The 63,104-nt window shown below is 39.1% G+C and overlaps 1 protein-coding gene across 1 annotated transcript; it reads right to left on the bottom strand.

The window, feature by feature from the left end:
- Positions 1-17,976: 17,976 nt before the first annotated feature.
- On the bottom strand, positions 17,977-50,492 carry ACTR2 (actin related protein 2). Its single transcript, XM_081940242.1, has 9 exons — positions 50,272-50,492; positions 42,625-42,735; positions 35,898-36,113; positions 29,606-29,678; positions 27,992-28,128; positions 26,948-27,097; positions 21,767-21,912; positions 20,764-20,896; positions 17,977-19,133 (listed from the first exon to the last, which is right to left on the bottom strand). The coding sequence occupies exons 1-9, from the start codon at positions 50,317-50,319 to the stop codon at positions 18,963-18,965; spliced, it is 1,185 nt and encodes a 394-aa protein (XP_081796368.1). The 5' UTR covers positions 50,320-50,492; the 3' UTR covers positions 17,977-18,962.
- Between the last annotated feature and the right edge of the window lie 12,612 nt (positions 50,493-63,104).

The following is a 63,104-nucleotide window of genomic DNA, read 5'->3' as shown; positions in this document are numbered from 1 at the left end:
TTTATATTCCTTGTAGACAGCAGGTCATTTGCATTCTTTTTAGAGAATCGTTGAGGCCACTTGGAGGTTTATCTGTGACCTCAGGGTCACCTGAGTGGTGCAAATGTGTGTGGAGTCTTGGCTGCAGGATGTTTTCTGCCCTGTGTCCCTTCACTGTCTAAGTTATGCAATTTGGGATGAGCACCCTTTGAATGGTGCGGAAGTATGAATGGATTTCCAGAAAAATTAAGAGTACAGGAACTCTTTGCACTTCAGTTTGAGATGCAGACACTATTCAGGTAACCCTCAGAACACAAATAAACCTCCAAGTGGCCTCTCTAAAAGAATGCAAATGACCAGCTGTCTGCAAGGAATATAAATCCTTCCATTCCCCACCATCCAGTCAGAGCTGAAGAAGCTTTTTGAGTGAAAAGAGAAACGTCTTCAAAGAAAAACAAGAAAGTCCAATTGCCTCCTGAAAAGGCACCTTTGGAACAGTCTCTTATTTATTTTTATTTGTTTATCAAATTTTAAAATCCATCCATGAGGCAGCAGCTCTTATTTACACGGTTTATAATCCAATAAATGTAAGACTAAATAGAAGAATTCTGGAGTGAATGGGTGAAAACTTAATGAACTACTACTGTTATAAGAAAATATAAAATTAAAGTGTTACTAGGATCTAAAGAACTTCCAAACTAATTAAACTTCTGATGATTCCTTGTTTATTTATTTAAAGTATTTATATAGCTACCCCTCTTTCAGGGGACTTTGGGCTGCTCCCAATCTATTCTTATCTGCAATATGAAAAATTTGTTTATTTCACTGGCATCATTATTTAGTCCCGTTAGTAAGGAATCCGACATATTGTTAAACAAAACCAATGTAATTTGTAAATTACTATTCTAGCTTGTATAGTAAATATATAACTGATCCAGAAAGATCAAAAATGTTTCAACAATACATTATTTACGAAGTGTATAGAGAAGTGACACTAAAGCATCTGGGGAAAGAGAATCAGCAAAACTTTCTCTGTTCTCTACTTCTTCTAGTCAAGTGAGAGTGTGGAAGCCTTCAAGTCTTGGGACTCTCATCGCTGGGTTTCACACACATTAATCCATCAGGCGGGTTGTTTGATTCCGACTTAACATAATGTGTGGACCCAGGAACTGTCCTTTGTAATTCATAATTTATGACCTTATGTAATGTGTAACGTTGCAATTTAAGCATTTTTAATGAGTCTGTGATTGGTAGATCTCTGGTTGGTGGATCCCATGAACCTGAAGTCTACCCAACTTTTCCACAAAGAAAGAGGGAAGACTTTCTGAATGCTCCTATTTCTGATTAAAAATGGTTGCAGAAACAAGCAAAAACAGGTCTTTCAGCCTGCTATCTTTGGAATTCATCTTTAAGATGTAGAGGCCAGCCATGTGTTCAAGGAAAGAGCCAGTTTGGTCTGGTGCTTAAGGCAGCAGGCTAGAAACTGCAAGACCATGACTTCACATCCTGACTTAGCCATGAAAGCCACTAAGTAAAATAGGAGGAGCATTAGAGACTGTATGTTCATCATCTTGAGTTATAGAAAGAAAAAGAAAGAGAGAAAGAAAGAAAGAAAGAAAGAAAGAAAGAAAGAAAGAAAGAAAAAAAAAAGAAAGAAAAAGGAGATAAGAAGGAAGGAAGAAGGGAAAGAAAAAAGAAAAATGAGATAGGAAGGAAGGAAAGAGAAAAGGAAGGAAGGAAGGAGAGAGAAAGAAGAAAGAAAGGAAAGCAAAAAAGAATGAGAAAGAAAGAAAAGAAAACTACAAAAAATTCCTTCTTAGGTCCCCTTGCACTCCACTCCAATTGCAGGGGGAAAATTATCCAGTTCCCTTCCTATTAACCTCATATAGGAAACTGTAAACACTTTAGCCACCCACAGTAAAATGCATTCAATGCAAATGGCAAAATATAATTTGAATGGCTCTTCAATGTGCTGTGACTCATACCCACAATAGCCTTTTACCATAAAGATTAATAGATTGCTGGAGCTTGCCCGCCCTTTCTTCTTGATTTTATTAAGTGCAAACTTGAGAGGAAAGAATAGCAAGACTGCCTTGAAAGACTGCCTTATTGTATGCCTTCCTTCCTTACTCTGCCTCTTCCATACTAATGCCAAATCAGAAACCACCAAATATATCTCTGAAGAATTAGGACTTTGAAAGAGCCCCATGGTCTTGTTTTCCTTTCATCCAGTGTTGCAATGTGCATCCTGCCTTGGGTGTCTGTGGTTGCATCTTCTGCCTACAAAATAGCCACTTGTCAAAACAAGTCAAAACTGTTCTGTCTTCTGCCCTTTGCAGCACGTAGTTCACCTTGGAGCAGAGCTCTTCTGCAGACATAGCCTCATCCTTTTTCTCCTTCCAATAGGGTAGAATTCATTTGGCTTGGCTACATTCAGAGTAACCTATTTTTATTGACAATTTTGAAGAAGGAAAAAGCTTGCAGGTGAATGTCTTTTATTTAGTTACTTATCATGGAATTCTGTCTATAGATCAGAGTATTCTAAAAAGGACGTTGGTAATTACCTGATACGCCTCTTCTCATAGTAGGGAAGGAGTATCCAGGATGGGGTTGACCTTGTCCTCTTGATTGGACTGAGTCAAATAAGCTCTTTTAGCCACGCCGTGGTCACCTGGCTCCACCCAGTTATCGGTGAAGAACTCTATCCAACTCGCTGTGTCATCCACTCTAAACTTTATTTTCGTTTCAAACCTTTATTTATTACTTCAACAGAACAGTTCAACAAACAACATAACAATTTTGCAACATACCCATATCAGGGAGGGGCTGGATACTCCTCTCCCACTATGAGAAGAGGCGTATCAGGTAAGTATCAACGCCCTTTCTCCATAGTGAGGGGAGGAGTATCCAGGATGGGACGTACCAAAGCCTACACGTCCCTAGGGAGGGTTACACATTTGAGTATATGCCCAAACTTATGCCTGGTGTGGCATGTCCCCCGCCCTGTGAACAGCTTGCAACACCCTACATCCGAATGAGGCTTCCGCAGAAGCAAAGGAGTCCAACTTGTAATTCCTCACGAATGGTGAGGGGGGAGACCCCGTAGCTGCCCTACAGATCTCAGATAGTGAGCCTGCATGGCCCAGGCCACCGAAGTGGACGCACTTCGTGTAGAATGCGCTATGATAGAGCTCGGTGTTTGCAGACCCCCGTGCCTGATAGGCAGAAGCAATACAGGTTCTTAACCACCTGCCTATCATGGTGGAAGTCACCTTGTTCCCCCAGGGACCCTGGCTGGAAGGAAACAAATAGGGCTTCCGACTTCCTGTTCAGCCTAGTTCTTCTGAGGTAAATCCTCAGAGCCCTCCTCACGTCCAAGGTGTGCCACTTCCTCTCTAATGGGTGAGAAGGGTCCAGGCAGAAATTGGGCAATATCAGCTCCTGCAAGCAATGGAAGCAAGAACACACCTTGGGTATGAAGGAAGGGTCCAACCTTAGCACTACCCTGTCCTGGTGGAACACGCAGAGATCTTCCCTGGTAGACAGAGCCTGTAGTTCAGATATCCTTCTGGTGGAGGTAATGGCCACCAAAAGGGCCACCTTAAGTGTCAAGAACTTCAGAGAGACAGTACGTAATGGTCCAAACGGAGGGCCTGTCAGAGCGTCCAACACCTTGTGTAAGTCCCAGGAAGGGTACCTGTGCACCATGGGCGGTTTAAGATTGGAGGTCCCCTTGAGGAACCGCCTGACCATCGGATGGTGAGTCAGTGTCTGAGATCTACTGCACAGGAGTACCGATGAAATGGCTGAGACCTGTCTCCTGATCGTGTTGGGAGCCAACCCTCTGTCCAGCCCCACCTGAAGGAAGTCCAGAACTTGTGCAACAGTGGCCCGGACTGGATTGTGGCCCTTAGAGATGCACCATGTTGAAAAATCCCCGCCCTGTAGCGCCGTAAATGCGCTCTGTGGAGGGCTGTGAGCTGTTTGGATAATCTGTATAACCCTAGGGGAGAAGTGATCTTCCCTCAGAATGCTCCACTCAAGCGCCAAGTGGTCAACTGCAGCCACTGAGGGTCCGGGTGTTCCAGCAACCCTTGACTGAGGGATATCCTCTCCTGGGGGATCCTCCAGGGCCTGTCCACCAAGATGGATTGGAGATTGGCAAACCAAGGCCTTTGGGCCCAGTGTGGGGCAATCAGTACCACCTCTGCTCCCTCCCGCAAGATTTTTTGTATGACCCTGAGGATCAAGGGTAAGGGTGGGTAGGCATAAAGGAGCCCCCGGGGCCAATGGAGAGTGTCTACCCCCTCCGCCCCCCCCCCCCCCGTGTCCGGTACCTGGAGTAAAACTTCGGGAGCTGGGCATTGAGAGGGGTGGTGAATAGGTCGACCTCTGGATGTCTGAAGCGCTCTGCCAGCTCCTTGAAGATTGCTGGCTGCAGCATCCACTCTGAATTGTCCACCTTGGTTCGGCTGAGCCAGTCGGCTCTGATGTTGTCCACCCCTGCTATATGTTCTGCCCTCAGCGAATGCTGTCTAGGGTCCTAAGCTATCTGAGGTGCTTCTGCGTTTTCTCATAGTGGGACATCCAATTCTGAGTTTGTGGTGGGTTCAGGCATAGGGACCGGCATGTCTGATCCTTTTGCCACGGCTAGAAGGGTGCTATAATTATATGACTAGGATTAGCTCAGAAAATTTGTTGAATGTATTATGAATTCTTTGAGTTCAATTCACTTGTCAGCCACTAGGGTGCGTTGCAAGACTTTGTAGATGCAGGCACAGTTCACGTGTCAACCACTAGAGTGCATTGCAAAACTTGTAGACGCAGACGCAATTCACTGCTCAGCCACTACAGTGCGTTGCAGGGCTTTGGAGATGCAGGCGCAGTTCACGTGTCAGCCGCTAGAGTGTGTTACCAGACTTTGTAAATGCAGGCACAGTTCACTGGTCAGCCACTAGAGTGCGTTGCAAAACTCAGTAGACGCAGACGCAGTTCACTGGTCAGCCACTAGAGTGCATTGCAGGGCTTTGGAAATGCAGGCGCAGTTCACGAGTTGGCCACTAGGGTACGATGCAATGCTTTGTAGATGCAGGCGCACATCACTTGTAGGCCACTAGGCATTGCAAGTGTTGGCCTGAAATACTGGATTGCAGTTTGTAGAGGAGCCACTAGTGGGGGCTGCTTGTGCCTACTGTTTGGAGTGATTGGTAACGGCTCTCACCTTGTTCTCTGGCAATCGCTGTCAGTGCTGGCGCTCCGGGGCATTTTAAAATGCCGCGGTTCGTCGCTCAACCCCTGAGGGGAGCGGTGGAGCGCTCCGGTGCCCTTAGAGCCTCCTTGGGCATCTCCCTTGCTGCAGAGGCCTCTGCGGAGCTCACTTGCCTGTCTATAGTGAGAATCCTCACTTAGTGCCCTGGGTCTCGCTCTGTGACCTGGGCTGCGCGCTGCCTTAGCAGTTGCTGCGTGGGCGCTCTACCCCCGTTGGGGGGTTTCCTCAGCCTCTAGTGATTGATCAGGCAGCGTGGAGGCAATTTTGATCGCTTTTGCAGCAATTTAAAATTTTTCCTTTAAGTTTGTTCAGGATCTCAGGGTGAACACAGCCGTCCGTTGATGGACTGAGTCGATAACTGGGTGGAGCCTGGTGACCAAGGCGGAGCTAAAAGAGCTTATCTGATTCAGTCCAATCAAGAGAGGACAAGGTCAACCCCATCCTGGATACTCCTCCCCTCACTATGGAGAAGCCATCTAAGCTTTTATCAGCTGCTTCCAACTGAGCAAAAGTTATATTCTAAGCTACTACTTAGATTCCAAGTATAAGTAGTCCTCAATTTACAACCATTGGTTTAGTAAACGTTCAAAATTACAATGGCACTGAAAAAAGTGACCTGACCATTTTTCACACTTATGACCATTGCAGCATCCCCCTCCTCCCCCGGTTACATGATCAAAATTTGGGCACTTGGCAACTGGCATGTATTTATAACAGTAGCATTGTCTCAGGGTCATCTGATCACAATTTGTATCCTTCCCAGCCAGCTTCTAACAAGCAAAGTATGACTCACTTAACAATTGCAGTGATTCACTTAACAATGGTGGCAAGAAAAAGTTGTAAAATGGAGTAAAACTCACTTAACAACTGCCTTGCATAGCAACAGAAATTTTGGGCCCAGTTGTGGTCATAAGTCCAGAACTATCTGTAATTCGGGATATCATATTTGGGATTTTTCCGGTTTATCTTTCTGAGAATACTACCAGGCTATAGTAAACAAAATTATTATATTCCTGTGAACGGTGAACTGAATACCAGTCTATCTAAGTTAATACCTTTCACTGGTGAAATAATGTTATGTTGAATCAAAGATTATCCTAACTGCAGGCTGAGAAACAGAGACCTTGTTTAAAGATCAAAAGAAAGGAAGGATGGAAATACAGTAGGTTTTAAGGAAATGATTGTGGACGCTGATGTTAGGTTTGTAATCCTATGAACAATAAAAGTAAAACTGCAATAGCACTTAGATGTATATACCGCTTCATAGTGCTTTACAGCCCTCTCTAAGCGGTTTAAAATGCCAGCATATTACCCCAACAAAATGGGTCCTCATTTTACCAACTTTGGAAGGATGGAAGGCTGAGTCAAGCTTAAGGTGGGGAGAGTTGAACTCCTGGAGTGAGCAGTGAGTTAGCCTGCAATACTGCATTTTAACCATTGTGGCTCCTATGTGTTTAAAATACTCCTGCTTCCAGTTTCTTGTGTGTTATGCTAACCTCTGAAAAAGTAGTTTGGAGTTCCTTTCACTGTCTGCCAGACCTCTCTTGTTTATATGTACAATGGGGGGTATCAAATTTGGATGCAATGCCCATCTCCTGTCCTCTATGACTCACATAATACAGTGAGGAATGACAACTTAAAACCACACTGTGCCATTTTCCTTATTGGTGCTTGGCTGCTTCTTTCGATACATTGGGAAATGGACCAATAATTCTGTCAATGCCTGATTTTTTAAAAAAAGAGAGAGAGAGAGACAGCCTACCAAACCGAATATTGCAACTCTATCAATTATGCACAATCCATCTATTTAAATATAGTCAGAATATTGCACTGCATTGGCTCCCAAGGCTTTATGTTTCAAGTTTGAACATTGGGTGGGGTGGGGGAAGGGCAGGAAGAGAGAATGTTTTCTGGATTGTAACTCCTAATAAACTTAGACCCATATTTTGAAAATGTTCTATTTATACTAATGAATACATAACCAAAGGAATAAAGCGGATTAGAAGAGTCTCTGCATATATAGAAGTATGCTGCTGATATTTTTAGATTCAACCTTGCCCGCTTGTATTTTTTTTTATGATGATGATGATGGTGGTGATTCATTTCTAAAACTGGATGAACCCATAAAAGCTGCTAGGATTTAAATGGATCCACAGCAGATAGCCCATTTTCGCTGATACGATGTCCTGCCTTGAGGCTCTCTTCTACTTATCCTGCACAATTTCCTTTCCCGCCTGCTTTCCTTCGACCTCCCTCCCTCCCTCTCTGGAGTCCCCCTGGAGATGGCTGTGAAGGACGTAGCCAGGAATCCCCCACTTCTGCCCCAAAAGCAGAAAGAAATCTTCCTCCCTCGGCCCCCAGGCAAGGGAGGAGGTCAGCCCCTAATTGTAATCTTGAACAATATGGCTATTCATTGTTTTGCAGTTCTGGGAAATATGTTTAAGTTCAGCTTGCTCAATGAGCTCGCGCTTGAGGAAGCCACAGCTGCCGCATAGCTGTCCCATTTCCACTGCCCCCAAATGCCGCAGTTCTCATTATAGGCAATTCATCTTTTGACATATGGTTCTTCCATTACACTTGTGGCCCTGTTGCTAGGCAAGGCTGTATATATGGGGTCTTCCTCCCTCCTTCAGCCGACCATCCCTCTCAAAAGGAAGTTAAAGGCAGAGATTACGCTGCCCCACAGGGAAAAGCACAGCAAGGCACAGAGCTGGGGAAACTCTTTTAAACAGCATCCCTTGTTTTAATAGTGCTAAACATTTGCACTTGCTCTGCTCAGACTTCCTGTGTGCATCTACAGGAAGAGCCTTCCCTCAGACCACCATCATCGGCTGGATTGGCCTCAAAACCATACACATTCTTCTGTTTCATGGTGGGCTAAAACACAGGATCTCAACAATTCCCCCCCCCCTCAAATGATACTGATCGTATGGAGGGCGTTCAGGGCAGTTTTCTCCATCCCAGAGTTCTTTAGGTGCATTGGGACTAAAACTACAAAACTTCCCTGCATATCCAGAGGCAAGGTTGGTACTGATTTTCCAGAAATGACTTATTCAGTGGAAGAACATGAGTCCTTCCAAAGCTTTCCTGAGATTAATATCTTTTCATCTAAAAAATTCAGATTTTTGGTGGATGGCAAGATAGGGAGTCGGGAAGGGCTCAAGTAAATAGGAGACAGAATCCAGGTAATTCTTGACTTGCAAGCAGTCATTTAGCAGCCATTCAAAGTTACAGTGGCACTGGGAAAAAAGTGACTTCTGGTTCTCACACTTATAATCATTACAGCATCCCCACAGTCACATGATCAGGCACTTAGCAACCAGCGTGTGTTTATGATGTTTGCAGAATCCCAGGGCCACATGATCACCATTTGCAAACTCCTCAGCTTCTGACAAGCCAAAGACAATGGGGGAAGCTGGGATTCACTTAACAGCTGCAGTGATTCACTGAACAACCTTGATCAAAGGTGGTAAAATTGAGGACAACTCATTTAATAACCACCTTGCTTAGCAATAGAAATTCTGATCCTAGTTGTGGTCATAAGTCAAGGGCTACCTGTAGGCCAATTTATACTTTGCCTACCCAACTATATTGTCCTCCAAAGCAATCTGTGAATCAGCTCTAAATGTTGCAAGTCAGCTTCAGTGTTGCAAGGAATTTGTATTTTCATTGTTGTTTTTCCCTGAAAGAATACTGTAGGTAGAACATGCGTGGAGAGTAGTTTCAATAATTTCAATATTGAAACAAGTGTTTAAATATTATTTGGATAATGCTTTATATTAAACATTTCATAAGAATGGTATTATTTGATAGGGAACATTAATGTTTGTTTATTTTTATTATTTATTTATTTATTTATTTATTTATTTATTTATTTATTTATTTCTTAGATTTTTAGACCGCCCCTCTCCCAGAAAGGGACTCGGGGCGGTGTACAGTCAATACAAATAAAATCGGTCATAATAATAAAATACATTTAAGATACATTTGGAGGGGGAGATAGGCTGTACTAAGAAATAAATATATTCTAATCCTAAAAACATCACAATTAAAACCCCAAACCCAATTAAAATAAAATAAATCCCCGGGAGGTAAAACTAAGAAAGTGCCAGGCCAGCTGATTGAAATAGGTGAGTCTTTAACTTTTGCCGGAAGGAACGGAGGTCGGTGGTAGTTCGAATGTCTGGGGGGAGGTCATTCCAGAGGGTTGTGTTCCTGGTCTCATCTGGAACTCTTAAGAACATAAAATAGGTGTCCTCAGAAAATGGCTGAGATAATGCAAATGCCCAGTAACAGAATGCCTACATTTTGGAAAGCAAACCGGGGGATTGTCCAATCTCAGGATTAATTGTGGGTTCTTTTCTAAGTAGGTGGGTCCATTGTCAAACACAGGTTCTTGACCAGCCACCATTTTCCTTTTCTGAGAATTATGTTAAGATGTATAGTCTCAGCAACAGCAATGTTGACAAAAGCACACCATGCCGTCTTTCTGTAAGTCTTGGTGAGAGGGGATGGGGTGCTGGCTTTGTTTCAGTAAGTGGAATGATTGGTTGTGTGGTTGTATCATGATTGGTAGATCGGTGCTGATTGGTGCAGGCTGTGTGTGCATTGTTGTTTTGTATTTTAACGGCTTGGGTGGTGGGTGGTGTTCGTTTGTTGGCTAGGGCTGGTTTCCAGATGTTTGGTAGGCGGGAGGTATCATCACGTGTATCATCACTTAAAATAAAATTTTAAGCCCACAGCTTGAAGATGGCAGGTGTGATCCTGCCGAAACGTTGCAAAGACAATCTCAACCTTACACGGGAAAAGACCCGAATACAACAAAACCAGCATATATATATATATATATATATATATATATATATATATATATATATATATATATATATATATATATATATATATATATATATATATATATATATATATATATATATATATATATATATATATATATATATATATATATATATATATATATATATATATATATATATATATATATATATATATATATATATATATATATATATATATATATATATATATATATATATATATATATATATATATATATATATATATATATATATATATATATATATATATATCTGTGTGTGTGTGTGTGTGTGTATTTGTGTTACAATTACAATTATTTGTGTTACAAGTACAATTACAACACACACACACACACACACACACACACACATATATATATATATATATATATATATATATATATATATTAAATGTAATGGTGAAGAAGAGACCCTGGTTGGTATTAAGGGGTGTGTATGTATGTGTGCGCGCACGCATCAATGAACATACTTTCTACTGCTGCTCCTAACCATATGGTAGGAGAAATTTGGAGTTGTATTAGATCTTTAGGTATGCAAGAAAAGACAGTATACTGTGCTCAGTACATTATGTACTGGGAAATGTTTGGTGCATTTGGGGACTGCTGTTTAAGTCCATCGAGAGCCATTAAAAAGACCCAACAGCCATCCCAGTAAATCCAATTTTTAATGACCCCATAATCCCTTAATTCAGGGAGAGTTGGGGCAACTGACTGGAGTTGAGAGTTTACATCCCAGTAAATACAAATGCTATATTTAAATGGTCACACACAATGAACAGAATACAGGAAGGCTTCCACGAGGGCAAATTTTAAACATTGCTGCTTTTATTCATTTCACAGGATTCATTTCCTCCATTCCCCCCTCTGACAGACACATCCTTGCCTCCTGCTGCTTGTTTTCAGCCAATAGCATTGGTGGCAGGTTCAGGGTTTTAATTTTATCTTTGCTTATCTTACTTTACTCTTATGCATTCAAATCTGGGTTGCAAACATCTTAATTTCCACTTGAAGGCAGCATGCACAACCCCTAACAGAGAATGGAAGAGATGACTTAAACCTTTTATACCTGTGGACGTCCTTAGAAGTTGAAGCTGAGTAACAAACATTTTAAATGGAAAGTTATTTTGACTCTTGTGCCAGAATTCATTTGAAAGTATTATTTCAGTTTTAAATCTCATCATTATCGTAAGTCATAAAGTCCCTGTATTGGCATGGAACTGCATCTGAAGAATGGGGTGAAACCTAAGAAGCATATATATTTGGATAAGAACGTGAGAAAAAGTGGCAAAGCAATGTTGCAAACAGAATTTAATTATTACACTTCATGATTAATAAGTGCTATAATATTCATTGGTTTTGTTTTTTAGGAAAAGCACACCAAGAACACACCATCAGAGGAGGAGATTTCTTTTAAAATGTGGGATGAATAAAACCAGTTCAATAAGGACTAAAGAGCAGGAAAGGAAGTCACAGAGGAGTGTATAGCACCTTCTGCTGTCATGAGATGCCATTTCCAGCAATCCTTGCCTTGGGCCAGGCTGCCTGCAGGTTGTGGTTTAGCAACATCTGGAAGGATGTGTGCTATGCAGCCACACTTGAGTGAATGAAGAGCCTCCGGACTGCAATGCTGTAATGTTTAATTGCTGGCCATGCTAGTTGCGTCTAATAGGAGTTGAAAAACACACACCCCAACTCCTACTTTCAATAAAAAGGGCGTGCTGCTTTGCTTCATTAAATTGATTAGATTTGATACTTTGAGTACTAAAAGAAGCTAAAGCTTTTTTAAAACAACAACAACAACACCAAAAACTAATAATCACTGTAATATTAAAAATAAACCAGAATCTTGAATGGGTAAACAGACTTTAGATTCATGAAATAAATATTTATTTTAAAATCCACCAACTAGCAAAGGCTACCAGGCAGTGGTGGGATTCAGCCAGTTCGCACCACTTCGGAAGAACCGGTTGTTAACTTTCTGAGCAGTTTGGTGAACTGGTTGTTGAAAGAAATCATTGGAGCAGAGAACCAGTTGTTAAATTATTTGAAACCCACCATTGCTACCAGGTTACATAGTATTAAACTGGATGCATTTAGAATTAAAGAATTTTGAATTAAAGAATCTGAGCGCCAGAATTCAGCTGAATTCAGTGTTTTCATCCCAGGCCACATAAAATTCCTCTTACATTTCTATAATTTTATTGATGTGGGAGAATATTTAGTGCTTCCATCATTAAAGATAAAGAAATTCTTGCAAATCCTAGAGAGAGCTACCTATAAATCTCAGCCTTCCTCCTGTCTACCTTTCCATGTAAGTGCCATTTATTATTTTCTTATTGTTTGTTTTGGGAATTAAGAGTGAGAACTTGTTCAAGATGAAGGATATTATTTATCCATGTTCTGTTTATAAACTACAGCAAATTCTTTTGTTAAAAGAAACAAGATTTATTAGTTCTGCTTTTTCAGAGGAAACTTAAGGTTCTCCAGATGTAGCTGGACTGCAACTCCCAGCATCCTTATAGTTGTCTATTGATTATACACAGCTGAGAATTGTAATTTGAGGATTTTAAGCCTTCTATTTCTGATTTATATTCCCTGTTTCTGAGGAAACCATATAAGAAGGGGGGGGTGAATGTTGAAAATTGGTTTGGAATCTATATCCTCCTCCTCCTCCCCCCCTCCTTCCCCAAACAATTAGAGGTGAAATTGTTTCCTCAGCTTTTCTTCCTAAATCAGTTTGACTGTTCTTGGCAACCTCTGTCCTGCACAGCTAGTGGGGATTCCCTCTTCAATTCCTCCTCTGGGCTTTTCCAGCCATCCTGCTTTGTGCAGATGTGATGATGCCTTCCTCTGCATCTGTCTGTTAATTATTTTACCAGACAAGTCTACAGCCTGAAGAAATAGGCTGTCCATATTCTTTAACCCAATAGCACCTTAAAGTCATTTCCTTCAGTTCTTCTCTTTTTCCAGCAACAAAAGAGCTTGGACAGATAACAGACAACTGCTCAATTTCCGCACCCCTTTTTTTGGCATGCATTTTACTCATTTTCAGAGAGCAAAACATCAGCTTCTGAACATATTCTTCTCTTTTCCCTGGACATGCAGAAATTCAATATCCAGGATGTTGAATTTCCCAAATGTCTCCAAATGGGGGAGGAAAGCATGCAGATAAAGTGATTACCATATGCAAATGACAGGTAACAAACACATCAACCATGAGAAATCTGCTGACTCTACAAAGAACTGCTTTCTGGATAATTACATATGGAAGAAGGAAACAGTATAAGGAGTTCAACCAGAAGCAATGCCAAGAGGATATAGCACAATTATATGAGTAAAGCAGAACTGAAATACTTTATTGCCTAAAGTTTGATGTTATTGTCTTTAGGACAAAGGATGCAGTACTGTACATATCAATCATTCAATCAGAAGAACTGGTTGATGTCGTGTGCTTACTCATCCTGATATTTCCTAACCTGAAGCTAAGCCCAGAATTTTTGTTAACAAGCACATTGCAAAATCCCTACACCTATTTTAACTAGAGCATGAATTCTCCATAATTTCAAACACACTCTTCTGGAGCTGAGTTCCACTGAAGTCAAGGGAAGTTATTTCTGAGCAGGTTTGACTTATGGATACTACATAAATAGCAAGTATTATTTGCCATTTTCTTCTTCCAGGATCCCGCCCCCCCAACTTTCTGACTAGCCTGTTGTTCTCTGATTGCTGGTGGATTCCCATCCAAGTGCAAATTGTGAAGATCTCAACTCAATTAAATTAAAGCAAATAGGTAATATAGGCTCCAGAGGCTCCCTTCTCTTGTTCCCTAATGCCATCTTTCTGAATTGTAGTTTGCAGCTGGTTTTGTTTGCTTAAATTCAAGAAAACAGCTCCACACATATGGCCATGGAGGCTGAGGTCTGGGAAGGAGAGGAAGCCAGCATACCAGACCCTGTCTTTGATCCAATTAATGTCTGAAGAGGGGGTGAGATGTTGATCTCCCAAAACATTTAGTTTCTAAAACATTCTATATTTATCTTTTATACCAGTCAGGAGACAAAGGCGGCTGCAGTAGCTAGACATGATGCAGAATGGATGAGGTTGTCATGTCTGGATTTGGCTGGAATTGTTCATGTTTGTATTGGGACGCAGAGAGATGTTTCAAGGCTAATACTTGCCTATATCACTTTTCAACTGGTGCAGGCACATGCATAAGCACTTACAGGCATACACATTTTTGTATGGATTCTTCCCCTCCAGTTTTCTGAGCAGTTTCTGAAGTAGTTCCACATTGTAATTTGTTGTTTGAGTTTTTGTGCATTGCAAGTTAGGTGCCATGAGCTTTATTTATTTAAAAAGAACACTTCTTGGATCTTCTTCAACTCCTATTTCTATCTTGTTGCTTATCAGAACTTATAAAAATAGTTACATCCTGAGCAAGTTGGATGCAAAAACATTTTACACTACCTGACAAGGTACAGGTATTCCTCAAATTATGACAGTTGAGCCCAAAACGTCTGTTGTGAAGTGAGACATTTCTTATGTGGGTTTTGCACCATTTTACAACTTTTTGGCCATAATTGTTAAGTGAACCACTGTAGCTAATAGGTTAGTAACCTGGTTGTTAAATGAACCTGGCTTCCCCATTGACTTTGCTTTTTTGGGGCTCAAAAGGTGATCACATGACCTTGGGATACAGCAATCATCATAAATATGGACCAGTTGCCAAGCATTTGAATTTCAATTGTATGATCCTGGGGATGCTGCAAAGGTTGTTAACTCTGAAAAATGGTCATAAATCACATTTTTCAGTGCCATTGTAACTTTGATCACTAAACTGTTGTAAGTCAAGGACCACCTACAGTTCTGACCCAAAATTTGCCCCCATTCTTTTTAATCCCATGTCTATAATTGAGAACCATTATGGAATCTTAGATGCTAATGAGACTTAACCCTGATCGTGGTGATAATACATGTACACAAGTATGTTCTGTAGTCAGCCTTTTTCTTTAAGATCAATCGGTGCCAGACATGCCCAAATACAAGGAAACATCAGTGGAGGGAAAAGCCCCAGGTGCTGCTGCAAAACACCATTAACCATTCTGAGTGTAGAATTAATTCACTGTGTATCCTGGATAGTGTGGAGAGTGTCAACCAAATGGACTAGTAATCTTAGGCAGCCAAATTACTCTCTACTAGCATTGTAATCTCCCGGCTAATGTACCATCGCCATATGCTAAATAAATATATACCACTAAAACTCTTGTCATGACTTTTAACTGGGTGAAATAGGGCCTCATAGGGCAAAACATTTGAACCAAGGTACTTCAAATCAGCTAATTTACTGAATATGTCTAAAATCTGAGACCCAAGAGTTCCAAGGGGATGAAATTTGGGGAAATTATGGCTGTTTCAGTGGCTTCTGCTCGGTTGCTCTTGCAGTCACATATCTAAATTTTCAATGTTCTGTGAGAGTTTCCCAGCCAGTCTCACAATGCCTTGCTTTCTCCCCCACCCAGCAGCCACTTACCTGTCTGCTGGGAAGAAAATGGGAAATTTCCAATACTCCTTGTCACAAGGAAACTCAATGGGGAAGCCAGCAGGAAGTCAGAAGTCACTCCTGCTCCCACTGCTTTTTTGCCCACTCTTAAGTCATTTTGTTTCTTTGTTTAGGAAAGGAAATATCTCTGAAATGATGGCTCAACAGGGTACAGGTTGTTTAGTCATGATATATAAATAAAATTCTTGATTCTATGTAGGAAGGGTCTAACTCTATATTTGAGGATGCAAATTTTGAAAGTATAACACACAATAAAATAAAGCTGTAATAAATTCTATGTAGGATGTTCTTGAAGATAATTTGAGAACTTCAATTGATTCAGGATGATGGGCATCTCCCAAAGCATCTAGGCAAAAATACATATATTCCTCCTGGATAGCGAAAGCTTAGAAATATGACCATTTTCATTATGGTGACAAGCCCTGAACTCTCCTTTCCGAAAACATTAATTTATTATATACTCTACAATTTTTATTTCTTTCTTTTACATTAATGATTTGTTTAATCTTTTTTGTAAGAGATTTGCATCTTTAACTGTACAGGTAACTTGTTTGTTGCATATTATTATTTTTCATCACCAAAAGGCATTCTTCCCTATTAAAAATGCTATTGACTGGAAAGTAACTTTTTTTTTACTTTACTTTTTCAGTTTTCTCCACTTAAAGGCAAAAAAGGCAAAGGTTTGGCCATATATTTTATAATGAAGTCTAGGCTCCAATTTTTGCCCTACGTTATTCAAAACTGTTTATCTTGGCAAGAATAGAAATCAGTGGCTGAATGTCTCAGACTGGAGGTGGAGGGGTGAGGGAGAGATACATGTTAATTTGCATGCAATTAGTTTCATTCATCTTTAACAGATCCTGGGAAAATCAAAGTAAGTTCTTACCCCCTTAGCCCTTGTTGGGACTCCTTATTTTTAGAATTCTAATGTGCTTTATTGTCTGTGGCCACAATTCAGTATAACAGGTCATTGAATTTTGAAGCCTTGAATAACACACAAAAATGACAGCATCATTTTTTACAGCATTCTGATTTTTTTAGAAATTAATAATTGCCAATTTTTAAAAAATTAAATATATTTTTGAAAGCTTTGAATGCAAGCTTTGATTTAAATCTAAAGGTCTTTTTCCCATTTTAGATTGAAAGCTTTATCCACAAAGTGTTTCTATTGCACATGCAAATTTTGGGAAAGTGCCTTCTGAATTGTCATGGTAGGAGGATTACTGTGTTAGTCTATGGTATAGTCTTTTACTTTGCTCGTTAGCATGCAATTAATATATTTTGAAGTTGGGTTTTTTTACACATATACTTTTCTGCTCATGCTTTTTAATGTGTGTGTTTTGTTTTAAAAATGACTTATTGTCTAATTTCAGTAGCATGCTCTATTATCAGGAAGCTCCCTCTACATTCTTTAAATATATTTATTTAAACATGCATATTTCATGCAAAGTACTTAAAATCTCCTTTATCCATTTCACTGGACATCTTCAGTGCTACATTATTAGAAATTACCCCGTCCAGTTAACAAAAACATCTATCTTTGGATTGCCAGCAAAATAGATACAAGGAGGAGTAAAAGCTTGTAAGCAAAAATGAAAACCAGACAAGTGGAACCATTATAAAACACTACTCTGCTGTGGCCTGAATCCTAATCCACTAGGGAGCAGATTTATGCTTGTTTGTAACAAGTATCTTTACAGTGCTATGTTAAGCTTACGGATATAAACATACCACAGGAAAACTATAGTGATTGTTACCACCAAGTGATATGAGATATATCACCCTACCTACCTACCTACCTACCTACCTACCTACCTACATACATACATACATACATACATACATACATACATATTCATATTTCAAATGACAGTTTCCTTCAATGGTCTATCTGAAGTTACTCCAGCCAAATGTTTAGAGCCTTGCATTTTATAGGCATATATGGTTGAAAGGATCATATATTGACCAGAAAAGGCTTTGTGACAAATAGCTTGGTTTCTTGTTGACTGATAGATCTTATACCACTGGGTGATAATTCACCATAGTTTTCCTGTGGTATGTTTGCCTGAAATGACACAGTATTTCAAATACTTGGTTTATTTCTCTTTTCCCCAGTCAGGATTGAACTGAATATTTACCAGACAAACAAAAAACCTATACTGAGATTCCCTGCCCCCCAACAAATTGCCACAAATTCAAGATTCTTTTTTTTAATAACCTACGGACATTTCCATGTATAAATATGTGGATGATTTTAAGTAACATTTAATAGTCATATAACTTTTTTTTTGCAAGAATTACTTGGCATCGTTTTTTTTTACTGTGTTCAAAATTTAATACAATTCCATTTTTTTGTAATGTACCAATAATTCAAGTTTACAGACTTTTTTTTAAAACATATTACTTATAATAGATAATATCCAGGAAATCCAGTCCCAGATGACATTCTAATTTTGCCCATTAAAAAAAAACCAGTAACCCTTTATGCCCAATAGCAAAGAAAGAAGAAATGGTATCAAAACAACAAGGAGGTTGCGGAGGAGAACCTATTGTATGTATTCACGAACACAAAAAGATTTCCTACTGCTCAGGATAGGAAAATACACTTCCAAGAGAAAAATGCAAGAAGTTTGGATAACTAATTTGTAGCAACAGCCAATCAAATTAGTGGCTTTTAAAAGAAGGTATAATTGAGTTTTTTCCTTGACTTTTATTGCCTGATTCATCTGTTCATAGCCACTTATCATGCTACTTAAGTTTAAAAATGTTCTGGGATAATTGTTTTTAAAAAAAGGATGCTGGTAATTTGACTTAATTTCAGAATTTCTATGTAAGAAATAATGTCACCAAACAGCAAATAAGGATGAAGGCAGAATCAAAAGAATCAAAAATAAATCACTACAATCACATGATAGTCGAGAACTACTGTTTTTTGAGTCCTTATACTAATAAAAAGTATTTGATCCATGATCAGCTTATGGACAAAAGCTGACAGCATTACAGCAATAAAGCAAAGGGGGGAAAAGTTTATTGGAATTATCCAACTGCTCACTGGGAAGGAAACAATGCAGTAAGCAGGCTGGTCTTGGCCTTGTTTTGTATGCAAAGAAGTGGTCCAATTAAGTAGTTAAATATAGCCACATTATCAAATATCTAACAAAAAGGAGCAGAACGAAACCTAGCCTTTGAGTCTAAGGATAGTAACAGGCCTTTCCACTTTGTGTAGCTGAATGACTTCAAAGATTGGTAATAAAGGAATGACAACAACAAAGCAGTGATGGGAAAAGCCTCTGAGTTTATCGAACAGTCACACCAAGTTTCTCAAGCACACGCACTCCCTTCTCTTGATATTCTTGTCTGGTCATCCAAAAGTTGTCTTTGTCCTTCATGATGTCTGCAAGAACTGCACCACCAAGGAACACCATGTGCTTTCGACGAGGTGGATCTTCAATTCGAATCTTAAATTTCTTACAGGAAAAAAAAGACACACAGTATTACTGAAGTTTGAGGGGCAAAATTTCCAAAGTATGATGACAATGATGATAGATTTAAATTACTTTTTGGTTAAGTGGATAATGAGTTTATGTTCTTAAATGTTAATTAAAAACATTTATATAAGATGCCTTAGTTTAGAGAATATTGAAAATAGAATAGAATTACAAAATAGTCTAAGTACTATGGGACAAAGTGGAGTTTCAAGCAGTTTCCACTTTTATACATTTGGATCAATGTGTACTGTACTCAATACACACATTCTCCTAACAACACAAATATAATGGCCCTATTAAGTCCACTATATATTAAGCTATGTAAATAAATAAATAAATAAATACTGGAATATTCTTTTATTATCATATAAATTACCTGGAGGTTTTTTTTAAAATCATCAATCCATTCTTATTTCGGTGATTTTTAATAAAATGTTCTCTTTAGGGTAAAGTGAACTATGTAATGTTGTACAAGCTGACTTCTACTTATGCAACAGGATTTTCTAGCCTTTGTTCCCTCTGCAACAGCAATCTACTCTTGATGATTCCACCACCCTATATGGACAGAAGTGGAGTACTGAAAGGGCAAAAGATATCTGTTCCTTTGATAGTTGTGGTTTCCCCAGTTACAGACCACAACTAGATCTCATCCCAAAGATTTGGTACATTAAGAACATAGATCAAAATATATCCATTTCTATATCTACATCTACACATATCTTTTGGGTATGTACACACACATACACTTCTTCCCAAGTATTAAGGCTGGAACTACGCACGGTTCTAATAAAGAAATGAAAGTAGATCCTATAAAGCAGAAGCATACTGCCTAGATGGCAAGTGAAATGATAGGTATTTTTTAATTATGTAGATTTTATAAGCTACAGCAGGGGTCCCCAACCTGTGGGCCATGGTTCACTAGTGGGCCATGAGGGGTTTGCAACCGGGCCGCAGAAACTGCTGACACATGCACGGGTATCCTCACTTGCGTGAGCAGCGGGTTCCATTTAAGTGAGTGGCAGGCGTGCATGCATGCTGCTCATGCAAATGGAATTACACTCGCATGCACGCACCATTCCCCCCCCCCCGACCAATCCACAAAGCCGGAAATGTTGGGGAACTCATGAGCTACAGGATATTATAACAAAGAGATTTTTCTGAAACAAAAGATACTTATGTCCTGATCAATCCCTAAAGGCAACATTGTTCCAAAGTCCAAAAGGAAAATATTAGTTAATAAACTGAAATGTTATTTTAAGACACACAATGCTGTCCTATGAACCGTTAAAAGATTCATGAAAATAAATGTCAAATGATGCTATGAAGAGGAAAAAGAATAAATATAGTTCTAATAAAGTAGTTACATTTAAAGATCGTATCAAATCTTATCATTAGATCATATACTAATCTTCAAAATCTAGTATAATCCAAAGTAGTTAACAATACATAATTATCTTATGTGGAATTTTAATAATCTCTATTCAAAGCTAACTTATTCAAAACTCAAACTTAATTCAGGCTGTCTGCTATATTAGTGACCATCTTGCTCCCTCTAGTGGCCAGCTTGTGTATGTTGTAATCAAGAATTATTTGATGGGCAAGTACTTACTGAAAGTTTTTCCACATCACCTTTCAGAACTCGCTCCAGATATAGCTGCTTCAGTTCACGTTCTAGGCGAGATGGTAGGCCAGGGTACATTGTGGAGCCTCCAGATAATACAATGTGCTTATAAAATTCAGATCTAGAGACAGAACAGATACCTCACAGTATAAACAATGAAGGTACATCAAACAAATCTGGTACATCGAAGTATATACACTATATTTAATTTATTTGATTTATATAGCAACACCCCCCTCCATGTCAACAAATTATTCTGAGTGGTATGCATCATAAAAACAATTCAAATCAATATATAGTTGTCGAGTAAAACTATTGCCATGGATGTTGATGTAGACAAGAACTTAACATACATGCATACAGTACATATACAGTTAATCCTCAATTTAATGGACCTCAGATTTAACAGACAATATGTGCTTTGGCTGCAGAGTTCTTACAGTTGGCATCAATTGATGTCTACGCTCTCTATAGATCTTTGTTGTTTTAACTTGCTAGTGAAACTAATCTGGTTCCAGGATTGGCCTGGATTGTAAATTATTCTGGGTGTTATTCTGCCCCCTAATGTGTGTCACACTTATGGTTTACAGATTTATTTTCCCAATGCTACTGCTCAAATATATGTGGCTTGCACTGCCTTTTGTTCCTAGACCTACATACTTACCTACCTACCTTCCTACCTTCCTCTTTCAGTTTTAGCAAGAAGCACTTCTACCTCACTAGCTAAATCAAGTTCTGAGGTGCCATAAAAAGAAAAATAAATCCACTAATAGCCATATCTGCCCCACTTCAATATTCTCTCTGTAACATTGATAAATAGCACACATATTACCATTTGCTTACAATCCGTGAACATTTTTTAAAAAGAATTTCCACATCCAAGTAGAGCTACAAATCAGGACGTGTCTTTTCTCCCATTAAATGGTTCCTGTGTATGTGTGTTTTTAAAAACCTGTGATATAGTGTAACAACTACAACTTCCAACTCATACCTGGTATCAATATCAGCAGCTTGGATGGTGTTGAACAGCAGCTCAGCAACACCAACTCCTTCCACATTGATTAAGTGAGGCTGGAATAGGGCCTCAGGTGCCTCAAATCGCTCACCTCCAACTTTAATAATTCTGCCATCTGGGAGCTGTAAAATAGAGACAGTCTGAAATAGCTCTATTATCACTATTTCTCCTAGACTAAACTAGGTCAAAAGCTTGCTGGAGAAATTTCTCTTACTAGTTGTATAACTTGGATCACACTCTTTTTGCTACAAACTTGATTTTGCTTATGAATGCCATAACTCTTCTTTTAAAGGAAAACTTTAAAAATGTTTAATAACAATTAAAACAAATATACTGTATATCTTTCATTACTGGAGCCTCTTCGTCTTTGCCAATAAAATTTTAAAAGTTGAGGGAAAAAAGAACATTTCCAACTTCAGTGTTTTCTTTACTGATCTATAGAGTAGAATTCTTTACTGGCCAAGTGTGATTGGACACACAAGGAATTTGTCTTTGGTGTATATACTCTCAGTGTACATAAGGAGAATAAAATACATTCATCAAGAATCATAAGATACAACACTTAGTGATAGACAAGGCTACTAATAAGCTATCAAATCGTACTAGGAAACACAAAAAAAACAATATAAATTGAAAGATACGAGCTGCATAGTTATAGTCATAAGTGGGGAGAGATAGATACTAGGAAGGAAGATAAGAATAATAGTAATACATTTTAAATTATTGCCAGTGTTGTGGGAATTAGTTGTTAAGCAGCGTGATGGCATTCAGAAAAAAACTGTCCTTGTGTCTGATTGTTTTGGTGTTCAGTGTCCTATAGCAGCGATGGCAAATCTTTTTTGGCTCGCGTGCCACAAGTGGCGGGAGCACAGGGGGGTCGTGTGCGGGCGTGCCGCACCCATAATGCAACGCACGACCCCCCCCAGTGCACATGAGCGCACAATGCGCGACCCCCCCATTTTTACATGCTTTTTTCACCCAGGCTTCAGAGGCTTTATAGGAGCCTGGGGAGGGCGGAAAGAGCCTCCCCCCCCCCCAGGAGGCTTCAAGGACCATCCGGAGGCTTCCCTAAAGCCTTCGGAGCGCTTAAAACCACCCTCCGAGCAAACCGGAAGTGACTTCCGGGTTGCTCGGAGGGTCGTTTTAAGCGCTCCGAAGGTGTCAGGGAAGCCTCCGGACGGTCCCTGAAGCCTTCGGAACGCTTAAAACGACCCTCCTAGCAACCCGGAAGTGACTTCCGGTTTGCTCGGAGGGTGGTTTTAAGCACTCCGAAGGCGTCAGGGAAGCCTCCAGACGGTCCCTGAAGCCTTTGGAACGCTTAAAACGACCCTCCGAGCAACCCGGAAGTCACTTCTGGTTTGCTCGGAGGGTGGTTTTAAGCGCTCCAAAGGCTTCAGGGAAGCCCCCGGACGGTCCCTGAAGCCTTCGGAACGCTTAAAACGACCCTCCGAGCAACCCAGAAGTCACTTCCGGTTTGCTCGGAGGGTGGTTTTAAGCGTTCCGAAGGCTTCAGGCAAGCCTCCCGACGGTCCCTGAAGCCTCCAGGGGGGCAGGGGAGGCTCTTTTCGCCCTCCCCAGGCTCCTATAAAGCCTCTGGAGCCTGGGGAAGATGAAAAATAGCTTTTAAAAAGGTGAACTCAGCTTGCCAGCGCGCACATGCGCGCTGGCCAGCTGACAGGGCAGCGCCTCGCGTGCCCTGACAAATGGCTCCGTGTGCCACTTGTGGCACGCGTGCCATAGGTTCGCCATCACTGCCCTATAGCGTCATTTTGACGGTAGAAGTTGAAACAATTTATATCCAGGATGTGAGGGGTTTGTAGATATTTTCATGGCCCTCTTTTTGACTCATGCAGTATATAGGTCCTCAATGGAAGGAAGATTCATTAATTCCATTTTAAAAAATACATTAATATATAATTTATGCAAGATATCTGCCCTATCCTCTGTAGTGTTAATTGTCACTGTCAAAGTAATTCTCACTATTAGTACTATTTCACTTATTCCCAACTGTGTAAATGTTATAGAAGTGGTTTGCCATTGTCTGCTTCTTAGAGCTAAGAGTGCTTGGTTGGCCCAAGGTCACCCAGATGCCTTCAAATGCCTAAGACAGGGCTAGAATTCATGGTCTCTTATTTTCTAGCCTGGTAACTTAACCACTATACCAGTGATGCCGAACCTATGGCACGCGTGCCACAGGTGGCACCCAGAGCCATTTGTCAGGGCATGCGAGGGGCTGCCGTGTTAGCTGCCAGCGCGCATGTGCGCGCTGGCCAGCTGGGTTCACCCTTTTTTAAAGCCATTTTTCGCCTCCCCAAGCTCCAGAGGCTTTATAGGGAGAAAAGAGCCCCCCCCCCCCCCAAGGCCCTCTGGAGGCTTCATGAGCTTCCCTGAAGCCTCCGGAGCGCAAAAAAAATGGCCCTACGGGCAAACCGGAAGTTCAGGAACGGACTTCCTGTTTGCTTGGAGGGTCGTTTTGACTGCTCCAGAGGCTTCAGGGAAGCCTCTTGAAGGTCCCTGAAGCCTTCGGAGCGCTTAAAACAACCCTCCGAGCAAACCGGAAGTTACTTCCTGTTTGCTTGGAGGGTCGTTTTGACTGCTCCAGAGGCTTCAGGGAAGCCTCTTGAAGGTCCCTGAAGCCTTCGGAGCGCTTAAAACAACCCTCCGAGCAAACCGGAAGTTACTTCCTGTTTGCTTGGAGGGTCGTTTTGACTGCTCCAGAGGTCCCTGAAGCCTCCGGAGGGCTTCCAGGGGGGCAGGGGAAGCTGTTTTTGCCCTCCCCTGCTCCTATAAAGCCCCCTGCGCTCCCCCCACCTATGGCACGTGAGCCAAAAAAGGTTAACCATCGCTGCACTATAACAAACGGGCTTCCTTATCTATATATTGTTATATAGATAGCTGGAAAAAGTATAAAAGAGGATGGGCAAAAGGAACCTCCTTCTCTTCTAGAAAGGGGTAAAAAGTTTGGTACTTTTTAAACTAAAATGCAAATAAATGGGGACATAACAGAGCAGTATTAAACCACACACAGTATAGACAATATGAATACAGAGGGAAGCTGACCAGAAGACTTAAACCAGACAAAGGGAATAACTTCTTCACATAGCATAAAGTTAACCTAAGAAATTATAAAATGTGATTATCACCAGTAATTTAGAATATAGAATATCAGGATTGGAAGGGACCTTGGAGATCTTCTAGTCGTTATACCCTTCTGGAAAAATGGTAGTCCAATCTTCTCTTTAAAACCTCCAGTGATGGAGCACCCTCAATTTCTGGAGGCAAGCCATTCTGTTGATTGTTCTGTCAGGAAAGTTCTCCTTAATTCTAGGTTGGATCCCTCTCTAATAATCTTTCACTTTGTCAAAAAAGGTGATAAGGTTTGTCTAGTATGATCTGTTTTTAACAAATCCATGCTGGTTTCTAGTAATCACCATGATTGTTTCCGCTACTTGATTATAACTTTTACAGGATTTTCCCAGATACTGCTGTGATGTGTATTTTCCAAAATCCACCTTTCCCCCCTTTTGAAGATGGGAACCACATCAGCTCTTTTTCAGTTCTCTGGTAGCTCCCTCATGCTCCCAGGAGCAATGAAAGATTTTGTTCAGTGTTTCTGAGGTCATGTCTGCCTGCTCCTTCAAAACCTGGGGTGCAATCCATCTGGTCCTGAAGATCTGAATTCATCTAGAGTGGATAGGTATTCTATTACCTTTTTTTTGCCTATTGTGACTTGCATTCTTGTACTGTCTTCAACAGTGTTGATTCTCATAAGTTGAAGTATTGTTTCCTTTTGCATGATGACAGATGCAAAGAATGAATTAAGCAGTTTTGCTTTTCTCCCTGCTACTGTCATCTCCTTGCCATCTTCTCCCATTAGCACACTAATCATTTCCTTTATTTTTTCTTATTTCTCATAAAAAAGAAACTTTTTTAAAATTATTTTTGCAATCATTGCAAGTCTTAATTGGTTCTGAGCCTTAGCTTTCCTGATTCCATCCTTGCAGGGTCAGGCTATCGGCTAGTATTGTTTTAGTTGTGTGTCCCTATTTCTATTTTTTATAGTTGTCCTTATTATCTCCAGTAGGACATGGTTATTCTCCCCCAAAATTTCCACAACTTCAACCTCTTCTATCATTTCATCCGTATTATTAATGAGAAATTAGTCCGGTGTAGCTGAACCTCTAGTTCCTTTACCTTTTAGATGAAAAAGTTGTCAGCTAGGCTCATCAGGAACCTCTTTGAAGTCCCCACTTGCTACAGAGTTTGTCTTCCATTTGATATCAGGGTAGTTAAAGTTCCCTATTATTACTTGTTCCTATTTCCTGTGCAGCTTGGCTAACTGATTGGTAAAAGGTTTGACTATTTTGTCTGCTTGGTTGCCCTGGATTTGCCCTGGATTTAGGATTGGACTAAATGACTTGCAATTCCTTTTCAATTCTATAATTCTACTAAACAACTATTATTATTAAAAAATACTGGTTACTAGTATTGATGGACAATTACTGCTTTAGGTATTTGCTTACCTAAAGCAGTAATTACCTTTCCTTACTAGCAACTCCCTACAATTTTTCAATAAAGTAAAAAAAAATTAAAACTTATAAAATTTAATTGAGCATGGTCATAGCCATCATATCATAATGTAGCCAATCTGATTAATGTTTAAGGGTACAAAGGAAAGAAAACAACACATTCATATTTTTGTATTTGCTCTCCATTAAAGCAATCAACCTGAAGAACACTTAAATAGGAGTGGGGGAACTAACACTATCTGTATAGCATGATACTGATAATCCCAATTACCAGTGATAACATCCAATTTATAATGTCTACTTTGAGGGCAATTCTGGATGTCAAACTTAGTGGTTGAATCATCTCATCCAATTTTAGGACTTCTTTTTTCCACTGCTCCATTTTTGTCTAAACAAGTATTGCAAAAATCTGCCAATTTTTGTATCACCTTTTGTACAATTTTGTTATTCTTCGTACTCCTAACATACCATTAATGTCTGAACTGTTTTAAACGGAGGCTCCAGATGTCTTAAAGTACTATCCATGAAATCCCTTGCCGTGTCAACTAGGGTTTATTAGAAGTGAAAAATAACAGGCTGTCTACTTTTGTATTATAATGGAAAACTGCAAATGCACAGTGTTACTCACCGTGTAGGACTCAACTAACACAGTAGTTTCCAAGGCCAATTTCTGTTCCTGTTCAATATTGTAACCCACATAGCAGAGCTTTTCTTTCATCATGCGAACAGTCTCAAAATCAGCAGAATGATTGAAGGCATACCCTCGTAGTAAAAGTAGCTAGTATTGAAGTAAGACAGTTAATGGCAGTCCTGAAATAAGGCTTTCAGATTGAGACATTTTATCTTATATAGCAAAGACAATCAATTTTATCATTTATAGCAAGAGTGACAAAGATATATTGCATCTTGATTGATAGCTGTTGCTCACATTTTATTTTGAACTCAAGCCTGTTATTTGAGATTTTCATCAGACATTTAACAGAAAACATGCAAGCTGATCTGCCAATACTTCAATATGCAGAATATACCCCTATTCTTCAAGAATGTCCCTAGACTCTTTCTTGCACATAAGGTGCATTTATCACCACATATGCTTGACCCAGTTTTAAAACCCCAAATGATTGGGACCTCACATGTATCTCAGTGAATGTCTTCTCTCCAGATAAGCAAACAAAGAAATAAATGCCTCCTGCAACAGACACCTGGACCTTCAAGACAAGACAAGGAGGCCTTGCTCTAAAAATCTAGTGATATCCAAGGCACAGCATTTACTGATAATAAAAGCACTGTTTCTTGAACAGCTTATCATGGTTAAAATTTCTTAAAGAGTGGAACTTCTGGAAGTAATCTTTCATTTATTTCTTCATTGTTGCTATACTATTTTGTAAGACATTTTTTTATTTACATAATTGCCTTAGTATTGTCGTAAATCACTTTAAAGTTGCAAGAGTAGCTTGGAATTCAGCAAGCCTTAGGCAAGTAAACATGTTCTGGTATTCTGAATAAATGCTCAGAGTTCATTCCTTCCTTAGGAATAATGTTTCACACTTGCTAAAAATACCCCATTGAGTGATTTTCTGATCTTCCCCATTGTAAGCTTGTGATAAAATGAGCCAAAGACCTACTAAAACTGGTAATTTTTTTCTTTTCAGATTTAACAACTCCAACTTACTTTGATGAGATATCTGGTAATATCTCTACCAGCAATATCTAGTCTCCTGGTGAGATGAGGAAGAGAAAAGCCTTCATAGACTGGACAGATGTGAGTAACACCATCTCCAGAATCCACAACAACACCAGTTAGCAAACCTGAAGAAAAATAGCAACAGCAACAAAAAAAATCCTCATGAGATCATTTCAAATTGATTTATAACTTGATTTTGGAACCCAAACTGCCTTGTTTGCTGAATGTGACTCTGGTAATTTTCTTATAATTATTAGTGGTATTTTAGTAGTAAAATTATATTAGTTACAACATTCTGCTGGGAAAAAATCATCTGTAATACAGGATACTTTATTTCACTGGTTCCTCTTTTACTAGCACAACCAATTCTAAAAAGAGGTACTGTTCACAGATGTTTTTCATATAGAACGCTATAATTTGCAGTTATTGTTTTTCCTAAAAATACTTGTCTCTCAGGCTTCAACATTTGCAAGATGCCAATAGTACATTAATTGGATTGAACTATAGTTCTTATTAGATTCAGGTGAAGTGATGAATTAATAATCAGTAATAAAATGGAAGCAAGGCAGCAAAATCAAATTCAGTTCAGACAAGAAAAATGTTCTGTTTAGAGCTCACTAAACTAGAAAGGAAGTTTTTTTTTAAAAAAAACTGGGTTTTTATTTGCTTAAGCTTTTAGGCATGTAATACCATCTGGTTCTGAGTTTAGTGTCTTATTGTTCTGCTGTGTTTTCTCATTCTGCTGTACTTTGTCCCTTTTTGTGGAACAAAACACAATGCTAAAATATTTTTAAGATACTTTCTATTTGCATACATACACACACTCACATGTACCATATTTTTCGGAGTATAAGACATACCCTTTCCCCCCACAAAAAGAGGTTGAAAATCTGGGTGTGTCTTATACATTGAATACTGGATTTTGGCCTACCAAAATCCCGCCCCCTTTGCAAAAATGGACATGCAGAAGGTTTGGGAGGCTTGCAAAATGCTCATAGGGGCTGGGGAGGGCAAAAATGAGCAAAAAAAGCCTCCCAAAGCCTCTGCATGCCCCCCCCTTTTTGTGAAAAATGGGCTATTTTTTGCTCTTTTTTGCTCCCCCCCCTCCCAGGAGCATTCTAAGAGTCTCCCAAAGCTCTGCATGCTTTTTTTTTGCTGCAAAAAACAAGGTGTGCAGAGGGTTTGTGAGGCCTGCAGTGTGCAAAAACTTACTTTTTTATTTACCTCTTCAAAATCATGGTGCGTCTTATACTCTACTGCATCTTATAGTCCGAAAAATACAGTATATATGTATACACAGTATCTATTTGTACATGATAACCAAATACTCATAAAAACAAAACAAAAAAAGCAGAAACAATAAAAACAGCAACTAAAATAATAATGAAGTAATTTAAAAAACACAAATGAATTTATACAATAATGCACTTGGATTTACACTTTAAATATAAGCTTTACATTTTACTAGACCAAGTAAAATAATATCCTTATGACAAAAATATTACCAGAAAGACTGTCTGGTGAAGGAATTTTTGTAATTTGGATTTGGCTCAAATATATTTCTTTATGATACATGTAATTCAAAGCAAAACTTATTCTTACCTTGTGCATACAGAGTAAGAACTGCTTGAATGGCTACGTAAACCCCAGAAAACTGGTATGTTTCAAACATCACCTGAAAAGATAAACATTGCTTTTTGTCTGCAAAACTGAAAATTACATAGCTATGAAATATGGAAGATGATTGCAAGTTGTTCCTGAAGAATATGGAACATAAGTTGCTGTGTAAACTCTTTTCCTAAAAGCAACATAAGAAAAAGCATAATACTTGTGTCTGAGAAGTTCAATATGAATTAATACCTAGTTTCGTAGGAAGTGAATTTAATTTATTACTCAAAACAGAAAAGGAAAACTTCCTTAAATAGTTTCTGCCATTCTCTTCCTCATTTACTTTTTAGTGTGCCAAAAACTACTGAATATATAAATTAAAATTTTATTTTGTCTCACATAGAACTTATTACGTTATTGTTTATTTTACTGTCCATTACCAATATTTTAAAATATTTAAAAGATGATATAAAAAAGTGGTATAAATTAACAATATAATAAAATTATACAAAAAATCCTCAGGCAATAGGGAAGCACCCAATGATTTTTACAAATCATGGCTATTATTAAAAAATTAGCAACCTTGTTGGCAATACAGGTAGTCCTCTATTTACAATCTTAATTGAGCCCAAAATTTCTGTTGCTAAGCAAGACAGTTGTTGAGTGAGTTTTGCCCCATTTTACAATCTTTCTTGCCAGTTCTTAAGTAAATCCTTACAACTATTAACAGCACAGTTTTTAATGATTCTGGCTTCCGCAATAACTTTGCTTGTCAGAAGATCACAAAAGGACTCCAGAACGTTGCAACTATCATAAATACATGCCAGTTGCCAAGCGTCCGAATTTTGATCACATGCACAGAGGGATACTGCAACTGTCATAAACGGTCATAAGTTACGTCAATATTGTTGTAACTTTGAATGGTCACTAAACAAATGGTTGTAAGTCAAGTACTACCTGTAGGTGAAATTTGATCACCTAGGAAAAACAAGGGGGAACAATTAAGATTTTTAGCAATTGTTATAATGAATTTAGTCCTTAATTTATTGTCTAGAAGATACATGAAACATATTCAGCTTCTATATCAGAACATACACAAGTGCACTTTTCATAGAGGGTATTAATAGAATTGGTACCGTGTTTCCCCGAAAATACGACCTGTCCCGAAACTAAAGGCTTGCCACATTTTCCACGTGGGCAAAAATATAAGCCCACCCCCGAAAATAAACCCCTGGACACCCCCCCCCTCTGGCCAGGCAGAGCACCACTCACTGGCCTAGCGTTATCCCGAAAGCGCCAAGTCGCAGGAGCGGGGGAGCGCTCACGTTGCTTGCCGCCTTCGGGATACCGCTAGGTTCGGGAGTGGCGTTCTGCCTGGCCGTCTTTTTTCCTTAGATTTCAAAACTTGCCAGAAACAGAGAATGAAGATCTTAAGGAGATTGTGACCACAATTTTAGCAGAATACATTAAAAGAGATAAACAACAGCTATGGTGGGATATTGATTTGATTTATAGAATCAACTCAGCATACGCTAGAACACACAATGTTCCAAGTGAAATACATGTTAAATTTCTTAGAAAGACCACAAGAGATGAGGTCTTAGGAGCTCAAAGGGTGGGACCACTAAAATATAAAGACAAAGAAATAACCATTCTTAAACAAATTCCGAAGAAAGTAAGAGATAAGAGGAAGAAATATTCCTCTTTAGCAAAGAAATTATATAATAAAGGAATTTGGTTCGGATGGTTATTGCCAGAAGGAATGCTGATTTTCTGGGAGGGCAGCAGAATTAGAATTAACACAGTTGTGGAGGCGGAGGCCTTCATTAAAAAAACACAGTGCCCTCCTAGACGAAACAGGGGATAGTACACAAGACACGAAGGAGGGAGGGGCCGTGGCTCTGCCAGCAGACAGGGGGGAGGATGCAACAGTGAAAAGACTCAGGTCACAAAAATGAGGTTGAAACATTATTGCAATTGTTGTTATAATGTAATTGTTGGAAGTGACACAAAAGATGATTGAATATATTGATTTAATGTAAAATCAAAAGCTGCCAATGTTTATTCAAATTTTGATGTTTTCTTTTTCTTTTTTGTAAAAGTTGTGAGATTTGGGGGGATTTCTACCTTCGCATGATGTAGCTGTCAAAATTTTCTATACCTATTTACCCTTTTCCTTAAAACATTTGTAAAAACCAATAAAAAAAATTTTCAAAAAAAAAACTTTCTGAAAACTTTATAGAATGGAATAAGATTGAGCACAGGGCAAAGATCCAGTGAAGGAAACAGTACAATAGTAACCATGTGTAGAGATGTAGAGCTGAGTATCATCAGCATATTGATGATATAGCAACTCATGGTTACGGGTGATTTACAGCTTTGTGTAAATGTTAAAGAAGAGAGGAGAGAGTACCAAGTCATATGAGATTTGTCATAAATTAATGTTTTTACTTAGAAAAATAAGAATCAGGCTGTGACTGAAAGACAGTTGATTTGTATAATGGAGCAAAAGTATGTATATATTGTACACACACACACTCACACAGAGTTCTGTGGAAAACTGTTACAATTGCAGATTACTAAAGTTGTTGTGATAGAGGATTTTATTTTCAGGATAAACAGAGGGCCCATGCAAGCTTCTTATAGTACTTCATACAAAATTTTAAGATTCGCAGTGGACTCAAAATGGAATATATTTAGTTCCACTAAACCATTCATTTATAAATATTTGTTTTAATTTGTTAGCTTTATAGCCTGCCTTTCCTGCACGAATTGAAGGCAGCCTACGTGAGGATTGAGACTGAGCAGAGAAAACTAAAGTCACCCACTAGGTTTTCATATATGAGACTGAATTTGATTTCCTCAGCCTTGTTCAGCATTTTAATCTAGGAGTTTGTAAACTGTAGTATGGAACCCAGTTTAGTATGCGGAATATTTTACAACTATTCAAACTTCTTTAGGCAAAGCAAGAGCACTCTCAGAACTTGTTCTTGCTTTGTCTAGGCAAGCCTATAAGCTAACTTGAGTGTGGAGAATGGCTAAACCTATGTATGCATCCCATCTGTCAACAAGGCAGTTTTAATATTTATCATTTAGTTTTATTCATGAAGGAATATCACACAAATTCATTTATCATGTTAAGAGATTGCAATATTAAAATTTTTAGAAACCCCTTGCTTTAAATCTTTGTCCAGGTTTCACTACATAATGTTGATTCACTATAGACAGAATCTTGAATTATGTCTAGTTTGTCAGGCACTGCCATTTTAGCTCTGCTCAAGGGGGAAAAAGAAAGAAAGGATGCAAAATGCATTTCCACTTGTCACTCTCTCGATAAGACTAATGCAGAGCTATTCAAGCTAATGATCTAAATCTACAGATTTCTTCTAGAGAAACAGCCAGAGTGTTGCAGTGGTCAACTTGTTAGAATAGGATTGCTAGGGGAACAAAATGAAAATGAATTCCCATGTAAACCACTTGAGCTCTTGAAATATAGGTGGATGTAAACATAATACATAAATAAAACCATAAACAGAATGGAGGGAAGACTCTTGTCTTTAAGCAGTGTTTTAAATCTATTTAAGTTCTAATTCTTCAATGTTTTATGTATTCCCAACCAAAACTGTTCTCTAATAAAATGGTTTAAGCCACATATACAATATACTATGATACAATTCCAATTTATGAATGAGGTGTGTTTTATATTATCAGGCAAGGATAAATTGGTCCATAAATAGATCCAGATTCAGCAGCCATTTTTTTCTGGCGCCAGTAATGAGAGGTGCATTCATTAAGTGTTTAAAACATAGCACAAAATGTAGCAGCCTGAGTACTGATGCAGGAGCAGAATATACTGTACATCAAAATGTTATTTGGTGCTTGTTCCTCATGTCATTTAAGCAACTCAGGATATTGCTCAAAATCCAAGATCAGACAAACGAAAATATAATCACCAAATTGGACTTTCTCCTCCTCCCACGCAGCATTCAACCTGTGCATTCAACCTTGAAATCTGTTCCTGACCCATTAACTAACTCTGGAAAGGGTACAAGGTAATAATTGCAGAAGTTAAAATTTCATTTTGTTCTGCTAATGAAATGATTTTATCAAGATAATAATTTTATTTGTTCTGGTTATAAAGATTTTTCAGAAGTTCTCTTAACCTTATCACTAAAATCCATTTCCCTCTAAGTTTCAAATTCAGGAACTATTATCAATGTGTAGTTCTTTCTCTTTAGAATTGATAAATCTCAGCATGACTATTTTCTGAAACTCTGTAAAATGAGTAATTAAAGTTAAATTGTACTTCTTTCCAACACACCTCTTAGTCTTTAACCAATGCATGGAAACCAGAATCAATAGAGATAACAAAAATCACTGCAAATTTAATATTTTTAATTTACTACCCATACTACAGCTGTGTGAAAAAGTCCTGCACGCTTTACTGTTTATGACAGTGGTGACGTCTCGCCTAGACTACTGTAATGCTCTCTACATGGGGCTTCCCTTGGGACGCGCCCGGAGACTGCAGCTAGTCCAGAACGCGGCCGCGCGGGTTGTCATGGGAAGTTCTAGATATTCCCACGTAACACCACTCCTGCGCGAGCTGCACTGGCTGCCTGTGGTTTTTCGGGTGCGTTTCAAGGTCCTGATTACTATCTTTAAAGCGCTCCATGGCACAGGACCTAGTTACTTGCGGGATCGCATCCTCCCACATACATCCCTGCGGCCAATCCGCTCTCACAGGGAGGGCCTTCTCCAGGTGCCGTCCACCAGGCAATGCCAGCGGGCGGCGCCAAGGAATAGGGCCTTCTCTGTGATGGGCCCAACCCTCTGGAATGACCTCCCCCCCGACATTAGAACCACCACGGACTTCCGCTCCTTCCGACAAAAATTGAAGACTCACCTGTTTCGATTAGCTGGCCTGGCATAATTTTAATTGTTACAACTTCTACCTCCTGGAAGTATACTCTCAACTGGTTATTTTAAGGGTAGTATTTTAAACTTAATTGATTTTAGGGCTCTTAGAGCCATATTTTATTCTTCTATACAGTTCTTTTAATTTTTTAACCTCCTCCATGTGTATATGTATATGTATATTTATATTTATATTGTACTTATTACCTGTTATGTGTTGTGTGAACTGTACACCGCCCCGAGTCCCTTTTTGGGAGAGGGGGCGGTTTAGAAATGCGAAGAATAAATAAATAAATATGACATTTTTTGGATAAGCCATTGATTTTATGATATTTTATGCTAACTACTATGCAAATATTGTTATATTTAAATAAATACTGGTGGTTTTTAGTCCTCGAGTTACCAGTGTAATTGAGCCTGCCAATTATATTAGTAACCCAAGGATTCATAGGAGTGAAGCAAGTAACTTGACTGTAATCACTCCCTCCTTTTGCCCATACATTCATTAATCGAATGTGCATTTCCAAGCCCTCCATAGCTGCCCAAACACTTTTGGTCCAGAGACCTGATGGAGACTGGAAAGTTCTGGGGGCCATAGTGTTGCACAACTTTTGCAGAGAATGGGTGCATGAAGTCCCACGAGATCAGGGCACCCAGAAGTTTCCAGTCTCCAGGGAGAAAGTGCCAACGAGAGGCTTGAAGCAATGTGAGTTTGCTGCTCCAAAGCCTCACTTTGCCATGCAAACACTTTTCCATGCCAAGCCTAGAAGCCTTTGGAGGAGACTCACCGAGGCTGGCTATAGCTCCAGAAGTGGCAGGCAGCCTCAATGAGTCAGAGAAGTTGAGATGGATGCAATCATCCTGCTCTCCCTCTACTCTTGCCGGGAGACGGCAAAGAAACAGAGAGGCTGGAAAGGAGACAGCTCGCTAGATCTTCAAAAGGTAAGTGAGCCTCTACTGGGTGGGGGGCGGGAATAGGCAGGATAAATGTTGCAGTGCCTCTATGGTCATTCACAAGGATGAACGACGGCCTTGGTGGTGCAACATTCATAACTTCAGGATTGGGTCATAAGTACTTGGGGGGGGGCTATGTCATAACTTTAAACAGTCGCTAAGTGAACTAGCATAACTCGGGGATTACCTAATGCTTCACTGAAAAAGCATTCTATGGAATTTTACTTCTACGGTTTTTTAAAAAAATGTCTGACTATAAATTCAATCTGATCTTGGATTAAAAAGTCAGTCTGGCTCTTACTCATCGAAACTCAATAAAAGTTATCCTGAAGAACAGGTAAGGTAAGCAATGCTTTCCGTTAAGAAAAAATAATTCTAAGTTGGATAGCATGACTTTTGAAAAAAAGACACCTACCTCCACAATCTTTTCTCTGTTCTTCGTTGGATTCATAGGAGGTTCCGTCAGAAGTATTTTACAGTTTTTTGTATCAATGTTGAGTTTTTCTGGTCCAAAGGTGTAGTCCCAAAGATGTTTCATATCATCCCAATTTCGGACAATGCCATTTTCCATGGGGTAATTAACTTCCAGCATTGATCTCAGCTCACTTGCTTCATCCCCAACCATAAGATCCTACAAGTTGCAAATGGATACTAATAAATTATTTTCTATAAACTGTTATTGAATATATATTTTTAAAAAGCAATCCCCCCCCCCAAAAAAAGAAATGGCTTTTCTAGTTATCCTTTACGATAACATTTGAGGGGGGGAAATTGATTTATATACTCAACTGAAAATCATAAAAAGGCATTAATAATAGGGAAAAAATACAACTAACACTCTTTAAATAGTTATACCCATATACATTTCATGGATTTGATTTATTTTCATGCAAGTAAGTTTATGTCACCTGAGACGGATTTTGAATGTTAACATTATATAAAGCCTCAGATATATTAGGGATTCTAGATTTTGCTACCTTCAATGTTACTTTATCATAAATAGATACACAAGTTCTTGAAATTCTACACAGGAAGAATAGGTGAATTTAGCAGAATTTTTTTTTCCATGCATGCTTCATGTTTCTGTGCACATTACTAAATGGGAATAACGAGTGCCGCATAAGCATAGAGAACAAGTAGCAAAAGCAAATAAGGGGCTGCAAATTTCACACTGATTAGAAAAAATGGATGTTTTATATTAGTCTACAGCAATAAATTGGTATCTGTGAGAGCCATTTATTCCAAACCTGGGTTACTGTTCTCCTGCACAAAAATATGAACTTCACTCCTAGGTCTTAGTTTAAATACTATCAAATGGTTCAGGAGTCCTATCATTATCATAAAAATTACACAATAATTTATTCTATAAAATAATGATGAAGCCCATTCGCTGTTTTAACAATATAAGAATACAAGACTATTTCTTGCCCCGTCCCATCATTATCCTAATTAATATGTTAGTATATTAAAAAAATAAGTATATTTCATAAGGAACCATTAAATTTGACTTCAGGCTTTGAAGTTAATATTCTACATAAATGGAAGCAGTTGTCAAATATCCTCTAACAAAAAATGAAGAATTAACATTCAGTGACTAAACAACACAATGTCTGAATCATTGGGGTAATCATAAAGACTGACGATATACAGATTTGTTAATTAGCTTTTAGCAATGCAATTTTCTTCAGGCTGTAATGCCAAATTATTTTTTTAGTAGAGCTGCAAGAGTTTATTTATTGTAAAAATGTGAACACAGCCCTTTCTAATTCACCCTATAATAGATCAAACTTTTTAGTTGTAATTAAACAGCCTGTCAAAAATCATTCATTAACCCAAGCAAAATTGTTTTTGTTTCAGAAATAATCCAGATTGGACTCAAAAATTTAATCATCACTACACTAGTTCTATAACACTGCTTGAAAATATTAATGTTTAACCATCTACAGCATTCGTTCACTTAACACAAACTTTTAGTGCATGCTTCAGATTTGCTTAAAACTGAATTTCAGAAGCATGAAAAAACTTTACTGAATTGTGCATTCAGTTTAAAAAGGTTTAAGTAAGAATCACCTATGTGGGAACATAACAATACAGACCATACTTAGGGTAGATTCACACATATAAACCAAGAGCTTTTCCTATCCTTTGTAAGAATTTTTGAAAATACAACTTTGTAGAAAAGTATATGCATGACTTTTTGTTTTTATACAGATGCATGTTTCCATAATTATTTTAGCTATACTTTAAAGACAATAATTAATTGCCATTGCACTAATAAAGTCATTTATGTATAAATATAGCTATTTCATTACTATATATAATCGAGACATGAAGATTACAATACTTTGTAGAGGGAGAAAAAGGCCAGTTTCTATGTGTGAACTATCCTACTTGTTCTGATCCCACAGAACAGATCTTGCTCATACAGTAAGTAATGTGGGTATTTTCTGTATGTTTCATTTCTGCTGAGTTCAATAAGTGATTTCTAACATAGGTACTAAACATATACAGACCTGTAGATGCATCTGCAGTTAACTACAAATATCTACAAGAATTTGATGTACTAGCTACCAAATCAAAAGGATGAAGAAAGATTGAAATAGGAATGTTTTCAAAACATAAAAAGAAGGAAAAAAGCACACAAAGAGAGAGAAAGAGAGAAAGAAAGAAAGAGAGAGAGAGAGAGAGAGAGAGAGAGAGAGAGAGAGAGAGAGAGAGAGAGAGAGAGAGAGAGAGAGAGAGAGAGAGAGAGAGAGAGAGAGAGAAAGGCTACAAGTCCCATGAAGCAAAAGAGTGGATGATAGCATAGGTGCGCCTCACTTACCATCTTTTTGTTATTCTACTTCAACAGGTCAAGAAAGATGAAGAAAAGGCAGAAGCAAGAGAATCAGAAGAGGCCCTGGTGAAACCTTTATCCAAATTATTTCAAGTATACATAACAGAAACAAAGCAGAAAACAGATGCAGAGATAGGTGGAAATGCTTTGAATATAGCATACCTCAAGGTAAGTGACAGAAAGGCTACTGTTAAAAACACCCAAACTAAACGAAACACAAAGAGTTATTTCCATGCATACAGTGGCTGATGGTTTTACCAAAAATGCTCTGCAGATATCCTTATATCAGCAAATTTGCTAAGAATGAACTTCTCCATGCTAATTTCAATGAAAATATCTTAACCAAGTAAAAATCTATCTGTATCTTTCCCCAGGAACTGACAAAAAATTCAGCATATTGAGTATCTTGATTGCTCATGGTAGACATGAACATATTTTGACAGAGAAGCAAATAAGAAACTAGCATTTTCAGTTGCTCTGTATCTCCCCAGTTTAAGAATCCTGCCTTCTATTATTGAGGGAAATTGTATATTTTGAATATTGAAATCAATATGAATATTGAAATCAATATAGATTGATTTCTATATTTTAGCATATTTCAATAAAAAACCACTACCATGTCTGCCAGAAACAAGTAGAGCTCTACTTTAGCAAAATTGGTTTATTTTAATTTAGAATACATCAGTTTGATTAAACAGCTTGGCAAATGTTTAGAATACGAAAAATATTTTGAGATATCTTATCTGGAATACTTTCAACAGCCTTGGCAGTTTCTCTGAAACTTTTCTATTTCAATATTTTTTTAATATATTGCAAAAACCCAATATTCAAAATATATGACAAGAACATTACCATAGTTACAGGCTTCATGAATAAAATTTCACATTGCTCTAAAAATAGATTTTACTTTGACTTAGTAAAAAGTGTGTCCAATTTGCATTTATATTAGTAATAACAACAGTAGTTTTCTACATTTGCTAACATACTTCTCCTATCTTCCTATTCATATAATTTTATTTCATTTCTCAAAACTACCTTCTAGCCTCCAAAAAACAAAGTTTAAAAAACCACTGCAACAAATTATGTAAAAACATATGCTTTAATCTTTTTTTCTTGCACATTCCTTGCATATTTCATATACTGTACATATTGACTTGGGGAAAACTACTTTCGACAAAGAAAATGAATAATGTATGATATAAGTCTAGACTATCCATTCTTTAGAATACGTTTAAACAGACCTTACATTTATTTAAGAATTACAGGTAGTCCTTGACCTATGATCACAATTAAGCCCAAAATTACTGTGGCTAAGCAAGACAGTTGTTAAGTGAGTTTTGCCCCATTTACAATTTTTCTTGCCATAGTCGTTAAGTGAATCACTGCAGTTAGTTTAGTAACACCGTTGTTAAATGAATCCAGCTCCCCTCATTGACCTTGCTTGTCAGAACATCACAAAAGGTGATCACATGAGCCGGGATACTATAACTATCATAAATATATGCCAGATGCCAAGCAGCCAACTTTTGATCATGTGACCATAAGAATACTGCAATGATTGTAAGTGTGAAAAATGGGCATTAGCCACTTTTTTTCAGTGCCACTGTAACTTCGAACAGCCCCTAAATTAATGGTCACAAATCAAGGACTACATGTACATGCAATGATTCAAAACAATATCCTTAATTATATTAAGTTATGCACAGGCTTTAGGACATTATAAACTTTTCTCTTTATAGGGTCTTGGGCCTCAAAACCAGTTATTGCCAAAGAAATTGTACAATTTGTTCAGGACTGACTCTGTAAAATACCAGTATTTAACTGATTCCTAAAATATAGAAGACAAAGGCAAACAATATTGATTGGCTTTTCCCCATAGATCCTTCAATTTTTCAGCAGAATCATACTTTAATCATTTTGACTCAGCTGCTCTTCAAAATCACTTAAGACTATTAGAGCTTTCCTGATGTAAATTTACAAAACTGTTAGTTTGATGTTGGATTCCGAAGGACATTCTATTGACAATGTGATTCAATAGCCAAATACAGCACACACACACACATATGCTGAGACTGCTAATAAGCCTAATTGACCTGACATTTTACTAACATACAAACTTCAGCACCTACAAACGCTATAAAATTTTCTTAGCTTTCAGGAGCAAATGTTTCATTAAAGTAAGATAAATTAGATTTTAATCTTTGCAATCTTTAACAACCTCTTAGACATGTATTTTTAATCATTATCTACCCTAACACCTCCAGTCTTAAGAACAAATTTATTAAGCCTAGTGATATAGTTATTTAATCCTAAACAATAAAAACTCCATGATGTAAGAAAACCCAGTTGAATTGTGCTGCTACACAATTTCTTTGCTGACGATCCTCTGCTCAACTATTTTCAACACCTAACTTTGGAAAAGACTAATAAGAAACCTACATCTGGCAGTCCTAATCTAATCTGCTGCACTCTGAGAAACCACCAGGCATAATTGTTAGAAAGTGGTAAGACTTGTTTAAAAATACTAATTTATTGCTCTTTTAGTTTGTAAGGTAGTCAAAGCATTGAACATCCTTGCTTCTCTGTGTTTGTTAGGGTTTTTTAATTTCCAAACCCACCTTGCCTATTTGGGGGATGAGCAGAAATGAGAACTGTATCTCTAAAAGGCTAGTCAAAATAGGAGAAAGAACACACATTTAGGCCCCAAAATAGCATACCAGACAGGAAGAGTACACAAGCTCCTAAATAGCAAGAGAATAGGACAAGTAACTTATTTCAAAAAAAGCGTCACCATGTTTTCTTTTTTTTAATTCTATCAAAAGCAAAGGATTGCAATGGCTATACCATTAGGATATAAGCTGGCTAGAAGCCCACCTAATTAATTAAATAGCACTTTTTGAGGTACCATCCCCAATGGCCAAGGCTTAGTATTATGCTGTTTTAGAATGCAAGAGGAATTCCAGATTTGATTTGGTTTATGCACTCAAATTGCTAGGGGACATGAATGAAGCATCCCCAAATCAGGTGTCCCCTGAGCAATAGTGTTGTCACTAGCAAATACTTTTAATCTAGAAGCATCCTTCGGTTAGCTTAGTAGGTGTTTCTGGCACAAATACAGATAGATTCTAATTGCCTGTTGCCAAAGCTAACTACCTCCATGTGCTAGCTGAAAGGCAGGCTTTAAACCAAGCATTGCAGATTCAATATGCTGCAATATGTTTCACCACAGCCTCTTTTTAAAGCAGTAGTTATTTCCTCTTCCCTCAAGTTGTACGCTTATCTTGCTCAGAGTCCCCACCACCATACTTTAACAGTCTCAGTTTTGCAATCTGAGTACAGAACCTTCGCTATGCTACATCTTCATAGTAAGATAAAACCATTTTTAAAATGTTGTTTTAGGGAATGATTATGGGAAGAACGCATCCTATTCAAGTGAAGCAGCCATTGGGAAGCTTTGCTGGAGGAGGAATATATTACCTACCACAAAATAAATGAATTCTGCGTGGCAGAGGGTCCGAACATGGAACAAAAATAAGATACAAATGTTTCTCCTGGTGTTGTAGAGAAGCAAAAACAATTTTTTAGCCCAGAACAAAATCACAGCTTTAATAATATGGAGACAGTGCAGAGCGCACAAATCAAGAAAACTTTGGAAAAGGAAAAAAAAGACCCTATCTATTGTTCATTGCTTCAATCTATGATATAACTCAGCTAATTTCTTGTCACTATGAAAAAGGCTATTGGTCAAGCTAACAATTACAAAGTGAGATATTCTCTTATCTACTTCTCTCTCACAGAACAAATTGGAAGAGGCTACAGAACCTAAATTGTATTTATTTATTTAGACTTATCGGCCATTTCAGTTATGATCAACTTTCATTCTCTTATTAGAGGAATATGGGTTTTTTGCTTTTGCCGTATTATATGTTTCTTTACTTTTTACAACAGAACAGATTCCATGTATTTAATTCATAGGGCAACAGATTGGAATGGAGTTCAGATTATACTTTACGAAGAAAAGTGAGGTAGCTAATATTATTAGAAGATTCATGAGGTACATAAACAAACAATACCAGAGGATTTCTTTTTTTTCCACTCAAGTAAAATAACAAACTATTAGAGGAAACACCCAGTGGGAGAAAAAGCCACATCCTATATTTTTTTCTGTTAATATATTATGCTTTTTTAAAACTAATAACTTTGCCTAGTTACTTGATTATCACATAATATGTCTGAAGCAATTATTCAGAGGAAGGGAAAAATACCCCAAATTACCATGCAAGGAATCAAGTTTCTTAAGTATTACCTTGATTTCAATGTTTCCCACTTTAGCAGTTGAACGAATAATCGGTCTTCCAACCAACGCAGGGAAGATATGTTCTGGGAAATTGGATCCTGCATATCCACATTTCACAAACTATAAAGGAAAAAAACCCTTCGTGTTAGCTTCCGGATATGTTATTTTATAATTTTATTAAACACTTCAAAGATCACTGGGTGTATCATTTAATAACTTTTGATATTGTTTTGTTTCACAGGAAATAGCTGAAATTATTCAAAAACACACATACAATATACACTCTATAGGCTACACATGGTTAAATATACCCAAGCCATTATCTAAACTATAACTAAATTTCTCCAGAAATTTATCTTTTTGGTCACAGGCTAGTGACCACTCTAAAAGAGCAAGGCTTTCCAATATTTAGAAATCGGGTGGGACATCATACTCTTGGTATGCAGACAAGAGTGAAAATATGCAAATCTTGGGTATCATTAAAATGTTTAGATATACAAAAGAGGCTTAAAGGCAGGCATCCTTAATTTGCAAAATTTACACAGGTTAACACCTCAGATATTGTATGCCATTAACACTCCTGGCATAAAAATTATGTCAAAAGTTTGAAAGCTGATTTTGATTTGCAGTACTGCAAATACTGACAGAGGCCCATTGAGCAAGATTCCCAAATTCATTTACCTGCAGATGCCTAATAATAAGCACCATAAAGGCATATATTTCATAGAAAAGTATGATGGCTGGAAGGGATCACCTAGTCCAACCTACTGCGCAGTATAAGAATCTACTATTGCAGCATCCCAAGACATGGCCATCTAGCCTTTGTTTAAACACCTCCAGAGAGACAGAATCCACCATCTTCCAAAATCTTCCTGATAGCCAACTAAAACCTACTTCCTTGTAATGCAAAAGCCATCATTTCATACCCTGTCTCCTTGTTCTGAAAAACTCTATAAAACAATTCTGGCTGTCTTCTACAAAAAAACCCTTCAGATATTGGAAGACAGCTAACATATTTCCTTGCAGTTTTCTTTTTTGTAACCTAACCATATCTAACACCACTACCCCCTTCTCACATTATTTGTAAATTTTTCCTTCCATGCTATTGTTTATTGGGATTGCTCTTCTTGGAACACATTGAAGTTTGTCAGCATCTTTTCTAACTTGTAGTGTCCAGAATTGGATACAATATTCTACATGTGGTCTGACCAAGAGAACAGAAAGAAACAATGACTTGATCTTCACACTACACCCACTCCTCGTTTAGCAACCAAGTTTCATTTCTAAATCGGAAGCAAAAGGCTTAAGTGAAATGATTACTCAGTGATCCTAAGCATAGCACAGAACTGAGAGAAAGATGTTGCAAAGTTCACTAGTTACTACTGTCTCATTTAGACGAAGTTCTTTCCTGCAGCAACATCATTATTACTTTCATTTGGGTGTGTGTTGCTGGGAGATGCAAAAATTTGGTTGTAAGTGCACCACTGGTTGGAAAGTGAGTTTAAAAAAAAATCACCACCGAATTTGCAAACGCTAAATGAGAAATAACTCTAGACTTCTGCTGAGGCAATGGAGCAACCTTGAACCGGGTGGCGCCTTTGCGGCCTCTCCGGCGGCAACGATCCACCCTGGCTCCTTGGTTCACCGAGGAGCTAAGGGTGATGAAGCGCCGCAAGAGATGCCTAGAGAGTCGTTGGAGATCCTCCCGATCCGAATTGGACCGAGCACAGGTACGAGCCCATTTAAGGACGTACCTAGTGGCATTGAGAACGGCCAAACGTCGATATTGTGCCACTCTCATTGCATCCGCAGAGAACCGCCCTGCCGCCCTGTTTCGGGTGTCCCGCTCCCTTCTGTTTCAGAGGCCGCGGGAGGCCCCTCTACAGGGTAGAGCAGAGGAGTTTGGGAAATATCTGCTGGATAAAGTCGCTCAAATCCGGAAGGATTGGGTCCCCTTCAGTGGCCCAGTCGAGACGCCAGTGGCGAGTCTTGAGAAACCTTTTTGGGAGGAGTTTGACTTGGTTGCCATCGAGGATTTGGACAGATTGCGTGGACGACTGCGACCTACCACATGTTTGCTGGACCCGTGTCCCTCCTGGCTTGTACTGGCTTCCTGGGAGGTTACACGCGACTGGCTCCTGGGCCTAGTGAACGCTTCGTTGGGTGAGGGGTCTCTCCCGGCCGCCTTGAAAGAGGCGGTGGTGAGACCCTTGCTCAAGAAGCCTTCCCTGGACCCTACGGAGCTGGCCAATTATCGTCCTGTCTCCAACCTTCCCTTTTTGGCGAAGGTTGTAGAGAGTGTGGTGGCTTCTCAGTTCCCACGACATCTGGAGGAGAATGATTATCTAGACCCGCGCCAGTCCGGCTTTCGCCCTGGGCACAGCACTGAGACGGCCTTGGTCGCGTTGGTAGACGATCTCTGGAGGGCCAGAGATAGGGGTTGCTCCTCTATCCTGGTCCTATTAGACCTCTCGGCGGCTTTTGATACCATCGACCATGGTATCCTGTTGCACCGACTGGAGGGGTTGGGGGTCCGGGGCACCGTTTTGCGGTGGTTCGGCTCCTACCTCTCCGGCCGGATGCAACGTGTGTTGGCAGGGGGGCAGAGGTCGACCCTAAGCCCCCTTACTTGTGGGGTGCCACAGGGGTCGGTCCTCTCGCCGCTCCTGTTCAACACATACATGAAGCCGCTGGGTGAGATCATCCGTGGTTTCGGGGTGGGATATCATCTGTACGCTGATGATACTCAGCTGTACATTTCCACCCCGAACCACCCCAACGAGGCCATCGAAGTGATGTCCCGGTGTGTGGAAGCCGTACGGGTCTGGATGGATGACAACCGACTCAGGCTCAACCCTTCCAAGACGGAGTGGCTGTGGGTTCCGGCCCCCCGGTTCAACCAGATAATTCCATCTCTGGCCATTGGGGGCATTCAACTTGCCCCCGTGGAGCGGGCGCGCAATTTGGGCGTCCTCCTGGATGCCAGGCTGTCCATGGATGAACATGTGACAGCCGTGGCCAGGGGGGCGTTCCACCAGGTTCGCCTGGTGCGCCAATTGCGCCCCCTATTGGACCGGGACGCCTTACGCACAGTCACCCATGCGCTGGTGACGTCTCGCCTGGACTACTGTAACGCTCTCTACATGGGGCTCCCCTTGAAATGCACTCGGAGACTGCAGTTGGTCCAGAATGCGGCCGCGTGGGTGATTATGGGGAGTACCAAGTACTCCCATGTGACACCTCTCCTGCGCGAGCTGCACTGGCTCCCTGTGGTCTATCGAGTGCGTTTCAAGGTTTTGATTACGATCTTTAAAGCGCTCCATGGCTCAGGACCTAGTTACCTGCGGGATCGTATTCTGCCCCATACATCCCTACGACCCATCCGCTCGCACAGAGAGGGACTTCTCCAGGTGCCGTCTACCAGACAGTGCCATGGGGCGGCGCCTAGGAGCAGAGCCTTCTCTGTGGCGGGCCCAGCCCTGTGGAATGACCTCCCCCCGGATATTAGGACTACTACTGACCTCCGCTCCTTCCGTGTCAAGCTCAAGACCCACCTTTTCCAAATAGCTGGCCTGGCTCGACCATAACTTAGTAACGCTCCTGATGGGTTTTTTAATTTGGTAATTTTATTAGGGGATTTTAAATTGTATTTTTAACTGTCTTTCACTTAAGTCCATCCTCCTCCATGCACATATGTATATGTCTCTGTTTTTTGTATATATGTTTGTCTTATGTGTATTTTTTATCTGTTTGATTGTACGCCGCCCCGAGTCCTTCGGGAGAGGGTTGCGGCTAATCAAATAAAATTATTATTATTATTATTAACCTTCCTTCCTTCTTTCCCTCCCCCTCTCTCCCTCCCTTCTTTTTTCCTGCTCCATCCTAGTACTGACTTGTGTTATCTTGTAACCCACCAAGATACCAAGTTGCTATGTAATGCTCCTTAGTATACTTTCCTCCACAACATACACCTATGCCTTTGATTTTTCCTACTCAAATGTAGGACTTTGTATTTGTCCCAACTGAAAATCTATGTTCAGCAAGGCAGAGATAATGTTGGTGAAAATAAATGCAAGAATCCTTAGCAGCTACTGTAAAAGAGTCACTAAATAACATATCAGCCTTGGGAAAGGTGTCAGCTGAAAAAAAGATGTAAACTAACCCTGCTTTGATCCTATGTGGCACATAGGGGGCAGAAGTAAACCCTGGCAGTTTTTCAAAATTCATTTCAAGACTCACATTGATATTACACAGTTGGTCAATGAACCATCTGCAAGCAAACAAACAAGCTCAGAGAGCACCAGGAACTTTACATTTCAAGATTATTTTTATTTAACATTCTTCCCTACAAAAATAGAGTTCTAATCATCCTTGTGATATCTATTTCTTAACCTAGTCATCTCAAGGGGCTGAGAGTAAAGAAACCTAAGTAAATAAAATAACGCTCATCTAGCTGGTTTCTGCCCCTTGCTCCACCTTAACAGCTCTCAAATTTTGATACAAGTAGTCCTCAACTTATAATCCACTCGTTTAATGACTATCCAAACAGCACTGAAAAAAGTGACATGCCTGTTTTCATACTTATGACCATTCCAGCCTCTTCATGGTCATGTATTCCAAATTCAGAGGCTTGGCAAATGACTCATATTTATGAGTGCTGCAGTGTCCCAGGATCATGTGATCCCCTTTTATGACCTTCTGACAAGCAAAGTCAACGGGGAAGCCAGATTCACATAATAACCATGTTACTATCTTAACAACTGCAGGGATTCACTTAACAATTGTGGCAAGAAAGGTCATAAAATGAGGCGAAGCTCATTTAACTGTCCTTCTTAGCAACAGAAATTTTGGGATCAATTCTGGTTATAAGTTGAGGGCTACCTATATTGTTCTCCTAGATGCCTGCTATTCTTCTCCAAGTCTGTATCATCTGTAAATGTATTTTTCACCCCTTATCCAATTGATTTATAATGAAATTGATCCTAAAGGAAGCCCTTCAGTATACCACTGAACACATCACTTAAGGCCACTAAAACATATTTTGGTAGAAATTTATTCAATCGGTTCTGTATTCGTTATATGGAAAATGCAAATGATGTTCCATCTGATCAAGATCGGAACAGAAAGAAATCAAAGTAAGATGGGGTAGCGGTCAATTCAGAAGTTACTGACTCCAGGACTATAGCAACTCAGTGTACATAATATTTGACCTTGACTGGGGTTGTGTTTCCTCAGATACAGCAGGCTGCCAAACTGAAAGTCCTCATGGACTTATATCTCCTGTTAGAGGAGCAGGCAAAGACCTTAGTTAGGTGTTCTTTATTCAGCTTTGCCTGGTATATAATTATGACCTTACCTGAAATAGAAACCACTGCAGACAGTCACCTACATTCTTGCCATATTATTAGGTCTGGGAACAATCCACGGCATCTTTTTAAGATTTATTGTTAATATGCTGAACTTTACCAAAATGATTACAGCATCCAACCAGTGATCAGACACAACTAAACTACAAGATAGTGAGGAACAGAACTGGGCTGAGTAGAGCACACTGACACAAGTGACACAAACATAAACTTGTTTAAATAGAGTGAAACCTAAATAGAATGAAATAAGAATAGAATTCTTTACAAATTTTTTATTTTAGAAAAATCTATGTTTACACTGTCTTCTACACCTTTTGATATTAGTAACATTGCATTTTATTACAAACGTTGTGGACATACCTTTTTTAAGTATCCTACAACACTTGTATATAAATGATTATAGTCTGAATATAACAATTTTAATTAAAATGAAGAACACAGATAAAATTTGAAGTGGAAGTTTTCCATAACTTTTCTTTACACAATGTGGGAAAAACTTTTATGTAGTTGCACTATTAACTTGATACCTAATACATCCAAATTAATACATTCTGATAAGAACATTTTCAATTTGCATTGAAAAATATTCTATTTCTTAAAAACCTTCTAAACAGTAAAATATGTACAATGGAAAAATTAAGACAATACACACAGGGGTGTTAAATTGGTGGCTTGGATGTGTCACATCCCAGCTCCATGAATGGGAAAAACATCATGAAATGTCACATGACAGCGACATGAGGCCGTAAGTTTGATACCCATGATATACAATATTGGATGGTTAGAAACATTAAATCCTTTTTACCAGCAAACAATTATTCTGTAATAGTTCAATATTAGCCAAGTTTGATTGATGCAAACTTTTAAAATATTCAAAATCAGAAATATTAAATATTAATTTCAATCTATTACTATTACTTTTTCAATGGCACCTGTTTGCACCTATCAAATTAATTTATTAAACAAAATACATCTAGTTTGTATAAATATTTATATCAATGAGTAATCTTATTTCTCTTATATACAAAGCAAAGCAAAACCATAAAGTATTCATACATTGTCCCATCTTATCTCAGTGAAGTTAGAATCAGCCCAAATTAACAGTATAATAAATGTATTTGATATAAAAACAATGAAAACTGTTTTTATAATTTGTGCTGATTTTTTTTTAGAAGAATGAACAAAACCTTTAAATTTCCGACCTAACAGGAGGGTTTCAGAAAAGGCAAAGGACACAAGATCAAACATATAATGTAACCAATAGAGAAAGCAACATGTGCTGCAAGAAGAATTAAAGAACCAATCCTGGTTCTGTGATTATCAGTAGCAGAAGTTCATATTCTGGACATATAACAAAACTGTGTGCACTAGAAAAATTAGCTCTACTTGGCAAGGTTGAAGGAAGTAGATGGGGAAGATAAAAATCAACTCACCGTCTGAAGTGAGGATAACTTCAATGTGCTACTACTTTACAATGCATTTGCATATATGTTTAAAGTCATTTTATTTTTTCAGCATACTTTTAAAGGGAACTCTCTTTTGGTACTTTCCTTGTCTTTTGACCGATTCACTGTTTCAAAGAAAAAAGCCTCGAAAACCGCACTCATGAAAACTTCGCTTGGGTATAACTGACTACAAAAATTTGGAGGTGGGGCGAAGAAAGCCGTCATGCAACACACTCCCCACCCCCAGCCAAACCCTAGCGATGCAGGGCTCTCTGTTGCGACTTCCGGTGTATAAAAAGCAGCCCAATTGAAGGAACGAGAAATATTAACGCACACACACACACAGGGACACACACAGGAAATTGTTCTGCTCGGGGTTGCGAGGAGCAGGAAGGAAAGGCGCAACGGCGAATTTACGGGCAGAGCTAAACTGGCTGAAAGGGCAGAGATGTGTTTATTCAGTTAATAATCGGGGTTGCAGAGGCTGACGGCAAAATAACATAAAAGGAGGAAGAGAAAATGAATCCTCTGGCCAGCCTTCAACGTCCCTCGGCCGGTCAGAAGGAACCAAACAAAACCGAAGGCGCCCCCGCATCTTCTGGGAGGCAGGACGACGGGAAAGGAAGCAGGTTTCCCTGCCAGCGCCCTAAAAGAGCTGCAGCTTCCTTGAGGAGGAGGAAGGTGAGGCGCAGCCCAACTTCCCTCCGGCCAGGAGGGTAGAGTTGTTTGCCGTTGCTGTCGGTGCCGCCAGGCCCACGAGGGTCTCCCCCCCCCCCCATACAGCCACCCATCCACCTTCTATCAAAACCGGCTATCCCCGGAAAGCTCTGCCCGCCTTTCCTCACCCCGGTGCCGTTGTCGCAGACGACCACTTTCCTGCCGAGCGCGTCCATCTTTCTTCCTTCCTCCGCCGACCGAGAGAATGACTGAACTGAATGACAGCGGATTCCTCCCGTCCTCCCCGCCCGCAGCTCCACCAGGCCCTCGCTCGCTCTCGCAGCCCGGAAGGGAAGCAAAAGGAAACAGGCGCCGACCACGCCCGGCCGTGACCCGCCTCCGCCATTCAACCCCAGATACGCCGCGGCCTGCCGCCGCCCGCCCGCCCACTCCCTTCGCTGTGACTGACAGGCTCGGGGACGTCCAATCAGAGACGCCGTTTTCCCCGGTCGTCCATATTTGTACCGATCGTTCACCCTGCCGGGGCGTCTTTTTGCAGTTGCTTCCCCATTCAATTCGGGTGTTGCCAGGAACGGAGCGGGAACCTGGGCCTTTTTTAAAAAAGCAGTCGCTGCTTTAGGGAACTGTAGCGGCTGACGACTTCAATCAGAATAGAGCTGGAAGGGACCTTGGAGGTCTTCTAGTCCAGCCCCCTGCTCAAGCAGGAAACGCTATACTATTTCAGACAAGTGACTTTCCAGTCTCACCTTTAAAAAAAATCCATTGATGAAGCACCCACAACTTCTGACGGCAAGCTGTTCCACTGGTTAATTGTCCTCACTGTCAGGAAGTTTCCCAATTCCAGGTTGCTTCTCTCTTTGATTAGTTTCCAACCATTGCTTCTTGCCTTGCCTTGCCTTCTGGTGCTTTGGAAAATAGGTTGATCCCCTCCTCTTTGTGGCAGCCTCTCAAATATTGGAATATTTATTTATTTATTTTGTTCGTTTGTTTTGTCAAGCATGTATAAGATAACAGATATAAGTATAAACATGATTATGAATACAGGAAATGGATATGAATAAGTGGGGACAGTAGGACAGGGACTGTAGGCATGTTGGTGCGCTTATGCACGCTTGTGCTGTCATGTCCCCCTTGTCCTTTTCTCTACACTAGCCAAACCCAAATCCTGCAACTGTTCTTTGTATGTTTTAGTCTCCAGGCCCTTAATCATCTTAGTTGCTCTTCTTTGCACTTTTTCCAAAGCCTCCACATCTTTTTTGTAATGTGATGACCAAAACTAGATGCAGTATTCCAGGTGTGGTCTTACTAAGGATTTATAAAGCGGTACTTCATGTGATTTTGATTCTGTGTCTCCATTGACACAACCAAGGATTGTATTAGCTCTTTTGGCTGCTACCAGACACTGCTGACAGAGCTCGAGATTAAAACTAGTTGCCAGTATTATATACACAGTGTGAAATCACAGCTGCCAGTTCTTTAGCTGGTGTTAGCCTTCATTGGCATAAAGTTCTTCCCAAGAACCCAGGATGTTGTAATATATCCGCCTAGTACAGAATATGTGCAAATCCAAGTAATGTGATCAAAGCGTTCAAATCTGGCTTGGTGCAAATGTTTAATGTTCCAAAGAGTATTGGCTGATTATACGTTTTTGGACAGGAAAGAATCCTGAATCAGCTGATAGATTCTGTTTGACTACTCAACCCAAAACATTTTTGCTAAATCAATGGATGCGAGGAACCTTTTCACATGGGTTAAATGTAACAGATGTCTGCTAAGCTCATATTTATAAAGTTCAGTTTGTATTAGCGGCCACATATCAGTAGTATCTCAGGTTGATCAAGATCTCTGAGCCAAGGATCAGATTGCATACCTGACCTGCATCAAGAAGCCAGAGGAACAGACTGTTCCACTTCCCATGATCCTAAAAAATAGTGAAGAGAGGGACCATGCTCAAAGCAGCAATTTTTAAATTTTATTTTAATCAATTTATATGGTTTTCAACTTCACTCAGGGTGGCTAACACTAAAAGTGGCCCAAAAAGTATAAAAAGTAAACAATAGAAAATGGATGCAAAAAGAAACACCTTGCTGGGGTCAAAATTCACATGTATTAATAGATATTTATGGCTCGTGGTGCATCCAGCCCCAACATTTGATAGAAGAAACAGGTCTTCAGAACTTTTCTAAAGACCAGTAGGTTCAGAATAATCCTGATCTCCAAGAGAATGTTATTCCATAGAGCAGGCAGAGTTACTGAAAAGGCACACAGCCAGATGGCACTATTTAATAGGTGGCACCAGAGTTTACTTACTCTAATCGCATTGGACAGATAGAAACAATTGCCTATGTAAATTGTTGGACAGATAGAGACAATTGGAGATAGCTGGTTTTTCAAATGGTTTGGCCTTGTGCTTTGAAAGACTTTGTAAGTGAAAAATCCATGTCTTAAATTTTACCTGAGAGCCTACTGAGGCAGAAATGGTGTTACATGTGCATGTCAAAATGTACCTATAACTACGGTACCTCCATTGTTGCATTCTGCACCAACTGTAGCTGAGTGATCATCAAAGGTAGCCCCTTGTGGAGTGGCTGCAATAAACTAAATGGGCAATCACCAAGGCGTATAGTAAATACTCTTATCCAATATGCATTAGCAATAATGTTTTTATCTCCCTTTCTATACAAAGCTCTAATCCGTGTTCAATAAACTTAAGTATTATTTTGCCAGCACGCTGTCTCTTATTCAACCCACCTCACAGAATTCTTTGGGGAAAAATAGGAGCAGGAAGGAGTATTAGATATATTCACTTCTTTGAGTTATTTATAAAAATAATAAATGCAAGATGAAAATATTAATAAATAAATGTAGTAGTTTGCCTATTGCTATGTCTTTTTTGTATTAGTATGACAACTGGCTTCTTTCAATCTGTTGGCCAATGTGCCGTCCTCAAGATTTGCTGGCACAATTTGCCATTAAAATCTTTAGATTCTTCTTCTGTTTGCCATATTTCTATAAATATTTAATCAGTTTTTATAGCCTTCTGATTGGAATTCTGAGCTCTTCATATTATAGGACTGTCTTCATTTGATTTTTTTGGAATCTGCTATACTTTTTCATTGGCATCTTTTAGTGTACCAATCAAAGTTTAAACTACCTTTTGAGTGCAGAAAACTTTTTTCTTTTTGTTTGTATCTTCAGTATCTTTATTAATGTCGCTATAATATTGTTTTTTGTTTCTTGCAACAGTTCTCTGAAATTATTAAATTCGTTCCTGTGATCTTTATTTGTTAAAGGTTTTTACAAAAATAAAAGATAAATATGAAAAAATATATGGAGTTTTTAAAAGAAGATAGATAAAAGAAAAACAACAACCTGGAATATTAAAATAAACATGAAACAATAACTCTTAGGAGAAGAATTGTTTCCTATATAATTGCAAGGACTGCCCTATCTTAGTTTCAAAAGTTCAAACAATCATTAGATAGCAGAAAGAAAGATGGAAAATTGATTTTTGTAGCTCAGATGTAATTGCCCTATTGCCCTAATACTACAAGATGACTTTGATTTATAGCTATAAATACAACACACAATTTAAATATCTATGTTCTTGAGTTACTTGTCTGCCTTTGTTTTCATCATTTTGGGATTTTTCTTTCAATATTAATTCCCATCTCAATTATCTTAGCTGGTGATGAAATGGTGGTTAGCCTCTGTAATTTGAAAACTAGTTTTTTGGAATGATTTCAGATCTTATTTTTGAGGCCAGTATATAAATAGACTTTTTTTCAGAAAATCAGCAGGGATCGCAGCTATAAACTCATACAAGGAATCAAGCTTGATCTCAAGAAATGTTTGAGATAATAGTTTGAATTAAATGTACTATATTTTATTAAAATATATATATATATATATATATATATATATATATATATATATATATATATATATATATATATATATATATATATATATATATATATATATTAGCATCATAAATTGATGGCCCCAAAATTAATCATTTCTAGGAGATATTTGCAACACATACAGGTGGTCCTCAACTTATGATCACAACTGAGTTTAAATTAAAAGAGCTGGAGAGTTTTTTTCTTTTTGTTGCAAAAGCCCAGGAATAATAACTGCAGAAAAGGGAGAAACAGAGATTTGCAGCCCAAGCTTTTCTTATACATTGAAATTCAAATTCCATTTATTAGAACATACCGTATTTTTCAGAGTATAAGACACACTTCCCCCCCTAAAAGAAGGTGAAAATTTGGTGTGTACCCTCACCCTTCGGCTTCCGCACGTCACATTTTATACCTGTTCCAGGCTGCAGGAATTGTCACAGACCATCGCCACCTTTGTGCTTTGCGTTTTTGGCTTCTGCGCCTCATGTTTTCAGCCTCTGAATGCTCCATTTGAGACCAGTTCAAGGCTGTAGGGATCACCAGAGCATATCGCCGCCTCCGCGCATTGCGTTTTAGGCCTCCGCACACCCCATTTTTGGCCTCTGTGCATCATGTTTTCAGGTGGTGATCGGCGGCAATGTGCTTTGGCGATCCCCACAGCTTTGTACGGGTCTCAAATGGAGCATTGGAGGCTGAAAACGCGGGGCATGGAGGCCAAAATGGCAACTTGGAAGCTGCCTTGTCTGACCACTTCTGTGCTTTGCCTGCTTTACTCAATGGAGCTTCCAAAGCTGCATATTAGCCCCAACAAGCACTCACAACTAGCGAATTAATGTGTTGAAGCTGACCAGGCTGTTTGCTAAGGACGCTATCTGGTAGATAGAGGCAGAATTTTTTTTTCTTATTTTCCTCCCCAAAATCTAAGGTGCGTCTTATACTCTGAAAAATACTGGTAATCCTATCTGATGAAAGACTGTGGTCTTTTACTCATCATAATGATTGCTATCTTATTTATTTCACCATTTTTTTTAGTTGTGATAGAAACTGCAGAAGCATCTTTCACAAGCAATCCTATATTTACTGAAAGGGCAGTTTAATTTGACTGTTTCCCAAGAGTAACATTGTAACATGTTTGTAACAATACAATAATAAATTAATTTTCTCTGTTTAACTAATTCTGCAAATTTAAAAAAGTAAAGAACCATTGAATTTTCATTGTTTGAGTCATCTGTGATAAGGAAACCAGTCCTTTATAGGGCTCACTTTAAATCTTCCCTGAGGCCTTTTGTATCTTGACCTGTAACTCTAGCCACTTTTTTTTCTAAATGGCAAATCAAAGTGCCTGAAAAGAGGTTCTGGTATTATAAATAAAAGCTCTTCATGTTTTAGGTCTTCATCTTCCTGGTGCTCCATGAATACTGGCACCAGGGTTTCCGCCATTTTTCCAAGTCTCATTCTGTCGGTAATATCAACATGATCCCAAAAATTCGACACCATTACATTTGTATTTTGTTGAACAAGACATCTATTTTTAAAAAGGCCAGTATTGTGCAGCTTCTATTTGGCTATGCTCTGAGTAAAAATAGAAGAATCACTCATTTATTTTATTGTTTTAGTATCTGCAAGTCAAGTTGTGGTTTAAGTATTTAAGACTGTTCTCATGAATTCATGTAACTTGTGTGAATTATAAAATATTTTCTGTAAATAGCTCTAATATAGTTCTAGCTCTATATTAATTAGAGAGCATTCCTGCTTTCTTGCTGTTTTCTAAATGGATTAGTATCTTGTCTTCAAACCTTTTTCAAAAAGGATCATGTAATTATTAAATTTTGTTAATTTTTTCATTGTTATAGCTTTAGGTAATTGACCAGGAGACCAGATATGCATACTAGTTGAATTAACCAAGTCATATTCTATTTACAAATCAGATGTCTTTGCTGTATAATATTTAACCTGTTTGTATTGGCCTTATGTTTAAAAAATGAATCATCATGACAATTTAGTATGCCAACTTTGTGAAGTAGAGATAGTCCTTGACTAATAACCATTTATTTAATGATGATCAAAGTTACAATGGCACTGAAAAAAGTGACTTATCACCAATTCTCACACTTATGACTGTTGCATCATCCCTATAGCCAAATGATCAAACTTTGGGTGGTTGGCAATCAGCATGATTGCATCATCCTGGGGTCTTGGGATTGTCATTTGCCACATTCCTGTTTCTGACAGACAAAGCCAATGGTGAAAGCCAGATTCAATTAATGACTCTATGATTCACTGAACAACTGTAGTGATTCACTTAACAATGACAAAAAATGTCATAAAATGGGGCATAATCCACTTAACACCTGCCTTTTTTAGCAAAAGAAATTATGGGCTCAATTTTAGTTATAACTTGAGGACTTCCTATATTATATTGATTCTTTATCTTCAACGTGCTAAATATTCATAAAACAATTTATTTGGGCCATGAAGGGAAATCTTAAACTGAACATTGTTATTTCTAGTCTAGCTATATTTAATATGATTAGTTGAAACACTATCTGGAATTTATTTTCATTAATAAATGTATGTATTTAAATAAATTGAAATTTTATTTTACATTTTCAATTTCAAAATATAAAATTTACATAAAGCATTTTATCCTATGTTTACTTAAAAGTAATTAGTAAATAAGGTGAACTGATTTCTGGTGCTTAATCTTATAATGCAATATATATCATATTGTTCAATTCAGTGTGCTTTATTGCTAAATAAGTGGGCAAAGAATTGTGTCTTCAAGAAGACTCTGATTTGAAGTCAAACTTAAGTCATTCTGCTTTAGATCAGTTGACATTTATTGAGCTTAGGCTATTCATGACTACATTTATGTCAGATTGATTTCAGTTGCTCTACTCCAAGTATGAATAACCTGAGTGCAACCGTAGTAAATAACCAATTGAAAAATAATTTTAAACAATTGTGTTTTAAACCCTTTGTAGCTCTAGTAGCACTTATTCCCAAGTAAGAATAGAGTTGGTGTTTTGTTTAAATTTTTGACTTCGATGATTTTGTTAATTGTATGTTTATAGATGCAAATTGTATGTTAAATAGATAGTCAGCATTATGTAAAAACTGTTGTTTCAGGAATGTCAAGATGATATCTGCAATTGAATAGACAACATTTTTTCCAGTATAGATGCCAGCAAGTCCAGGGAGAACCCCCCAAAGCACATGTAATTTTAATTCTGCTCAAATAAGCCATCTTCTTTCCTTCCTTTTACATAAATCTATCTTGCTTTTTTAAACCACAGATACAGGGTCCGCTTTTTGGATCATTGAACACCACTTTGCATGGTCAGCTGCGTCTCCGGGGCGCAGGCCCATGACTGTTTTGTTGATGGTGTCTCACCATCTCTCTTTTGGATGCTTGCAAGGTCGCCAGCCATTGACTTCTAGTTGGTAGGCTGTCTTGGCAACGGTGGAAGGTGCTGCTCTCTGGACATGTCCATATCCGCTGAGCCAGCTTTCTCTCATCTTCTGTGTAATTGGTGCCACACCAAAATTCTCCACTGATTTGAAGCGTTCCAGGGGTGGTAACAGTCTCTAAGTACTCCATTTTCTTGATGTTGAGGCAGAGTCTGCAATGGTTAGGCAATTATTCCATATTTAGACTTGTTGGATGCGAGCATAACATCATCAGCATAGAGCATAGTCCAGGGTGCGTTCTGCTGCAGGTCATGCGTGATGATATCCATGACCAGTGTAAACAGAAGTGGTGACAGTGCACAGCAGTGTCTGAATATACAGGTACATGGAAATGCAAGAGTATGCTGGAGTGGACTAGATGATGTGCTGAAAACACAGAAAAGATCAAAGTATGACTGATGGATCATCAGGACATGAACTTCCATGGTCAAGAACTACCCAAGAACAGTTAGACCCCTCCTCAAATTGTGTTCTGTGTTGCACTTCATTACAAGATAGATGTATACCGGGTGTTCAGCGTCTAAACTTTTAAGGTACAGAATATGAGATTAGAGTTCTGTGCATCTAATTTAGGAGAAGTGAGTGAAGTATGTAAGAGTGTGACGAAGAACTCCTCCATTCTATAACTCACTATTTTATTGCTTTTTGCTTGCTATTTTTTCCCACATTGGGAAATCTTTCTGGAATCTAGGAGCTACAAGATAGCTTTTGGTAATTATCTGATTATTAATGTACATCATCTCTATGTTAAATTGTGATGAATTTTAAGTAATTAATGTTGGAGCAAAAGGAAGATTTTTGTTTGGTGCTGAAAGGACAGCACCAATCTTATCTTCCTCAGGTTGGTTGGGAGAAGGAAACAAGTTGGCACAAGTTCTCTGCATTAATGTTTACATTACAGTATAGTCTTAAAATACCCTCTAAATTTTGTTTTCTAAATGTTGTTTCCCTAGGCAACCTTTCACTTAACTTTAATCTAGAAGATATAACGAGCAGGTAATATCTCATCTCTTATATCCTGCACCATCTCCATTTCTCAAATGCCATTCTTCCCTGGACAACTTTCACCACAATCATTAGATATGTCATTCCACAGAAAGACACGTAGTTTAGTGAAGACTGTCTTCTAGAGATGGTGCTGGATATAAAATCTTATCTACTCCCAGTATCTTCTAGAATCTAGATTGAAGATAAGTGGAAGGTTGCCTAGAGAAACTACATTTAGAAAACAACAAAATTCTGCCTTTGAAGAGGGTGAAATAAGAATACCCTGACATTTTAAAATATAATTACAGCTTGGCACTCTAGGGAAATTTGGATTGTTGATAATTATGCATGGCTGTTTTACTTAGACGCTGCTTTTGTTCTGTAAAGCAAACATGACGCTATTATTTTTGGGTCAACAGCTATTTGAAGAATAGCTGTTTTCTTCAACGAGTTTTAAAATACTTTCAAAAAATTAGCTTGAGATGTGCCTGCACATTATAACTACATTTATAATGGCATATATTCATTTGCATTTGTTTATTCTGATATTTTAGGAGAAAAAACTACAGTTGTTTCTGCTTTTGTTAGGTCTATTTGTTCATGGTACCCATACATTGAAATCGGTGAGTGTAAAATTTGGAACTTGGAATTTGAGTACCATATTATTGCTAGAAATTGCCAATTGTTAATAGCTTAAAAAGAGTGCTGTCCTATTGACTAATTGGCTAACAGGTTCTGTGTTATTATATCAGCATTAAATGACTGTTGATAGTCTTAATTATATTGAGTATTCTATAGGACTTGCAAATTATGACTGTGTATAACCTCTCAGATTATCTTGATTGAACTGAATGAAACTAATGTCATTAATATACTTTCAAGAATATGATCTTTAATGCTTGCATTTTAAACTATTTTGGGTTTCTCTCATTCTGACTGTTTACAGTATCTATCTGTCCAGATCACTCCACTTCAGGATGAAGGCATCTTCACAGTTTTCTGGAATGTAATCTTTCATATTGATCAAAGGCAGGCTAATGGACAGGTAGACTTTTTTTAGAGCTGGGAGAGAATGACTGGCTCAAAGTTGCTCAGCCAATATCCATATATGTCCCCCAGCTACTAACTAACTAACTAACTAACTAACTAACTAACTAACACACACACACACACACACACACACGTAATACAGGTAGTCCTCAACTTACAACAGTTCCTTTAATGACCGTTCAAAGTTACAACAGCATTGAAAAAAGTGACTTATGTGTATGATGTTTTTCCCATGACCATTGCAGCAGCCCCATGGTCACATGATCAAAATCCAGATGCTTGGCAACTAGTTTATATTTATGACAGTTGTACTGTCCTGGGGTCATGTGATCAGTTTTTGAAATCTTCTGACAAGCCAAATCAATGGGGAAACCAGATTCACTTAACAACCAAGTTACTAACTTAACAAATGCAGTGATTCACTTAGCAATTGTAGCAAAAAGGTCATAAAATGGAGTAAAACTTACTTAACAAATGTTTCACCTAGCAACACAAATTTTGGGCTCAAATAAGTTGAGGATAACCTATAATTTACATTTAAATTCAACCTTTAAAAAAACAGGAAGTACTGCATTAGATGCAGGGAAATAACGGTGGATTGTTGTGATTTTTAAAAGATCTAATTCATATTGATTTGATTTCTATAGCTGCAGTGTACCTCATAAACCTAAAAATAACAATACAGTACAAACTAAACATACATGGCCACTGAGTAAAATTATTACCATATGTGCTAATATAACCAAGAAATGAAGTCCTTAACAAATTCAGGGCCCCAAGCTCAAGTACATAACCATGTCTTCAGAAGAGTCAGGGTCATCCTAATCTGTGAAGGCAGAATGTTCCAGAGGGGAGGAGCTTCAGCAGGATGGTACATCTCCTAGTCCCTGCCAGCTGACATCCCTTGGCTGATGGGACTTACAACATGCCCAACCTGCTGGACCAAACTGCACAAGTAGAAACAACCGGGAGTAAATAGTCCTTTAGGTATCCTGGTTCAAAGCTATAAAGGGCTTTAAAGGTGACAACCAACCAGTATTTTGAATTACACCCAGAAGCTCACTGGTAGCCAATGCTACTGATGTAGCAGTGGTGTTAAATGTGTTGAACATACCGGTATTAACCATCTGTGCAGCCACATTCTGCACCAGGTGAAGCTTCCAAATGATCTTCAAGGGCAGCATCATGTAGAGTGCATTGCAGTAATCCAGATGAGAGGTCTCAAGGGTTTTGAATGATTATGAACAAAGCCTCCTGATCCAGTAATGGCCACAACTGGTTTACAACACTAAAGTGTGAAAAGCTCTCTTAGACATTGATGCCTCCTACTCTTCTTGCAGGAGCCGTGAGTCCAAAAGGATCTCCAGATTGCACATTGGGTCTATCTGGGGCAGGGCCACCCTTCCAGGACCATCTGTGGAAAAACCTTGTCACTGGAAGATGACAAATACTCAATGCCGCTCAGCCTTACTTGGATTGAGTCAAACCTATCACACTTCTTCCAAACCAAGGGTCAGCAACCCGTGGCCAATGTTCCCTCTAAGGTGTGCAGCTGCGCGGCCGCGCACGTGGCAAGAAAACACCGTGCAGCAGTTTTCAACTGCCGCGCAGTGATTTCTATTGCCACAGGTTCCAGAAGCTGGGGAGGTCCTTTGCAGGCAGCTAGAACGGGCCGCCCACAAAGGACTTCCCCGGACTTGCTTTGATGAGCACGGGGCGACTGAGGGTAGTTGTGAAGCCCCAAAGCCCCCACCGCCACCAGAATAACTGCTGCCACCTCCTCCTCCTCTAACAGTACTGCCGGATTTGCCGCCCGGCGCTGCGGCTGAGGTGAAGCCGCCAAAGCTCCAGCCGGCATCCCCGCGTGTGGCAGCAGCGCCTTCCCTCCGTTCGGAGCACCTGAGCTCAGCGTCGCGTTACCCCTGCCCCCTCCTTCTCCTCCGCCATGCTTTTGAGGAGCCATGAGGCTGCGGGAGCCAGTAGGAAGGCGGGGGGAGCAGGGGGGAAAACAGCCTCATGGCTCCTCAAAAGCACAGCGGAGGAAGAGGGGGGGCGGGGGTAACGTGGCGCTGAGCTCAGGTGCAAATGTGGTGGTGCTGTTGGAGGAGGAGGAGGTAGCAGCAGTTATTCTGGTGGCAGCTCGTCGGCATCTTCAGCAGCAGCCCTGCCCACGATGAAGAAACCAAAGATGGAGCAGATCCACGCAGATGACGTTGCTGCAACATGACTGGAGGAGGAATTCTGGGAGTTGAAGTCCACAAGTCTTAAAGCTGTCAGGTTTGAAGACCCCTGGGTTTTTTTCCTAAAGGGTTAGGGGAGCAAGGGTCTTGTAACTTGACAGCTTTAAGACTCGCACACTTCAAATGCCAGCGTTTCTGAGCCAACATTTTGGTTGCTAGGCAGGAGCGTTGTTAAATGATACTGATATTATATAACACTTTTAATTAAGTGGGTACCTTGAAGAAACATAACTTTGAGTTTCAAATAATACTGATTTCGTTGTTGTCTTAGGTGACATCTGTGAAAAAAATTCAGGTGCTCAGGCATGAAAATGTGCCGCTCAAACACTATACTTTTCTGCTCACATTGAAAAAAAATTAGAGGGAACATTGCCCGTGGCTCAGGAGCCACATGTGGCTCTTTCATCCTACTCTTGTGGCTCCCTGTTGCCGGTTGGCACCGCAATTTTGAGAGGAGCTTCTGGTTGGGGCAGGGGGTGGGGGAGAAGCACAGCGCGCCAGGAGAAGACTCTATGGCAAGGTGCGGATTTTCCTGTTGGCTCCACAATTGTTAGGGCTTTTGGTTACAACAGGTAGAGGAAAAAGGATGCCACACTAGGAGGAGACTCTGGTGGAACCAAACTTCTGGTCAGCTCTAGAATTGAACGGGGGGGGGGGGGGGCTTCCGGTTAAGACCTTTGTGGCTTCCGGTGTTTTCTTTTCTGTGGGGAATGGGTCCAAATGGCTCTATGAGTGTTTAAGATTGCCAACTCCTGCTCCAGATTCTTATAGCCTCCAGGCACTGGTACAGACACCCACAGCATCAATTAGGCAGCCCAGGGTGGAGGTGAAAAGTTTTATATCATCAGCATACTGATGATGTCTCATCCCAAACCATTGGATCACTTCACCCAGAGGCCTCATGTACATGATACATAAGAGAGAGAGAGAGCTAAGGCCTGGGGCACCCATCCTGATAGGAGGAGGAAAAGCAGCACAATTCAGTGCCCCCCACTTTTAAATATGAAGATGTATCATTTCTATATTATGAAAAGCACATTAGTTTCAACACGATACTTGAAAATGTTTTGGCAGAAAGGAATTGTGGAAGACTACATATTGTAAATAACTTTGCAATCATCTATTAATAATACACAAGGTGCAGAGTAAGCAAACTAATGGTATTTCACCAAGGGTTGAGGAAATGCTTATGGGGGTAGAGATTTTATAGTTAGCAACTTTTTTACATGTTAGCCCGGCATTGGATAACGGAATCTGTTATTTAAAGGCAAACAGCAGAGTACTAGCGGCATTAATCTGTAAGGGTTTACTTTGCGTCAGTGTAAGTTTTATAATCCATTCTAAATT

The sequence above is a fragment of the Natrix helvetica genome (genome assembly GCF_964273705.1).
Source record: "Natrix helvetica genome assembly, chromosome: 2".
In the NCBI taxonomy this organism is placed as follows: Eukaryota; Metazoa; Chordata; class Lepidosauria; order Squamata; family Natricidae; genus Natrix; species Natrix helvetica.
This window is presented reverse-complemented; position numbering and strand designations above follow the sequence as displayed.

What these genes read in the sequence shown, in the direction of transcription:
- ACTR2 (XM_081940242.1), bottom strand. Translation starts at nt 50,319, where the DNA reads ATGGACGCGCTCGGCAGGAAAGTGGTCGTCTGCGACAACGGCACCGGG. An exon ending in TGTTAGTTGAGTCCTACACG is followed by an intron (nt 21,913 to 26,947) that starts GTGAGTAACACT and finishes TCTATTTTACAG; the next exon opens with CTCCCAGATGGCAGAATTAT. An exon ending in GCTGCTGATATTGATACCAG is followed by an intron (nt 20,897 to 21,766) that starts GTATGAGTTGGA and finishes TTCTGTCTCTAG; the next exon opens with ATCTGAATTTTATAAGCACA.